Source organism: Lissotriton helveticus, chromosome 3_1 (assembly GCF_964261635.1).
Source record: "Lissotriton helveticus chromosome 3_1, aLisHel1.1, whole genome shotgun sequence".
NCBI lineage: Eukaryota > Metazoa > Chordata > Amphibia > Caudata > Salamandridae > Lissotriton > Lissotriton helveticus.
Genome location: NC_136061.1, coordinates 1,295,665,990 through 1,295,738,078, shown reverse-complemented (window position 1 = coordinate 1,295,738,078; position 72,089 = coordinate 1,295,665,990).

Sequence of the window (72,089 nt, the reverse complement as noted above, 5' to 3'; positions counted from 1 at the left end):
AGTTTACTGAAGCCAGAGCCGTACCCAGGCAAACTGTTTGGGTTGAGGGCAAAACTCAAGCTGCTGAGTAACCGATTGAGTTGAGACAAACTACCGTGACTGCATGCCAGCTGTGCCAATATGCAAAGGAGGACATTCGCCACATAGTTTGCATTTGCCCTGCCTTGGCGGAAGAGAGAAGAGTTCTGTTGAAATTCCACTTTAGAATAAAAATAATTTGCACGTGTTTACAGGCCATAATAACCTGCCTCAAAGGAGAAGGACATATTCAGCGGAAAATTCTAGAATTTCATGTTATTTATTTATTTATAAAGTTTTATATAGCGCGAACAGGATCCCAAAGGATATCAGAGCGCTTTGGCAGAGAGAAAATAGATTCTGCGTAATCTTAAGTTATAGGACTAAATTCTTATGGTGCTATGCACTTTGATCCCTGCTTGAGCGCTTCAACTCTGTGTGCTATCTAGGCTTCAGTTAAAAAGGTTATTTTACACAGTTTTCGCTATATCTTTTCATCTGAAACAGGGAAGGATCCCATCAGTTCTGAGGCAACATCATAACTGATCAGCTTGAAGTGGTGTACTCGGAATCTGTCTAATGGAATGATTTATTTATGTTTATCTGCCTTGCACTGTGGTAATAACCGATGAGGGGACATGGCTGATAAGGGGATATAGCTGTAGTTACCTTGCAACCTGCTTAGACACTAACAGGTACATGCATCTTTGAAATGTTTTGCGATTCCTTAATAGCGATTTTTTTTTTTTTTTTTTTTGGTTAAAAACTTTTATTGAGCAATCAGATAAAAAGTACAGAGATGGGCCTACAACCACACGGGCTGGCCGCTAAGTCGCAAAGCACGACACATGAAGTAAACAATCATTTCCGTGGTCAGGCCGAAATCATAGAGTAAAATTGCTCCAGACATAGGACAGGATACAACGATTTTCTATATTAAACAGTAAAATAACGAACACCAAACAAGGCGAATGCAGCAATCAAGTCAGCCCAGATGTCAGAGGGGAAGGCCACTAATCAGGAAAACAAAGGTAAATCAATGATACTCGGCAAGGCCGGGGGGGGGGGAGGGGGAAGCAGGGAGGACAGGAAAATCCTAAAACAGAATGAAAAATTTCGGGAACGTCAGCCTAGGGAGACAGGGTAACATCGGAGGTGGCAACCAAGGGAGGGGTACAAATTTCTCCACGATATGCATTCCATTGACCCCAAATTTTTGTCCACGCCCTGGGTCTGCCCCTAGCCACATAGACGGTCTTCTCTCGGAAAATGGACCAGTCCATGTTATCCTCCCACACCGAAACGTCTGGAGGTCGGGATGCGCCCCAAAGTTGCGCAATGTCACGCTTCGCGACCATGTAACCCAAGGTCGCCCATCTAGTCTGGGCCACAGAGTAATCGGAGGGTTCCCACACGTTCAGCAGGCATCGTCGGGCCTCAGGCCGCAGGGCAACACCAGTCACAACAGTCATTACCGTAAGCACATCCACCCAGTAGGCTGCCACCACAGGGCACTCCCAAAGTATATGCATAAAGGTAGCGCTCATCCCACGGCCACGCTTACATAGGCCATCCGGGGAAAAACCCATTACAACCAGACGCGGACCAGTCACATACACCCGGTGGAGGATCTTAAGTTGCACCAAACGAAGACGAGCGGGAATGGCGACCTCTTTCGGAGAGGAGAGTGCCGACTGCCAATCCTCGTCATCTAATTCCAATCCGTCACCGACCCACATCTCCCTGAGTCGGACCAACAAATCAGCGCGATTATGAATCAATTTTTGTAAATAAGGGAGATAGTGCTGTCGGGCAGGTGTCCATCTAGTATACGATCTTCAAGGGGGGAGGACTCGGGCAGGGCCACATCAGGAGTCAGAACTGAGGCCAGGGCATGCCGGACCTGCAGATACCGGAAAAACTCCCTATCACTCAAGTCGTATTCTGCCTTAAGGGCCTGGAATGATTTCACGCTACCATTCACACAAACATCACCCACCTTACAAATCCCAATCATATCCCAGCGTTCAAAGCCCTTAGTAGACCAGAGACACCCCAAACGTTCAGAAGCATAAAGCGGAGTCGCCAGCGTCAGTCGATTCTCCCATCCCAAACTCACATTCGCGGCGCGCCACACGTTGACTGCGGTCCTGGACGGGCCCGTAAGATGGCGCCCGGACGATCTAGAATAAAGCGCTCTATTAAAGTCCCCTCCCGGCAGCTGGAACCTATCCATCTCAAAGGCCGGATCGCGACCCGGCGAATACATCGCGTGGTTAATGGCAGACAGCTGGGCAGCCCAGTAATATCTCTTAATGTCGGGGAGCGCCATGCCCCCGTCGTACCAAGGGATGGTAAGTTTCGCAAGGGCTATACGTGGACGCCCGTCCCAAATCAGTTGTCTTTGCAGACTCTCGATCTCTCTGAAATAGGTAGCGGGAATGTCGTCATAAGAATTTTGAAGTGCGTAGAGGAACCGCGGCAAGGACATCATTTTAAAAAGAGCTGCCCTACCCAGAGGAGATAGGGGTAGCTTACACCAACGGGCCACATCCAGTCGCAGTCTAAGAAGCGGGGGGAGGAGATTACGCTCAAACCGGAGTGAGGGGTCCAGGGTAATAAAAATCCCCAAATACTTGAAGCCAGACTGGACTACCTGGATAGGAAATCTGTCCGGCAAAGGGGGCAAAACACCCGAAAGAACATACACACAGGACTTAGCCCAATTAATAACAAGGCCCGAGTTAGCACCGAACGAAGTAAGAACGTTAATAGCGATTATTAAGGAATCGCAAATAAGGAATCGCAAAACGGAATGCATGAAAAAAATAGCGATTTAATAAGGAATCGGTAAAAATTGCAGATTAAATTGCGATTTCCTTATTTGCGAAGTCGCAATTTGCGAAATCGCAATTAGCGATTTTGCAAATTGCGAAGTCGCACATTGATGCATGTTGATGACATTACAACCAGGAAATGTGCTGTCCAAGCCTCATTTTCATTGCTGAGGCTCAGGGGGAGGAGGGAGCTGGCTCTGGGAGCAGAGGAGAGTGAGAGGGAGAGAGACTGTGTTCACCTGGAAAGAACTGCAAAATGGAAGCTGACAATCAAGCACAGGACAGCCAAACTTCAAGGAAGAGAAAACTTAAAGTCTCAGAAAAAGAACTAGAGACTCTAATTGAGGGTGTAGTGCACAGCAATGAGAAGCTGTTTGGGAAACCCTCACTGAAGGTTCCATAGCAGGAAAAACGCAAAATATGGATCCGGATTCAAAACCAAGTAAATGCCATTGGGGTCACACACCGTTCAACAGAGGAACTTAAAAAGAGATGGTACGATTTACGCAGTCGTGCCAAGTCGCGCCTTGCAGACCGTATGAAGGAGGCACAGAAGACAGGAGGGGGCACACCACCAGACACTGGAAACACTCCCATGGAGGACTTGGTGGAGTCTACTATCCAGCCTGAAGCAGTTGTTGGAGTCATGCAGCTAGACACCTCTGGAGCTGCACACACCTCTGAAGGTAAGAGAAATGCATGTTTAAATTGCCCCAAGTAGATAAGTCAGGATGTCAGCAGAGCACAGCATAAGCACACACTGTAAAGCCTGTATACTATTACATTACTGAGGAAAGTGCATCATGGGAGTTGTAGTCAGGCTAAGTACTGACATTGACACACACACAGATTTAGGAAGAAATGTCAGAAATAGTGTAGCAGATGTCTAAAAAAAATAATTAATTTATTAATTGTGAACTGTGACATGACCTCACAAGCATACATTGATGTTTATTGTTGTTTAATATCTTTATTCGGCAAATTAATCACCATAAAAGAATACATACACAATATACATTTTCCAATTCTCCAGAGAAATTATTAAAACGAATAAAAGAAAGAGGTACACCACAGTCACCAGTTTGCTACCAGCGGATACAGCATCAGACCGTAAGGCCCCCCGGATGCAATTTCAGTAATCGGGAGCGCGTCATCCACGCACTACCCAAGAATTTTGCCACCCCGCAAATCATGATGGAAGATGAAGAGTCCGTAGAAAGTACACGTAGTGCCTGGCTAGGACACCTCAGCCCCAGTTCCCTGCAAACCGGTTTCAACCAAAATTTCCGCGCCCCTTTGTATGCTGGGCAGGCAAAAAATAGGTGGGCCACAGACTCCTTTGGTGCTGCACAGCCAGGGCATGAACGCAGGGGGGCACCAGAGTTTGACCACCTCACCGTGAAATCATGCACCGGAAGCGTCCCATATCGCAGTTTCAGATATAGCGCTCGATCCAGAGGTTTGGTTATCAGGTCGAGGAAGGGCTCCAATTTTCTCACACATTTAAATAACAAAAATTGATCCGTGAGTGAGCCCCCATCCGTAACCCTCAGCGCATTACTCTGTACCCAGTCCCAATATAGCTTTTTGATCACTTCCTTGGGTGGTGGCGATTGTGACTCCCATGCATCCCTTAACCCCAGGTTAAGAGCCAGGTCTTTCAATTTATTCAACCATCCTATTTTTTTACCCGTATCCAGTAGCAGAAGATCATCCAGCCCTTCAGCATATTTTGCAAGTTCCACAGTTCTTCTCAAACGAGCCCAAAAGAGCAACGGGCGTAGCCTTACCAAGTCCTTTAGTGCTCTTCTACCCAGATCTAGTCTGAGGGACATTGATGTAGTTTTGCACTGTTTAACCTCACAGATGCAGAACTCAATGAGGCCGTGGACATTGATGTTCCTGATATGCACCACAGCAGCGCATCCGAACATGAGGACACTCCAGCACTGCCAACTCCCCAGCCACGTCTGCCTCATTCACGTAGGTCACCTGTCCCAACACTGCGTCCCATGCACCTTCAGTCAGTGTACGGCAAACAGTCATCGCAACACCCACACCAACACAGACCCGGAGAGGGCATAGTAGATTGCAAAGGAGAAGACGCAGAGCATGCAGACCACAGCAGGTGGATGCGGGAAATCCAGTATGGGGTGGCTTGGAGGGACAGATGCTCCGTTCGCATCGCCTGCAGAGCAAGAACACTAGGTTAGTCAAGGATGAAATTTCCAAGATGTCAGGCAACATTGCATTACTTGCCAGTAGTGTACAGGAACTCACAAAGGTCATGCAGGAGGGGCAAGCAACGCGCAACAGACAGCACCGCCAACTGATGCAGCAATTGAAACACCAAGGACACAACAACAATAGGCTGGTCACAGCCACGACACTGCTGGCGCGTAGATCAGTGACTTTGCAGACGGAAATGTGTCACTGTAGTGGAGATGTTGCCAAAGCACTACATCAAGTGACCAATGCAGTAGACATGATGAATGCATCCGGTGGTCAAGTGCGCATGACTGCACAGGATGACATCAGTGAGTGTGCCTCAAGCATGAGCATCACCACAGTGTCTGTTGCAAGTGCAGTGAGACGCACTACTCGCAGCGCTACCCCATCCACTACCAACGAAAGGCGAGAAGATGCTGCGGCAGACAGATGTCTGGGTGTTCGAGGGAAAAAACGCTAGTCTCCCATCCAGGCATTTTGATTGACATGGTGATTTAACCATTGACACGCTGTGACCTAATCACTGACTCTCAAGTACATTTGATTTGATTTAGTGTTTTATTTTTTAAAAACCAATGAGTTTTGTGACATTAGTCACTTTGGCTGTTTATTTCATTTCCCTGGTCACAAAACATTTACATAAAGTATACTTTGCATTACATTTTATGTGTTTGTGTCTTCATTACTCACCTCAGAAGTAATTCTGTGTAATCTCCAATCTGCGCCTGCGGCCTTCTGCTGCGCCTGTGCCTTGCTGGGCAGGGTGGCGTGGCACTTGTTGGTTTCCATCCTCAGAGTCACTGTCGGACAGCTCCAGTTCCAAACCTCCCTTTGTCGCTATGTTGTGCAGCATGGCACATGCTGCCACTATCTTGCAGCATTTGACGGGACTGTATTTCATTGCGCCTCCGGTCTTATGAAGGCTGAAGGCGTCTGAACCTGCTCTTCAGTAGTCCAAATGTGCGTTCAATCACATTCCTTGTAGAGATATGTGCTGCATTGTATCTCCTTTGTGCGGCTGTGGCTGGATTTAGGTATGGTGTCAGCAGGTAATTTCGCAAGGCGTATGCGCTGTCACCTACATATGAGGGAAGAAAGGCTGTCAGTGGATGTTTGAGTTTTACATTTGTACAAGGATTGCAAAGATGTATTGCACATAATTACCTAGCAAATGTCCCTCTCCAAACTCTCCCCTTTCTAAACGGGTATGAATGCCACTTTGCCTGAAGATATACGAATCATGTGCACTGCCAGGGAATTGTGACACGATGTCCGTTATGATGTTCTTTGCATTGCAGACCACCTGAATATTCAGGGAATGATAGCTTTTCCTATTGCGATACATATATTCTTGAGCTGCAGGGAGACATATCGCCACATGTGTGCAATCAATACAACCCAGTACTTGGGGGAAGCCAGCAATTTGATAAAACTCCTGCTTGGTCCTAGCTATTTCATGGGCTGTGGTAGTAAAACTTATGTGGTTGTGTATCCGTACCATCATAGCATCAAGGAAATCTGCCAATATTCGTGACATTGCACTTTGAGACACACCTCCTGCTACTGCTATGACTCCCTGAAAAGTGCCTGACGCCAGTAGATGTAGGCAACATAATACCTGCACATGCGTTGGGATTGCATTGGTCCTATGAGTCTGTCGTTGCAGGATAGGGTCCAATTCATGGATTAAATCATGTATCATTTGGCCATTCAGCCTATACTTATCATATATTTCATCATCCTCCTGACCAAGCAGAGTTACGCGGATTCTGAAGATGCGCTCATTGATTTGCCTCCCTCTCTGTTGAGCAGCTTCCAGCCTCATCCTCCTCGCCATCAGGTACAGAGCAGCCATTTTGAAAACTGGGACCTCATTGTGGGTGTGTTTATATATGTTTCTGTTGGTCTTCAGCTGTTTCTGATTTGGACTCATTTTTACCACCTGGTTGTGTCCCTTCTTAAACTGCGATAGCAATTTTGCGATTTTTCAGTAAATCGCTAATTGTGATTTTTCATGCATATGGATTGCCATTCCTTATTTGCGATTCTTTACTTGCGAATCGCAAACGGGAAATCGCAATTATTTTTGCAGATTTTTTTTAGAGATTTCTTAATTTAGCGAAAATTTACAGATTTTTGTTAAATTAAGGATCATGCATATTAACACTTCAAATTGCGATCGCAAATGCCTTACTTTTGCGATTCGCAATTTTACCGATTTCCTAAACGCTTGATGCATGTGCCTGTAAGCACTTTACTTAGCATGTCTTAAAGTCTCTATTTATCTGTCTAATTTGCACCTGCCATGGTAATTTCTCAACTCACAGGTACTTTAACTTGGCATCCTTTTCTGTTTTCAAGAATATGAAGTTAGGTCCGTGAACCAGGCACAGTCTCCTTACATTCTACAAGTGGTTAATGCACTAAGCACCCTTCATTCATGAGTTCTCTATGTATTTTTGGTGCATTGGCACATGGTGTAAAAATCGTAAAGATGGGTGTATTTTATGTGTTTTTAATGTAATGCTTTATTTTTATTTTTTGGGAGTTTGAAAGCTTTATTGAGAAAAAAATGTTCAATACAATAAGGTGACATCAGCTGAACAACAAAAGAAGGGGAGTTGTGGGAAAGGTAAAATACAAACAGCTGATGGCACAATGGAGAAGCAAAGCATTTTTGCATTTTACAAGGAAGAAGGGGAGGGGGAGGAAGGGGAGGGAAATAAAACCGTGATAATACAATATAAGAATAAAATAGAAATAAACAACATTAAACGATGGTAATAAAGTACAGTAAATGTGCAAATAACCAGCAATATATGGAATAAAAGCATCAGAAAGAAAAATGAAAAAAAAAAAACCTGAAGAAAGAAATAACTGCATCAGTGAAAGTCAAAACCTGAAACTAGAGGAGGAGCTTGGCGGGCATCCGAGATGGCCGCGTGAGCACAGTGCTCCCCGGACCCCCGCCACTCCTGGCATGATATCCTGAACATATCCTGACTCTTTACGAGGATTTGTGTAGAGGACGCTGAGCTGATTGCCCTGGAACTTTTGAAATTTGATTTGGACCCGGGGTGCCGGAGTTACGGTGATTCGAACTTTCGGGCTCCGCCCTCGAGGTGCGCCTGGGACTGGGTGAGGCTCTGTGGCCGTCTTGTGTCATGTATTCCTATAGGTTCTGAATCGATCCCCCTATTCCTGACCCTATTCTGGTTAAACTAACTATCAAGTTAACTAACAGTCAGCCCATGAGGCAAGAAAAACCCCCATGATGCAGATACCGTTATCTGACGCAGTCACACTGCGGCACAGGAACGTGTTATCTGATTAGGTCATAACGCTTGAGATCTAATTAGACAAGCGATATTCCTCCAGCCCCTGATAAGGCATACGGAGTTCTCATAACAAATCAAACCTATGACAACCTGGAAAATCCGTGCAGACATTGTTTTGATTTCACAGAGAACTTTAGCAAAAGAATGTGCTAACGAGCAAGTCGTATGACATCTTTATTGACGTATCTATGTCCATCCTTACGTCAATCTCGGCACCTTAAAGGTATAAATATTACCGATCTTGCCCTATGCAAACACACGCGTGGTGACGAGATGGAGCAGCCATACTTGCCGAAGCCCAGAGCAGAGCAGACCACGCTGGCAGCAGCCCCGCCTTTCTGACGCGCTGAGAGAAGCTGCTTTCTCCTGCCGAGAGACCCAGCACCGGCGCTTCCGGGTAGCCCTCGCAGGCAGCCTGGAATATCGAGACCAGAGAGAGAGATACCATTCCTCATTCATCCTGACTTCCAGGTACAGAACTGAATAACCCCTCGCAGAGAATTCTTAAGTTAGTCACTTGGCAAAAACAAACTTAACTTAAACTGTAACTTTCTATTCCCGCCCACGTATTAGACTTAGGACAGGTACACGGGGTAGGCGTATCTAGAAACACCAGTTGAGTACGTTTAGTCAAATGTATATGTGTATGTAATATATTTTAATCATCTTAAAGATCTTATGGCTTAGAAACCATATCAATGTTTTTACAGTATTACTTTATACTATTGCTTCTAATGTATGCACTTTACTTAACTATAAGTATTGCAATAATATCGATCCATTTCTCTTGTATGAGAAAAGAGACTGATCAATAAATAACACCTTTTTATTGAACACGCCCGTCTCTTCCTTTTCTCTACATTCTGATGAGACTAAGAATGCACGTACTGACTGAGTAAAATAATTGCCTTTTGTTCACACGACTCTCGAGATATACTCTTGATTAGGGGAGAGCAAAGTTGTCATGTTCTATGGTTGTCAGAAACTAAATCCCTTCTTGTCTAATCAGGGAAGTTAAGTCCTACATGAACATTCGAGAAAGTTTCTAGTGAACTCTGAGCTAAGCTGGCAAACCCAAAACTTTAAGTCTAGTATCGACAGTAGTAGACCTAGTTAACGTCTGGCCTAGGCCTTTACTATTGTAGGTATTATTCCAATGCGCAGAGCCTATTGGGATGATAGGAGCTACACTACATGGCGCCCAACGCGTTTGGAAAGGGCGATAAAACTAACGTAAGACATTTAGAGTAACTCAGTCGTGCTTTCTCACTCAGACCCCTTTTCCCACAATACTCCAAAGACGTCTGGAGTGGGTGAAAGGTTATATCCGCCAGACCTCGCAGGAGGGAACTCCTATGTATGGTTCTTGGTATAGTCAACGTTGAAGGATACACTGTTCCAAAATATTGTGCATCTAATCTCTGTTTCCATAAGAAACCTGATCTGCAAACAAACATAATACCATCCTGTCGGTAAAATGGGAGACAGTGATGAAGAAAGAGAGGCAGGTAGATTAGCAGCTGAAATAGCAGCAGCTGATACTGCACTACAAGACGCAGACGGGGATATAATACTCATCCCGGTCATCAAAAGGAGATCTATAACTCTAAAACTTATAGAAAATGGACTGACACCTAGAGGTGGCACAGTCATATTCGTAATTGAGGCACACGAATATCGGCAGACAGAGGTATATTATTCATGGATACATTTTCCAGCAGCAAATGCTGTAACAAAGTACTTCCACTATTACAAAATAGAGGAACCTCCTAATGAGTACACTCCTTTCGAGGAGGTGGAAGTACCACTCAAATTCCAAGAGCATTTGCTCTTATTTGATGGCGCCCTAAAACATAACAATCACATCACCAGGCTCGGTCCTTTAGGTAGACCAGGAGCAACGTGGCCGGTCCTAGCCGGATACACACCACACCCAGACATCGAAGGGATGTCTACAGGAGAGCTGTTAATACAGCTAAAACAATTAATAAAAATTCATAGACAATTAGTCCAATATGTAATGCGGACCTCAACAATTCAGCCAGCGATTAAACTTCCACAGCTGACCCCTCACCAGGGGAACACAAATAAAATTACACCACAGAACATCCAGTCTTGCCTAGGTAAAGTACCGGCTAAACGGGAACAAATACCATTCTGGTTGGCACAGAAAATTACCCAAATAGAGGCGGTGTTTCCTGACACCACCCCGTTAGAAAAACACAGGATTCTGACTATCTGTCTTCCAATGGGAATCGCACCACACATAGAGGACTGTGACACTTGGGGTACAGTCTTCGCTTCTATCTACACAAAAACGCACGGTGTTCCATCCATTTCGGTAATACCAGATGTGCTAAAACAAATTCAAGATGAATACGGTCCAGAGCCCGCTTTAACTCTTGGTATGAAATTACTAAAAGACTTCAAGCAGGTTTCGGCTATATTATTAGCCAACATAAAGGGAGAAGCAGCAAACGTGGTGATCCGCCAGAGGTTAAAAGAGACAGATATAGCAGACCAACCAGCTGAAATTGCCAGAATCATAGAAAAATCCTATGAGGAACTAGGTAGAGATAGTTTAGGTGGAATACCAGTAAAACCGCAACTGACTGAAAGTCCAGAAAAAATATTTTTTAATAATAATTCACCAAAAAAGAACTGGGATGGAAACAAACAATCCAATCCTAAAGAAAAGAAATTCCAGTCCCGAGGAAGGTCTCCTAGGCGAAGAGAAAAATCTCCAAACCAGAGACAAAGGTCACCCCAGAGTGACCCCTCTGGGAAAAGATATAACCTTAGAAATAGGGATAATATAAAAAAAACCTGATAGATATCAAGACATTGATACACGTCCCTCTCAATCTTTTCAGAATTCCTCGCAGAAATCGGAAAGAAGAGGACGATCAGAACAAAGAGAAGAGCACACCAAGTCCAAAGACAAGGAACCTGCTCAGCTAAAAAAGAAATTACAATTTCCAAAAAAGAAGGTAGCCAGTATCAAGGTAGTTAACAATGCCGAGAATACTGAGGACACAACTGAAAAACGGGGAATGGGCTCAGACAATGCTAGACAGCGCAGCAGAAGTGAGCATAGCTCGCAAAGTCCTTATGAATCATCTGGAGACAGTGGACACGAATGAATATCTTCAAGTGGAAACTGCAGACACCAGGGTTAGCAGACCTCACAAAATATACGAGATAACATTACGTATAGAGGGAGATAAGACTAGGAAAATAAGGGGACTATTTTGGGATAACCTCTCCGAGGGCTATGACATCCTTCTAGCTGAAAAAGACTGGCCACCAGAGTTTGTTAGGGAGTGCCCTCATGGCGAAGAAATAATTATGCCAGCCTTCTCGAATCATATCCCGATTCATAAAAAATATACACTTGCTAGAAAGTGGGCAGTAGCTCTAGCTCCTGCTTTATATAAAAATCATGTAGGATGGGATGAGGACTCACCTCCTCACAAAATCCAGTTAAAATCACAACCAACTGCACAAAGGCAGTACCCAATTAAGCAAGAAGCTAAAAAACAGGTAAATGAAATACTAGATCAGCTAGAATACCAGGGGGTGATTGAAACTTGCACCTCACAAATGAACAACCCTTTGTTTCCGGTCTCCAAACCAGACAATTCATATCGTCTAGTTTTGGATTACCGACACCTTAACACATGTTGCAAAACTTTTGCAGTGCAAAACTCACATAGTGCTGCACTAATGAATAACATAGTGCGCAAAAAATACAAAACAACATTAGACATCTCTAATGGATTCTTTTGTCAAAATATAGCACCAGAGAGCAGATATTTAACTGCATTCTCAATAAACGGCACTCAAAAGCAATTCTGTTGGTTAGCCCAGGGGTACAAGAACAGCCCAGGGGTATTCTCAGCGAGAGTAACAGAATTACTACAACTATATGATGATGAAGCATTATCTTATGTCGATGACATTTACTTAACAGATGATGACTTGGAGACTCACTTGAAAAGAGTGAACACCATAATACTTGGGTTCGCTGCAGAGGGTTACAAATTCAACTTTAAAAAGTCCAGAATTGCCCATCTGACAGTCCTGTTCTTAGGATATGAATTATCAAGTGAAGGCAAAAGCCTGGCTGACAATTTCCTAGAGAAATGTGCCGTAATCCAAGCACCTAGAACACTAAAAAATCTTCAGTAGATTCTAGGTTTCCTAAATTTCGGAAGAACATACATTGCAAATTACGCAGAAAGGGTCAAACCCCTTTATGATCTGATAAAACCAGATTTTAAAAGATCCAATTGGACTCAAATACACACAGAAATTTTGAGATCCTTACAAACAGACATGCTAATTAAAACAAAATTAGAAACACGTGATAACACCCGCAATCTTGTGATTCGAGTAATCCCAGGAAAATGCGGATTCACATACCTGACCTCTAACGAGGGAGAAAAGGTACCAATTGCATTCAAATCACACTTGTACACAGAAGCTGAACAGAAATTCAGCAACAAAGAAAAAATTGTTCATGCAGTTCAAACCGCAATAGCTAGAGAAAAAGACCTAGCTGACGGTAGACATATCACAATCAGAACAGCTGAATCAGCCTTTGAGGCATTAACAACACCGTGTAATTTACCAACAACAATATTGGATCCAGAATGGTTACAATGGGTGAATTCAATCACAACTGACGAAGTATACTACTACTTTGATCCAGAACTAGAAGAATTAAAAAATCTAGAATATGAAAAAACATATCCTCTGCCAATCGACATTCTGCCTCTACGACATTACGCCTGTGTAATCTATACAGACGGACATGCTCAACCCCCCGTTTGGGGAGAACAAGCATACAACCCCACATGTGAGATTACAAAAGAAGTGTGGAGGTAAATTAAAACCGCTATTAACAAAATCACACTCAGTTGAAACTAATTCAGAACAACAGACTGAAATAATAGCATTGAAAATGGCGCTAGATAATGCGGATCGCGAATTCCCGACACTTATAGTGTCAGATTCATATTACTGCGTCAAATCATATAACAGCGATTTGCAGACATGGATTCAAAACGGTTACAAAGATGACACAGATGCACCAATAAAGCAGAAACTGCTCTGGGAACAAATAGCTCTTTTACAAAAAGAGCTACCAAAGACTCACGTGACACACTCACTGAGTCACCAGCGTGATGGCGTTCACGTTGCAGGGAATTCATTGGCTGAGACAGCCACAGCGGCAGCCACTAAATCGGCTCCCGTAGTTCGAAAAAAGCGTACATTAAAATACATTGACGGTGAAACAGTGCTGGCGGTGAAAACGTCATCAAAAGGCGACTGCTCAGCGTTACCGATCAACTATCCACTCAATTACACATACATAATCGATGCAAACTCCGTCCCTTTTGCTCGAATCCCTGGAGTGGGGGATAGAGTGATTCCAAACATGGACAGGAGAAACTTGTTAATCGCAGACGCACATATGGGTGAGGGTCTTGGACACCTCAAACTAAAAGATTCTCTGGAAGAATTACAATCAAGGTACTGGTGGCCAGGCATGAGCCTGCATCATACCATGTTTGTAAAAAACTGCCCAAACTGCAATAGAGATCGCAGTGGGGAGAGAAACAGTTTGATACCTCGTCGTATTACGGCAGATAATATCACCAGTAAAAAGCAGGGCTTGCGATTAACATATACAGGCTAGTTTCCACTTATAATGTAGATCACCAGCACTCGGCTGACGTCTGGACTGTTATACAAAGATTTGCGAGTCTAAATGGCATATACGCTAAGAGCATGCTACGTTTGACCATTGTTTTCACTCAGGCCCTACAGCCTGGGGGGAAACATGGCCAAATGAGCATAGTCCAGCGGGAATCTTCTCACTTCCTTCCTGAGGGTACCGGATGGTGTAAAGAAAAAACCAAGGCAGAAAGCAATCTATAGCGGAAAGGATATTAGGTTCGGGAGCTGGGTGGGTCAAACATCTAATAAGTGTCCAACGTAGTCTAAATAACTTGCCAAGAAATTCTCTGAAGGGATTCAGTCCGTACGAATTATTATTCGGAACTAGGATGATTATCTCTGACCTTGACAGTCAGACTTCAGTGGTGAAAGAAAAAAGCTTTGATATCAAAGACCGTTTGGCTATTTTGCAGGACTTAAACAAAACAAGAAAAGACCTGAGCAACATAAAGTTGAAACAACAGCCAACAACCACTGAAGAACCACCACCTGTCCCAGCAAGACCTGTCTGGATTCCAAAAGTCGGGGATCTAGTCAGGGAGAAGATCGCGGTAAAGAAGGAATTTGGGCCTTCTTACAGAAAAGCAGTTCCTGTCTTGTCTGTCAACGGGACAAGATCAGTTGTACTACCGCCACTTGCTGGTAAAAAGGAGAACCGAGTTGTATCCATCGACCTGGTAAAACCACAATCATGTGGCCGATAACAAACAGTAGGCCAAGTGGACTCCCAATAAGTAGCAGAACACCAAGGTTTGCTACCAGTACAGAGGTCCTAACAAAGAGGCTCATCACATTCGAAACGCCTACAGAAGAACAACAAGTACTATGCAACAATGCAATAGAACTCAGACCTCTGAAAACCCAAATAAAAACATTTAGCAGAGACACACCAATCTACAATGAAGTACCAAGCGAAAATGCAACAAACAGAAATCCTGAAGCAATTGGAACAATTGACAGAACTGCATCCGGCTACTTCATAAACTTCGATGATTCCTCTGAAGGCTTCAGTGAATCAAAGACACAGCCATCATCAAAAACCTTTAAAGATAAAGCTAAGGAACTTTTGAAACAACTGAAAGAAACATATCTGATTTCTCCATGGATTGAATTTTGGGTGGGTTTTGGTGCATTTATCCTCATACTTTGGCTCATCATGGTATTAACTTTGGGACGCTTCATTGAGGGAAAATATGCTAAAATGGACACAGCAAGTCAGAACATCAACTTGATCCTCAAACCACACACATCTTCACACGTTGAGAAAAGAGAACTTTCTTCAGCCAACTTCACAGCCAATCCGATACCTGGTGGGGTAGCCTGGGACAACACTGTCTATGAAATTTATGGTCCGGTCGAGATCCTGAAATATCCACACCAAATTAAGATCTCCTTGAGTGACTTTGCAAAACCAAACTCATTTGCTGATGATTGGGACTTCGAAAGCATTAATAATATGATGTCTGATTTAGTAATGTCTGCTAAATTTACCAAACATGATTATTTGCAGGGTTCTACAAATTATGATAGTATGTATTGCTATAACCACTATGGTAACCATTTTCTACATAGATCTGCACAACCTAGAAATGTTTTAAATTATAATCAATGGGAACATTGTGCAACACCTCCAAAAGGGAGCTCAAGAACCGTTTATGACAAATATTCATACTTTTCAGGTTTTAACACAAGCAATGCTGAAACATTTTATTTTAAATTGTCAAACAAGACAGGGATGAAAACCATGATAACCAACACAAAATTGATATATTCAGATTCTTTTTTCGAACAAATGAATACTTTTGGATTTGATTATTGGGACAAAAATGTTGAATTGAAAAGTGTTTGGGGTACAAAAGAATGGCAAGTACAGGGTATAGAAGCTTTGTTTAGAGCCTGCATGATCCCAGAACAAATGATATTTTTAAATGACACTGTTCAACAAACCACCTGTCTTGGCCTAGCCAAAATCAAAGATTTAAATAAACCGTCTATTCCAAAGCCAACAATGTTTAGCAATAGCTCTGATACAGATGAAGAGATAGACGTAAACCATATATTAAACCAAAACAGAACAAATCCTGATTGGAAAAAATGGTTGATCTGGCCCACAGATACTAATAACTGTCATGACAGATTCCTGAACAAAACACAGGGGTTCAAAATGACCAGGCCAGACCCTAGATATCCCCAAAGACATCACCCAGGGATAATAACAACCTACAGTGTGGGCAAATTGTGCCTTCAATGGCTTCAAACTTCCACACTGGCAGAAATTAAGCAACACCTAACTTTACTTACTGATGGTGCTGACTTGCGTGATTTCATTTTGGGACCACGCAAACAGCGTCAAAAGCGTTTCATAGCAGCCTCTGTATATGCAGCATACAATGAGGCCTGGAAGGTTACTCAAATTGAGACAGCAGAGAGAATACGGGAAATTGACCGTATTAATTTGGAAAAATCCCTTTCTGTAGTGGACAATGGGTTAATGACTCTGTCCTCCAGAATTTTTTCTTTGGACAGCATTGTGTCTTCAGCAATCGACATATTATCGCAAGACTTACTGTTATTACAACATGGTCAGTCACAATTGCGTTCTATTGTACAGCTTGGCTGGACGTTACAAAATCTGCGTTCAGGCTATGTGCCTTGGCGTTTAATCAACACAACGTCACTATTCCAAATCTTTAACCTTACTGATAGACAAATCAGTATGGCACAAAAGGGTGCTGATTATACAATCTTGAGCATTGAAAAACTAGAAAGATTACCAGTGACAATGTCAGAACGACCTGTCAGTGAATGGATAATACACGGAATCATAAATATTCCAATCTCAACTTTCAGGTTTCAATACTGCCAAAAATATATACAGGCTGGCATGTACGAAAAATTGGGAAAGGGGTACATTAAAACAACATGGAACCTGCCCTATTCACATGCATGTGTCAGTAATAAAGGACAGAAAGTGTTTCTTAGTGGCAACAATTGTGCGATGTCACTAAGCGGCACACTTCTGTGTAACGGAATTAGTTTGCATGGAGCCTGTGAAGGGAATTCATACAACCTTTCATGTCACCAGCAAGGCGCACCTGCAACAGAAATAGAACCATTCTTTCAAAGACTCTATAATGGGAGTTACATTCTTATTGTAGACCGCAGATGTTGTAGTCTTATGCCCGGGACTCCTTATCTAGTAACTACGACTGCGAAGGTCAAGTGCTGTGGACGCTCATTGTTCCCCAGCTCCTTCCCAGACAGGGAGGCAAGGGCATGGCCCAATTTGAAAATTACTTCTATTCGAATAGATACTTTAAGCAGAATGAAAACAGTGCTTCTTCAGACGCCTACAAGGCTCACGTCATCTAAAGAAACGTATGATCTACAAGTCGCAAGGACGACTGCAGAGATACATACATTATTATCAACTAATTCCCCCGTACATTTCGCGGAAATCCTGAATGAAATCTTAAATATTTCTGATACCACTGGGGTCTCAAATGTATTTAAGACAGTATTTTCGATGGCATTAACACCATTCAAAGCCATACTGGGTATTTTTCCAGATTTCGTCCATTCGATTTTTGGCGGACTTCCCCTGATCCTGGGACTAATTGCAGGAATCCTATTCTTAGTCCTTATTTTTCGTTATGGCAACCCATGTCACAGACCAAACTCTCGCGACAATGGAAGAAACAATCCTAGCCATTGGATACCGGGACAGGATATCAAAAATCCTGGGACTCTCCCGGCTTAGAGACCTGAACATGACTTGGTTTCTATCATTTCGACCAATGTGGCAAAGATGTGTTTTACCTGTATTAAGGTGTCTGCTATGCGGAGAAGAATGCGTGTTGGACACCTGTCTGACGCTACAATCGGATGCGCCAGTGGATGCAGATACATTGTTGGTTCCTACCAAGGTTCACGCTTTGTGCTGCCCTCAAAGGCTGCCAATCCTGATGACGGCATTCGTGGAATCTTCACCACTACGATTGAAGAGTAGTGAAGTTCAAGGTGAAAGCAGCATCGAACAGGTACGACCTCTGTCAGTAATGCAAATCAGAATGTCAATGGAGACAATCATGCGCATGAATGCATGATTACACCTATTTCCGAATTAGTGGAACTTTCCCAGGAAGCTGTTGACAGTTTTTTCGAGAGCCTAAATGATATGATGTTCTCTCCTGAACAGAAATAGAGACTTTTGAGCAAGCTCGCACACGGCGTTCCCTGAATTCGGCCTTCAACTTTAAAAAATAAAGTCACATGAACTTTTTTCACTCCAGTTCACGGACAGCGACTCTTTCAGCAGCCCCAAATGATTTTTTCGGTTTTTCGGGACACTTATCTTCTGCTTAAAGTAAGGAACTATTCCTAGAGAACTAAGATTTCTATTTTTAGATACTCTATACTCTATAGACATTAGCTGCCCGCTGGTATGATTCATTGTTTTTATATTATGTGATGAAATGGTCTCGAACTTTTTTTTCTGTATCAAAAGCCGTATTAAGAGCCATTTCATGTGTAAATCTCATATACCAAATAGCAATAATGTATACAAATGCGTTTACTTTAGCATTATTATACAGCTTGAGTGCATACAATATATATGACTGCAATTTTTCAGTATATTTGAAAGTTTCGAAATGCATTTATGTATTTTGGGGTGGTAAGGTATACACTATACTCTATAGTATGTTGTACTATGTTATACTATGCATAGATTAGTAAATATGACCATAGTTAGCGTGGAGTGGGTGTCATGTATTCCTATAGGTTCTGAATCGATCCCCCTATTCCTGACCCTATTCTGGTTAAACTAACTATCAAGTTAACTAACAGTCAGCCCATGAGGCAAGAAAAACCCCCATGATGCAGATACCGTTATCTGACGCAGTCACACTACGGCACAGGAACGTGTTATCTGATTAGGTCATAACGCTTGAGATCTAATTAGACAAGCGATATTCCTCCAGCCCCTGATAAGGCATACGGAGTTCTCATAACAAATCAAACCTATGACAACCTGGAAAATCCGTGCGGACATTGTTTTGATTTCACAGAGAACTTTAGCAAAAGAATGTGCTAACGAGCAAGTCGTATGACATCTTTATTGACGTATCTATGTCCATCCTTACGTCAATCTCGGCACCTTAAAGGTATAAATATTACCGATCTTGCCCTATGCAAACACACGCGTGGTGACGAGACGGAGCAGCCATACTTGCCGAAGCCCAGAGCAGGGCAGACCCCGCTGGCAGCAGCCCCGCCTTTCTGACGCGCTGAGAGAAGCTGCTTTCTCCTGCCGAGAGACCCAGCACCGGCGCTTCCGGGTAGCCCTCGCAGGCAGCCTGGAATATCGAGACCAGAGAGAGAGATACCATTCCTCATTCATCCTAACTTCCAGGTACAGAACTGAATAACCCCTCGCAGAGAATTCTTAAGTTAGTCACTTGGCAAAAACAAACTTAACTTAAACTGTAACTTTCTATTCCCGCCCACGTATTAGACTTAGGTCAGGTACACGGGGTAGGCGTATCTAGAAACACCAGTTGAGTACGTTTAGTCAAATGTATATGTGTATGTAATATTTTTTAATCATCTTAAACATCTTATGGCTTAGAAACCATATCAATGTTTTTACAGTATTACTTTATACTATTGCTTCTAATGTATGCACTTTACTTAACTATAAGTATTGCAATAATATCGATCCATTTCTCTTGTATGAGAAAAGAGACTGATCAATAAATAACACCTTTTTATTGAACACGCCTGTCTCTTCCTTTTCTCTACATTCTGATGAGACTAAGAATGCACGTACTGACTGAGTAAAATAATTGCCTTTTGTTCACACGACTCTCGAGATATACTCTTGATTAGGGGAGAGCAAAGTTGTCATGTTCTATGGTTGTCAGAAACTAAATCCCTTCTTGTCTAATCAGGGAAGTTAAGTCCTACCTGAACATTCGAGAAAGTTTCTAGTGAACTCTGAGCTAAGCTGGCAAACCCAAAACTTTAAGTCTAGTATCGACAGTAGTAGACCTAGTTAACGTCTGGCCTAGGCCTTTACTATTGTAGGTATTATTCCAAAGCGCAGAGCCTATTGGGATGATAGGAGCTACACTACACTTGGAGTTGAACAACAACGGCAGGGGGATTCGACTTGTGGGTCCCCCTCTTAAGTTTCAGTTTCGTTTCTGCCTCAGACTGAGACATCTGGCAGGGCAGTCTGGCCTGGGCTGGGTCCGGGGCACGAGACGGCTATCGGGCCTTTGGCTGGCTTATTCTCCTATCTGACTGGCCCTATACTAGTGGTACCCTAGCAGCGGCTCTTTGGTCCCGAAGCCCTACTTTCCTGTGGCCATTCCATCGAGCCTGGTAAATCTCCTGGTGACGCAGTTCCAGCATGGCAGGCAGAGGGGACCGAGAGACTCGGAAGACCAAGACGCCCCTGCGTGGGGGCCCGGTCCAGTCTAACGTTATGGACCGTTACACCCATTCGAAGGGGTCCCCCGGAGCCGCCCTGCCCGGATCAAGTACTGCTGACCACATTGTGGATGCGTCAACGGAGCCGTCCTTGCAGGACATCATGGGCGCCATTTCTGGCATGAAGGAGACGATAGGCCAACAATATGAAGCTTTGGCCCACAAAATCGACACCGTGGCCATTGATGTGAACTTGATTCGAGCCGACCTATCGAAAACCAATGAGAAGGTGAAGTCATTGGATCTCAAGTCATCCAGCCTCACGGCAGACGTCTCGGAGATTCAGACGGAGATCGGCAACCTCCGTAGGGTGAACGATTTCATGACCCGGCGCTTGGAGGACTTTGAGAACAGGGCACGTCGCTGTAATGTGCGCGTGGTCGGCGTTCCGGAGAATCCAGAACCTCACTCTGTTGATCTCCTTGTTGAGGACTTGATCCAGAACTACCTCTCTCCGTCTGGTCTGAGTAAATTTTTCGCAGTGGAGCGTGCCCATCGTGTTCCGGGGGGCCAGGGTAAGCCAGGTGCCCCGCCGAGGCCGATTGTTGCGAAACTCTTCCATTATAGGGATCGGGACGCTATCCTGCAAGCATCACGTGTGAAGGGCCCGGTGGCCTTTGAGAACGCCACGGTGAACTTTTATCCGGACTTTTCTCAACAGGTCCAGAAACAGCGTATGGGCTTCCGTGGTGTCAAGAAACGTCTCCGAGACATGGGGATACGCTACGCTATGCTTTTTCCGACCAGGCTGCACGTTGAGTACAATGACCGAACCTTCTTCTTTGATCGGCCTGATTCTATGAATGACTGGCTGGACTCTCTGCCTGACCGACCTCCTGCGACTGAGTCCGCCGCCCACCCGGGTGGTGCTGAGGGTGGTGTGGAGAGCTGAACAATTCGTCTATGCCTGGGCCCTCATATAGAGTAAACTCTTCAGGGATTCTATGCCTCAGTGCCTCTACTGTTTGTGTGTTCTCCTCATTATCTGTCTTGCTCGGGGTGGCGGGTGGGCCAGAGCCTTTCCTCCTCCGGGGTCTTTTTGTAGAATGGGGGTTCTTGGGCGACAGGCACACTGCATGTTGGGGTGGCTTTTTAGCATTTTGCAGGGGTGCAGGGTGGGGGGTGTTTTCTCGATTGTTGGGGGGTGGGTGGTTGGGACGTTCGATGTTTGTGTGTTATGTTCTCAAGGCGATTCAATCTTGCTTCTGATGTTTTTTATGTCATGCTCATTGCTGAGGGGTTTCGGCGTTGCTGTGTGGGATGGGGGTAGCGGGTTGAGGTTTGTTTCGTGGAATGTTAATGGCCTGGGAGATCGCATTAAGCGGAGTGTGGTGTTAAAATGTTTACGCCGTTTATCTCCAGATATTGTTTTTCTACAGGAGACTCATTTGGTGGGCAATACTTGTCGTGCGATGAATAGGTGGGGATATCGCCTTGCCGCACATTCGGGGTTTACCACGGGTTCCAGGGGGTGGGTATCCTTGTTCGGGCTTCCCTCCCCCTAGCTATTGATGATGTGATCCTTGATGATCGGGGGCGTTATGCTGTCCTCGTGGGTCGTTATGAGGGCCGTACCCTCTCCTTGTTTACTGTTTATGTGCCCCCCGGCCTACAGACTTCTACCTTTTCCGATTTGGGCCGTGTGTTGTTAAACCTCCCTGATAGTACTCTCTTTATTGCAGGTGACTTTAATTCTGTGATCTCCGGTCTACACGATCGTTACCCCCCTAGGGATACTCCTTCTGCCCAACAGTGGCTGGGTGGGTTTTTGGACACGTTTGGCTTGGTGGATTGCTGGAGGCTTCTGCATCCTACCCAGCTTCAATACACTTTCCATTCGGGGGCCCATGGAAGTCTGTCTAGACTGGATTATTTCCTGATGCCCGCGGCGCAGACGCCGGCGGTGCGTGAGATCAGACACCTCCCCCGGGGCATCTCCGATCATTCTCCGCTCTGGCTTTGTTTGGAGATTGGGGTGGAAGCGGCGGGCCGAGTGGCTCCTATTAACCCCTGGTACCTTACCTCCCCTGAGACCCGCAACCTTTTAACTAAGTCTTTGGATGCCTATTTTTTAGACAAGGAGGGGTCCGTTTCCTCTGCGGTATCCCTGTGGGAGGCCTTTAAGACAGTGATTCGTGGGCAGGCCCTTTCCCCTATTGCTGAATCCAAGAAGGCTAGGAATCGGGAGGTGGTGGACCTTGAGAGAGAGATTGCGGAGAGGGAGGCCGACTTAGAGTCGGATGTCACATCTGATAAACTCCACGCCCTGGGTCTGAAACAATTTGCTTATAAGTCCTTGGTCACGGATGCGGCTAAACTGATGTTTCGGGAGCAGCAGGGTCGTCTGTATGATGTGGGGGACAAAGCGGGTAAATTGTTGGCGTGGTTGGATAAGAAAGAGAGGGCGAATCGTGTGGTGCCTGTGATTCAGTCGTCGAATGGTGTCGAAGTGACGGACCCGGTTGGAATAGTTGAATGTTTTGCGGAGTATTTTCGTGTGGTTTATACCCCTGTGTCTGGACGGGATGTGGCTGACTCTCGCCTTTTGTTGCGCGATATAGCTTTGCCCCGTGTTTCCGATTTAGACCGTGTCTCGTTGGAGTCCCCTTTTACTACGGAAGAGATAGCGACTGCCATTCGCTCGCTCCGTTCGGGCAAGGCCTTGGGCCCAAATGGGTTGCCAATTGAACTGTACAAGCTACGCCCTGACAGGGTAGCGCCCTATCTTCGTGCCATGTTTTTGGAGTCCCGGGAACGGGGTATTCTCCCGTATGACCAGCGTCTGGCTACGATAGTCGTAATTCCCAAAGACGGGAAACCGCGGGACCTTTGTTCGTCCTATAGGCCCATTTCCCTGTTAAATGTTGAGCCTAAGGTCCTGGCTAAGCTCCTGGCGACCCTCCTCTTGACGGTCATTAGTGGCTTGGTTCATCCGGATCAATCCGGATTTATCCCACATCGCAACACGGCTCTTAACCTACGTCATCTCCACGGTGCTGTTGCGAGGGCGGGGCTTCTGACGGAGCCGGCCATTTTGGCCTCGTTAGACGCCTCGATGGCCTTTGACACTGTAGAGTGGCCGTATCTTTGGGCAGCTCTCGAAAAATTTGGTTTTGGACCTGAGTTTATTGGTTGGGTGAAGTTGCTGTACGTTGACCCCTTAGCGCAAGTAGTGGTGAACGGTAGAGTTTCTGTCCCCTTCTGCCTTGGTAGGGGGACCCGTCAGGGTTGCCCCTTGTCTCCATTGCTTTTCGCGCTTGCCTTGGAACCGTTAGCTGCGTGGCTTCGATGGGAGCCTTCACTCAAAGGGATCCGTTGGTCACCGGACTTTGAGGACCGCGTCTCACTTTACGCGGATGACATTCTTCTATATCTTACCTCCCCGCGTAAATCTTTAAATGTCTTATTTGATGTTCTTACTTCGTTTGGTGCTAACTCGGGCCTTGTTATTAATTGGGCTAAGTCCTGTGTGTATGTTCTTTCGGGTGTTTTGCCCCCTTTGCCGGACAGATTTCCTATCCAGGTAGTCCAGTCCGGCTTCAAGTATTTGGGGATTTTTATTACCCTGGACCCCTCACTCCGGTTTGAGCGTAATCTCCTCCCCCCGCTTCTTAGACTGCGACTGGATGTGGCCCGTTGGTGCAGGCTACCCCTATCTCCTCTGGGTAGGGCAGCTCTATTTAAAATGATGTCCTTGCCGCGGTTCCTCTACGCACTTCAAAATTCTTATGACGACATTCCGCTACCTATTTCCGAGAGATCGAGAGTCTGCAAAGACAATTGATTTGGGACGGGCGTCCACGTATAGCCCTTGCGAAAATTACCATCCCTTGGTATGACGGGGGCATGGCGCTCCCCGACATCAAGAGATATTACTGGGCTGCCCAGCTATCTGCCATTAACCACGCGATGTATTCGCCGGGTCGCGATCCGGCCTTTGAGATGGATAGGTTCCAGCTGCCGGGAGGGGACTTTAATAGAGCGCTTTATTCTAGATCGGCCGGGCGCCATCTTACGGGCCCGTCCAGGACCGCAGTCAATGTGTGGCGCGCCGCGAATGTGAGTATGGGATGGGAGAATCGACTGACATTGGCGACTCCGCTTTATGCTTCTGAACGTTTGGGGTGTCTCTGGTCTACTAAGGGCTTTGACCGCTGGGATATGATTGGGATTTGTAAGGTGGGTGATGTTTGTGTGAAAGGTAGCGTGAAGTCATTCCAGGCCCTTGAGGCAGAATACGACTTGAGTGATAGAGAGTTTTTCCGGTATCTGCAGGTCCGTCATGCCCTGGCCTCAGTTCTGACTCCTGATGTGGCCCTGCCCGAGTCCTCCCCCCTTGAAGATCGTATACTAGATGGACACCTGCCCGACAGCACTATCTCCCTTATTTACAAAAAATTGATTCATAATCGCGTTGATTTGTTGGTCCGACTCAGGGAGATGTGGGTCGGAGACGGATTGGAATTGGATGACGAGGATTGGCAGTCGGCACTCTCCTCTCCGAAAGAGGTCGCCATTCCTGCCCGTCTTCGTTTGGTGCAACTTAAGATCCTCCACCGGGTATATGTGACTGGTCCGCGTCTGGTTGTAATGGGTTTTTCCCCGGATGGCTTATGTAAGCGTGGCTGTGGGATGAGCGCTACCTTTATGCATATACTTTGGGAGTGCCCTGTGGTGGCAGCCTACTGGGTGGATGTACTTGCGGTAATGACTGTTGTGACTGGTGTTACCCTGCGGCCTGAGGCCCGACGATGCCTGCTGAACGTGTGGGAACCCTCCGATTACTCTGTGGCCCAGACTAGATGGGCGACCTTGGGTTACATGGTCGCGAAGCGTGACATTGCGCAACTTTGGGGCGCATCCAGACCTCCAGACGTTTCGGTGTGGGAGGATAACATGGACTGGTCCATGTTCCGAGAGAAGACCGTCTATGTGGCTAGGGGCAGACCCAGGGCATGGACGAAAATTTGGGGTCAATGGAATGCATATCGTGGAGAAATTTGTACCCCTCCCTTGGTTGACACCTCCGATGTTACCCTGTCTCCCTAGGCTGACGTTCCCGAAATTTTTCATTATGTTTTAGGATTTTCCTGTCCTCCCTGCTTCCCTCCCCCCCAGCCTTGCCGAGTCTCATTGATTTACCTTTGTTTTCCTGATTAGTGGCCTTCCCCTCTGCCATCCGGGCTGACTTGATTGCTGCATTCGCCTTGTTTGGTGTTCGTTATTCAATGTTTAATACAGAAAATAGTTGTGTCCTGTCCTATGTTTGGAGCAATATTTACTCTATGATTTCGGCCTGGCCTCGGAAACGATTGTTTACTTCATGTGTTGTGCTTTGCGAATTAGCGGCCAGCCCGTGTGGTTGTAGGCCCATCTCTGTACTTTTTATCTGATTGCTCAATAAAAGTTTTTAACCAAAAAAAAAAAAAAAAAAAAAAAAACCTGAAACTACAAGCAGGAGTACAACAGTTCAAGGAGGCTTAAAATTTTCAGAAGAAAGTGGAGCATATTGTTTATTGGCGGACTGATCTAAATATAGAGTAAGGGGTAACCAATAAAGTTCCACATTGCGAGAGGGTTTGCAGGAGGATGCAAAAGCAACATCAAGTCTATGGGAATGACATAGTAAGTTCCACCAGCATGATAGGGAAAGTTTGGTCAGGGACTTCCAATTAGAAGCAATATGTTGTAGTGCAAGGCCTAGCATTAGGTCAAACAGACCATGTGAATGTGTAGGTATGTCAAGAGAATCCGAAAGGCTACCCAAAAAGACCAGAGAAATAGAAAAGGAAATAGAAAGATGAAAAATACGGGAGAGACGAGACCATATCTGTGTCCAAAAAAGTCGAACTGATGGGCAGAGGAAGAAGAGATGAAAGAGGTCCGCATTGGGAGCATTACAGGTCCACCAATTAGCAGTAGAAGAAGGGAGAAAATGAGAGAGAGAGACAGGAGAAAGATAAAGTCTATGGTAAAAGAAAAATAAAGATTGAGTGAGAGATGCAGTACGGGAAGTTTTCAAGGACCTAGCCCAGAGTTTGTCCCAGAGAGAGATCGGCCATGAGAGGTCCAAATCTTTTTCCCAAGAAAGTTCCAATTTAGACTTAGAACGATCAGGATCAGGAGCTGAAAAGTATTGATAAATGAGAGAAGCTTTAGGAGAGGTAGAGAGAATGGTGAGTAAAGAAGAAGAGGAAGGCAACACTGGTGATACAGCAGGAGGGAGGGAATAGTAACGATCAAGAAGAATTTCCATAAGAATGAAGTATTTCTTTGCGAACGAAGAAGGACAATGAAATTTGGATTGAAATTGAGGGAATGAGCAAGGAGAGGAACCATCAAAAAGATGGTGTACCCAGATAATACCCATCAATCGCCACGAAGGCCATGCAATAGGTCTATTGCATATTAAGATGAGTGAATTATACCAAATGGGTAAGAACAAGAAGGATTCCCGAGAAACAGAAACCGTGGATACCAAGGGTCGTAAAAGGGAAGAAGTATGTTTGAATAATGGCGGATGAAGACATGGGGCCTTAGACGTGAAGCGAATCACCTCTTGAAAAGAATAGGGGAGTAATAAGTCATGTTCAACAGAAAGCCAAAGGGGAGAAAAAGGAGAGATCTCTTCTGATAACCAGCGAGAAGCCTGGCGAAGCGAGAAAGACTTATGATAAAGACGAAAGTTTGGAAAATTAACCCCACCATTTGTTTTAGATAGACGCAGGGCTGAGAGAGAGATTCGAGCTTTCTTTTTCCTCCAAAGAAACTTAGATAAGACAGAATCAATACGACGGAAGTAAAATGCTGGGATATGGATTGGGAGCATGGAAAGTAAATAGATTAAGATCGGAGCAATCATCATCTTGATGGAATCAAGACGACCCCACCAGGAGAGATATAGAGGGTTCCAAGATGAGAGTAAAGATTCAATCCTGGAAATAACTGCATTCATGTTAAGCTGAATAGAAGATGAAATAGAGTTAGAGAAAAGAACACCAAGATACTTTATTTTCTTAGGTTGCCAAGCGAAGCCGGTGGAAGCAAAAAAATGCGGAAGGCAAAATTTGGTGACAGGAAGAATCTCCGTCTTATCCGAATTTATTTTATATCCTGAAACCAGGGAAAATTTCTCAAATTCCTTTAGTAAAGAAGGAACCGAGTGAACTGGATCTGAAATGAATAAAAGTATATCATCCGCATAGGCAGATAACTTAAGATGATGATCACCGTATGTAAAGCCAGAGATGGAGGGATTGTTACGGATAGAAGATAGGAAGGGTTCAAGAGCTAAAATAAATAAAAGAGGTGAAAGAGGACATCCCTGACGAACTCCACGTTTAAGTATAAAAGGGGAAGTAAGTTGGCCATTAACGAGTACTGAAGCCTTGGGCATAGAATATATTAAAGAAATATAAGAAATAAATTTGGAACCAAAGCCATGCCATTGCAAGGAGGCCATCAAAAAGGACCAATCAACCCTATCGAAGGCCTTTTCAGCATCAACTGAGATGGCTGCAAGGGGAATAGATAGGGAGGGAGCCTTACTGAGAACGTTAAGGAGGAGTCTGGAGTTGTCTGAAGTGAGACGGCCTTTAACAAAACCACATTGCTCCTTCCCAATGAGATGTGGCATGAGTGGGTCAAGACGAAGAGCTAGTAATTTTGCAAAAATCTTATAGTCTACATTAACTAAAGATATTGGCCGATAGTTTTTACAAAATTTGGGATCCCGACCCTCCTTAGGAATGAGGCATATGGTGGCGTCTTGAAATGAGCCTTGGGCCCGACCCTCGGAACAGAAAGACTGAAAAAGAAAGAGAAGTTTGGGTAAGAGGAGATCAGAGAAGTGTAAATAAAATTCAACTGGAAAGCCATCAGGCCCTGGAGTTTTACCTTTGGTTAGAGAAGACAAAGCAGTGGACAATTCAGTAAGAGTAAGATCTGTATCAATGCTCGAGAAATTAAGTTGGGAAGTATCTGGCTGAGGCAAATTTTCAAAATATGAGTGAAGGAGGTCTGGGGTAGGGGGGTTTTCAGGAGAGTATAAAGATTCATAAAAAGATTGAAATTGGGTCAAAATTTCTGCATCTGTATTAAGAAGGACATTAGAAGGGGAATATATAGAGTCTATGATAGTTCGCTCTTTACACGATTTTAAATAGTTAGCAAGAAGTTTGCCTGATTTATTGCGACCTCCATAATACCGTGCACTACTCCGGAGGAGGAAAGAAGATGCTGAATCTGTAGTAAGTTTGTTAAATGCAATTTTAGCTTGAAGGAGATCAGGAGACATGTGATTAGGGGAGGAGGTGTAGAATTGATGTTCTAACGATTTGATATGCGCAAGAGCAACCTTACGTTTCTGAAGGAAATTTTTCTTTTTTTTAGAAACATAATCAATAATAAATCCGCGGGCCGTGGCTTTAAAAGAATCCCAAAGAACATGGGGCGGAGTGTCCTGATCTGAATTAAATTGGAAAAATTCAGAGGTAAAAGAGCGAAAAGAGGAAGAAAAAAGAGGATCAGTAAGAAGGGAAGAGTTAAAGCGCCAGCGAGAAGATTTAGGAATAGGAGGGAGGAGGTCAAAGACAGTAATAACAGGAGCATGATCAGAAATAACAATAGGTTCAATAGAAGAGAATAAAAGATTTTGAGATAAAGAGGAGGAAAGAAAAATATAATCTAAACGAGAGAAAGAAGCATGTGGAGGAGAGAAGAAAGAGAAATCTATAGTGTCTGGATGGGTGAGCCTCCATGAATCCACCAAGTGAACCTGAGTAATAGTGTCAAGGAACTGTTTATGTGGTTTGTGAGGGGTAAACCGAACAGAGGATTTACGATCTAAAAAGGGGTCAACAATCTGATTACAGTCTCCACCCAATAAGAAAGAGTCATCTTTGTGTTGAATACATTTTGCAGTGATCAAGGGCCAAAAAGAGGAGTCAAAGGATGTAGGACCATAAATATTGAATAAAGTAATTGGAATATTGTTAATAAGCAGCTTAGCCAGAATCCAACGACCCTCATCATCTTTTTCTTCCAGGATCACCTTACATTTGAGACGTTTGTGAATCAAAATAGCAACACCATTCTTTTTATGAGAAGCAGGAGAAAACAGGACATTACCAACCCACAGTCTTTTCAATTTCATAGATTCAACATCTGAAAGATGGGTTTCCTGAATTAGAACAATATCAGGGTTGTAAGAGGAGAGGTGGGAGAGTACTCTCTGCCGTTTAATAGGATGGATAAATCCTTTCACATTCCATGAAACAACTTTGAAGATGAAAAAATAACAAACTGTTCAAAAATTGCAAAATTCGAAAAAATACTGTACAAGCAATTAAGCAAATTTCAGAATTAGAGAATAAGCAAACCAGTAAAAGATTGGAAATAAGAATAGAAGGAGAGAAAGGAAAGGGGAAAAGTGAAAGGAAAAAGAGAAGAAAGAGACAGGTACAGGAAAGAGGGTCAGCACGGGAAGAAGAAGAAAGAGAGGAAATAAGGCATAGAAGACAGTACAAATCCATAAGGATGACTGTAAAAGACATACCTGAAGGGGGAAATACACAAAGGAAGATGGGGAAGTGGTGATGCGTTACAAGACGGGTAGACCAGGAGGAGAGTCACGGCCGCACCGAGACCTCACCATAATCACAAGGGGCAAAACACGACGATGAAGGGAACAGCCAACACATATCTGCAATGGGGGGGAAAGAAAACAGTTAATACCACATAAAGTATATAATAAGAATCATATAATCATACAATAGATAGAGATATAGATGAATCAAGAAAAGGAAGAATAACAATAGAGAACGTGTTCAGAAAAATACAAGAAGAAGAAGAGAGACAAGGTTGTGATAGAAATACGGAACACTAGAGAAAACAATTAGAGAGCATTACACAAAACAACATTAACAGTTCAGCGACTGTTTGAAGCAGAGGTTTCCATTCCCTCTACATCTTGTAGAAGAAGGAAATTCCGTAATTCAGCAGGATCTTGAAATGACCATGTCTTATTCCGGTGAGTAACTCGGAAAGTACAAGGATGGAAGAGGCCATATCGGGCTCCGATTGAGCGCAAAGAAGGGCGGAGAGACAGAAATTCCTTACGCCTGGAGGCGATAGCATTAGAAACGTCTTGAAACAAGTAGATTCGTTGGCCCTCCCAAGAAATTTGTCTCTTGGACCTTGCTGCTGAAAGAACTGAGAGAAGATCTGTGAACTTCAAAAAGAGAATAATAACGCCACGGGGTTTTGTAGATGACATTGTCCGCGCTCCCAGTCTATGAGCTCTTTGAATACTGATGGACGTAGTAGGAGGCAGATCTAGAAGCTTCGGGAGGAAAGAGGTAAAGAAGGTCACCGGGTCATCACCCTCAAGAGTCTCTCATAAACCATAAATACGAAGGTTGTTCCTTCTGTTGCGATTTTCCAAATCCTCCGTATGTTTCTGTAAAGAAAGGACAGTCTTTTCCAATGCTACAATGCGTTGCGTGTTGGATTGAACTTCAGGGAGTTGTTGTTCAACTGAGGATAGTCGGGCATCCGTAGTCTCCCATTTATCTTTCAAAAGTTGCATATCTTTGCTTGTCTCCTCGATGAAAGGGCGCATTGCACGAATTTCTTCTAGGATTTGATCAATGGAGGACGAATGAGAAGAGTTGTCTGGTGTAGGAGAGTCTTGTTTAGGTCGTTTGCCAGATGTAGCAGGAGGTGAAGCTTTAGTGGATGATGATTGTCCCGAGGGGGAACGCTGAGAAGAAGAAGTTGACATCTTGGAAGATTGACTAGATGTACGCTCACTAGTTGAAGAGTTCACAGATGCAATTCTAGAAGGAGTGAAAACAAACTTATGTTTACGTAATCTTACCATAGGGAGTTTGCACCGTAGTATATCTGATTCTTCACACTGCTCCGAGAGGCAAATCAGAATGAGCAAAAAAGTTCTCACCAAGGAAGGTGAATGTGTCTCAGAGGGTCATCCAATACAATTAGGAACAATATAAAACTACAAGACGCTCCATAAACAAGGCACGTTGAATATCCAGGAGCAGTCCTAAGAGCATCAAAGGTGATAGGAAAGCATAGTAGGGTGCAGTGGAATACGTCCAGTAGGCTGAAGGGTAGTGGGTATCATGAAGTGAAAGTACGAAAAAATACAGTAACATGAGGCATAAAGAGTAGAGGATAGTTCACCTCAGGAGACATTCAAAAAATGCGCTAAAAACATCCTTTGTAATTTGTGCAGGCTTACACAAGGAGAGTCAGTGACGTTGAATAGCCAAAGCGCTTAAAGGCTGGAATGCGCGTGAAGGCAGGAAATACCTTAATATGATGCTCCTCAACAGAAAGACCATGAGGCTTAGTGATAGAGAAATAGAAATGAGGAATCCATTGGGAGTATCACCAAAACATCGTAGTGGGGCATAGAGACAGGGAAAGCCAGGAGCGTCGAAGAGGCAGAGCCGTCAAAATGACGAGCGTCACACAAATGGCGCCATGATGGAAGCTCAAACTGCCGCCTCAAAGAATAAACAAAGCAGTACAGGGCGTTGGAGAAAGTTCAAAAAAGCCCAGTGTCTCACCCCAAAGTCCGCTAATGCTGGGTACTAAGCGGCGGAAGAAGCAAACCTGGCCGACCATGTAAGCGGAGGTCCGGTGTCGTGAGGAGAGTAGAAGATGGCGGCTGAATACGGCGCGTCACTCACTCTGTGAAAGAAGTCGAAAGGCGGCACTCTGGAAGCCGCAAAGTCGCTCCGTCTGTTTACTGCATGTTCCGGCGCTGGAATCCGGAAAGATGACAAAGAAACAGTCCCCTTCACATCGGGAAAACTGTAGTGAGGCGATACAGTGCGGCGGAGCTCCACACCTAGCCGGCCATCTTGCGCGGCATCCAAGCCACGCCGTAATGCTTTATTTTAATTGTAAGTTTTAATTAACTGAGCAATAAACCATTTATTAATTCATTCATTCAAGCTTATTCTACCCCACTTGCTCATTATACAATATAAGAGCCTGCTTTAAAGCCTAATTTCATTAATCCTATTTCTCAGGTTCCTCATGTGATAAAGGAGTCAGTGCTCCTATTAATACATTCTTTCCGCTGGACATATTGATGAGAGAGTGGTTGCCAATCCTCATCAACTAGGATGCTACCATAAGCTTTTGATAAATTTGACCAAAAACACTGTTAACATGCATGATATGTCATTTTCTGATCTTATATATTCTTTCAGGAGCATTCACTTGTTTACCCGTGTCTCTTTTTGAATATACTCTTCAGATTGAGTGGAGGAAGAGGGAAATTAGAGTTAGACTTGTCAGTCAGCCTCCCTACTGAACAGGACTGTACAAAAGAGGCGGTATGCCACGTTGGCATGATAGGAATAACTTGAGGGTTTCCTTTTTAAAAGCACACAACCCATTCACTAACTGAATTTGCATGCTTCATCCATGAGTTTTTGCTCCTAATTCCAGATGGTGGTTGTGTGTGGAATGGCCTTCCTTCGATCAAGGATCTTTTTCTTGCCTGTGCTATCTTTCAGAGAACCTGGGGCCAGATGTATGACCCTTGCATTTTTCTATTCGCAAATTGTGTCGTTTTGTGGCTCGAAATTTGCAACTCCGAAAATGGAATTTACAACAGTGCCTCATACACTGTGCGACTCCTAATGGGGTTGCATATTGCCTGCCTCATTAATATTCATGAGGCAGGTGTAATTTGCGACCCCCCAATGGGAATGGCTAGCACTCCCCGGGATGGTGGCCTAATGGGGTCAGCAGACCACCATGTCTGTGACTGCTTTTTAAATAAAACAGTTTTTTTTAATGTAGCCATTTACCTTAAAGGAAAAATTGGATGCCTTTAAAAAAGTAAAATGAAACATTGCCAGCTCTTAAAAAATATTTTCACTACCTGTCACAAAGGGGAAAGGGTCCCTTGGGGCCCCCTTCCCATATGCGAGTGGATTACCACATACTTGATGTAGGTGGTAAACTGCAGGTGTTTTGGGACCGCAATTGAGGTCGCAAAACAATTGTACATTGAAGTGCGACTCGCTATTGGAAAGGGACACCATTGGCACGCCACTTCCTAAGAGCGAGTCGCAAACCCTATTTTGTGAGTTGGTCATAGATTACCGGCTCGCAAAATAGGGTTTGCACGTAGGGCAGGTCTATTTTGCAGTCGCAAACTGGTCCATTTCCTGTTTGCGACCGCAAAAAATGTTTGTACATCAGGCCCTAGATAGCTTAGGTTTTGTATATTGAATAGTGGTTATGAGTGAAATACCAATCTCCAAACTTTATATGTGACCTCTTCCCAGTTCACTGGGTGCAGACTGAAAATCACTAGCGCTAGATCAGCTCCAGGATAAGCTCTGTTATAGATTATGTGGAAGCTATTCCCTCCTTCCAATATTTACTAATAATTTTGGCATGTCTACCCTAGGCAAAGAGGAGTTCCCTCTTTCCCATAACCTCTTCAACATCTGTCTGATGTGTTCCTGGGCATTCTGTTTATTTTGTTGGTGGTTTAAGACCATTCAGTCATTATTATAATGACTTGTGTGGGGTGCCTGGTGGCTGCCTCTCTACTATCTGGTTGCGTTACCCATTATTGGATTTGTTGAAACTCTGAATCTGTCACATCCCACCAGGTTCAATAATGCTTACAATCCTGAAACGATCTTAGCAGCCCCTTGAAAAACATAGCGAATATAATTCTGTGGTTGGCATCTTTCCAGTACAGGAAGGCTGGTCCCATGCCACCCGGATGAAAACCCAGTTTGCCATGTATAGGTATCAGCAGCAAAGGAAACTAGATGTTTTATTTGTAACGGACTTATGTTTTGACTATAGTACACATTTCTAGGTCAGTGACTCGTGGGTAACCCAGATCCATATGCCCCAATCTAAAATGGACCTGTACATATGTACGCAGTGTTTTTCCAATTCCCTACTGGACCACTCCCCAACAAATTTGAATTGGGCTGCTGTATGATTCTCCACTGCATTGGGGAATATGTAAGAATAGAAACAATTCATGTTTTATGGATGTTAGCATTTACGGTGCCATTTTCTATGTAGGCGCCATTTTGAGTGGTAATCGAAACAAATTCTTTGCTGTTTCCGATAAAAGGACCTTGTTCTGTTTTGGTTCTACAATTTTAGGTTTTGATTCACTAATGAATGGACTGTCCTTATTAGCTCATACCTTTCCTACTAGATAGAGGCCTTCTCCCACTTGTCTAGTGGCGGGCCCGGGCAGAGCGGCCTTGAGTAGTAGATAGTGTGTGCCCGGCCTTAGAATCAAAACGTATCCTCTGTACTTCATTGTTAGCTGCATCTGCTTGCAGCTGTTTGGTAAATTCCATTGTGGGCATGCCTTCATTGGTTCTGAAATGTACATCATGTATCTTTATGCGTGCAGATGTCAGTCCCCTCTGCATCACTCCTAGCGACTGGGCAGACTGGGCTGCACTTTGAGTGTACCTAAATAAACAGATACTGGTTTGTATAATCTACTGTCTAACTGACTCTTCATTTGGTATGGAGGGCTGAGAGGTGGTCGTCTGTGACCCGAGTGACCCTAATTGGGCCACTCACTCAGTTGGCGCCCGAACAGTTACTCCTTTGGGTGAGCGACCCTTCCCCTTCCGTGGACGGGAGGGGGTAGGTCAAGGCCATTGTCAAGTCAGACTGATGGATCAGGGATCCATGTATGAGGAGCATTGATTGCTTGCAGCTGCCCCTTCCGTCTTGCTGGACGGTGCCTCCCCTAGCGGTCATTCCGACTGAAGTCCTAAACGGCAAAACCCTTGGATCTGACCATTTGGTCTGAAGAGTTGGCAGTGGAAAATCAGTTTGTTTGTGCTACTCATATCAGTTGAGTTTGTTTTGCTTCTTTGTGGTTTGAGTTTGGTGCGGTCTGAGGACTGTTTTGCTAAAAGCATTTGCAATTACTTTGCCGGGCAGAAATAACAAATTAGTTTTCCTTTTGAAAATGCCTAGGATCAGCCCATTTTCCTCTTTGTGTTGTTGCTGTTGTTCTGCAGATTCTCGACTTAAGAAGCCCAGCCGTTGCCTCCAGAAGGCACTCCTAATTTTGATATGTATGTGAAGCATGGTCTTGGCCCTATTTTGTTTAGTACATTATGGCACAAATATACGAGGGACAATGCTGAGTTGCAGTGGCCGTTGACGGGCACTTTTGATGTACAAAAGATTGGATATTTACAGGAACAGTTGTTTAAGAGACAAAGTACATGGTCTATGTTTGACTCTCTCAGAACGTGGCAGAAGGCAGCTAGGCAGAGACGATTGAAGTCAGAAAAAGATGTACGGAAAGGGAAGATGCATGCACCGATTTACAAAACTGTAGCCTATGATAAAGGGAAACAGGAGAAGGGAAGATAGGAGATTTCAACTGCATGTTGATAAGTCATATTTGACTGAGGAGAAAAACGATACTTTTTGTGGAAGAATTGTTAGACACCCGCCCCATATGCCCCACAAAGGATATATCCCACTGTCCCTGTGCACAGCTGTTCCCACTGTCCCCATATCTATTGCTGTTGTCTCAACGGCTGAGGCTTCTTCTCCTCCTACTGCGTCTTTACATGTACCGTCTGCGGCGACTGTAACTGTGGGAACACCAAGAAAACTATTGTTTTGGCATCCCTATCTCAATCTCTCTCTCCCCCGGTGCACCTGCCTTTGACTATCCTACCCGGTGCTTCTGTTGCTTCTCCATCTTTAATGGTTCATCTCCAAGCGTTATTAGGTGCTGAGACACCAACACGTGGATTCGAGGATAGAGATTTAGGAAAATGTAAGGAGCATATGGGCCCTTTTGTACAATCTGCGGTGGGAGATGAGGGGAAGCAGGTAGTAGCTAATCAGGCTGAGCAGTGGGGTCTTAATCCCATTTACAGTGTGGGGGATGTTTGGGGTGTGATAAAGGTTTATGACCCCTTTGTACAACAGCATGCTCTTAAACATATGTCCTCTACGTTGATTGGCCTTTGGGAGCAAAGTGCCACAAATTTTATTCGATATTAGGGATCGCATGTACGCCAGTGGTTTGGGCCCAGGCCAAGTTTTTGGGAACATTACCACGTTGGTTGCTTTTAGAGGCAGGTTGCATGACAAGAGTCCTAACACAGTATCTCAGTTTCCGATGCAAGAAGTTCATCCTATATATCATCCAGAGATACCAGAGTTGACAGATCAGATTGGTAATGTTACTCGAGCGGGTTTCCAAGAACAATGGGTTTATACTCTGTGGAAGTTAAGTGAGGTTTTATCTCTTAGGACTAATTTGCCCGATCTTAGGAAATATCCTACTGCTTATTCTAAGGAACTGACTGAAGCTGCCTCTTTGGCGGTAATAACCCTTGCCGATATTGAAATGTTTTTTGGTCTTCTTGTTCCGGTTGATATTTGGAGGCAAGTTCATACTCAAGATCATGTTGCGGAGTTGGTCGATACATGGGATCAAATCAAAGCATGGGATCAGGAAAGAAAGCCAAGTGATAAGCCCCAAGCAGAGATACTTGCCTTGCCAGGTGGCATTATTACATATATCCATTCTCTTATTCCACAGAGGAAGGTAGATTGGGACAAGTTGACGGCTTGTTGCCACAAGAAGGAAGAGAGTCTTACTCGGTTTGAAGATACATTATTGAATCACAGTGGGCAGGATCTGTCTATTGAGGGAGGTGTTCCGTTGTTTGTTAACATGTTTGTTTCTAATTTGCTTCCTGAAATTGCGACTCACTTACAGGCTTCTGAAAGTACCTGTTCCACCTCTTCCCCTTCTGTTATTTTGAATATGGCTCAATATTATGGTCATCAGGACCAAGAGGAGAAAGAGAGCACGGAGAAAAGGCATAGGGATTTGAAGACAAATATATTGTTGCAACAGGCAATTAGAGGGAATGGTAGAGGCTGTGGTGGTCCTGCCCAACAACTTCCGCGTACTAGCAGGCAACCGAATATGATGCCTTTGAGGCCGAACCAGTGTGCATATTGTAAGGAGGAGGGTCACTGATGTAGCGAGTGTCCCATGCTTTTGCAGAAGATGGCAGTCCCTATAGGACGAGGGTCTCGTGGGCGGGGTCGTGCAGCTGGTGGGGCTGATAGGGTTTAGAAAGCTACAGCCTCACAGGGTCATTTTGATAATAATTACTTTGATGACCCTCATGGTGGGCAGTACTACCATAATGACTATGATATGGATGAAGCAACAGGAATGTCTAACAGCTAGGACAGCCGGGGACAGAGTGGGGGACCAGTCCCGCTACCTGTAGACCAGCATGGTCTACAGGTGTAACAGCAGAACTGCAAGGATCGACTAAGGAATTTTTGGTGCATACAGGTCCGACAAAAAGTTCTGTTTCTTGAAATATGGTCCCGGGGCAGCTCTGTCTGGCAATAATAATCTTTCGGTAGGTTTTTCTGGTGTACCTATTGAGAGGGAGCCTAGACGGAGTTTGCATGTATGCCCTATGCAGAATTCTGCGAAGTTGCAACAAAAACTCTGCAACCTATGCGAATTTCCACGAGCACACAGAGTTGCTTGTTCTGCCCATTTGTGATGTGTTTTTGCCATCTGGGAATACGAAGTGCGTGTTCAGGGACGCTTATTGTGTGCTCAGGGGGAAATGTCGCTCAAACTTCCCCACACGGTCGCCAATGGGCACGGCTATCTTGTTTTTCACTTTTTGCTATAAGTCTGGGCATGTTTTTCTATCCTCTCTTTATCTTTTCAATCCTTTGTTTCTAGAAACTTTTTCTGATCTTTTTTATTTATTATCTATCCCTCTATTTTCCTGACTGTATACTTTGCATTTTTTTCTACTTTTTGTGTGTTTTAGTGCGTTTTTCACTCTTTTACTATTACTTGCTTTTTACATTTCTTTTACTAACTTTCTAACTTCCTACTTTTATCTTTTTTGCCCCCCGCCTACCCAGAACCTTGGCAAAGAGCCTTAAAAAGCCTAAGGGCCTGGGGAAGAGGCAGAAGAGTGAGAGCTGCGACCGCCTTCCTTGCGGAAGGTGGCACCCTAGGGGTGCAGCCACGGGCCTTATTCAGTGAGGCGGAGGTGGCTGCACAGTTTTTTTTAAATCCAGCTCCACCTCCTCTTAACCCTGGCAGCAGGCTTGGTTCCGGGTATGGGCTGTGGGAGCGTCACCGGCAGTGGGCAAGGGTGTGCCCAGAAGTGTTTCGTTGCTCTGGGGTCCAGCACACCCATAACCTATTGATGCACCGGTGGTCTGACATCCTGGACCGGGAGCAAGACCTGCTGGACCTGCTAGATGTTGAGGTCGCGGAGCTTGGTTAGTAGCTAATTATATCACTATTTTGTTCTTCTGTTCTGTGTTATTGCAAATATTATTTTTTTCCACAAATAGCTAACATGTTGCTGCTGCTTACATGCAGGTAACTTATGTTTAAAAATCTTATATTATGTGATTGTTACTTCCAGGCAGGTGCTCATGCTCGGCACTAATAACTAATCATTCTTGTTTGCAACTTTGCGCTCTCTTGGGCTGGTTATGTAATCTGTTTGGTCCTTGTGTATAAGCTGTGTCATATGAGGTAAAAGTCGCGAGGCCAGGACTTTGATGTCAACATTGAGCATAGTCAGGGGGAGGAGGTCCGACGCACGTACTTCCAATGCCTTTGTATTCAGAGGGGCACAGCCAGGGCATCCCTTGTAGAGGGCAGCAACTCACCCTATTCCCAGGCCTCCACATATAATGTTTCCAGCTTTGGAGCCAGTATATGTGCATACATGGAGTAAAACCCCACCGGCAGACCATCTGGTCCTGGAGTCTTCCCCATGGCCATCTCTTTGAGTGTTTCACATATTTCCAGGCTCTCCTGCAGAGTAGGTACCAATGTCTTTAGTGGCAGGGGCAACAGAAAATCAATTGAACCTTCCCACATCAGGGAACTCAGTACACTGTATAACCCCTTGTAGTAGTCACTAAATGTCCAGTTTACTGCCTTAGGGGTGTACAGTACCGTCCCTTTCCTGGATATAATCTGGCTAATGGGAGTGCCCCTAGTTTCGGGGCACACAAGCCATGCAAGCCGTTTACCCGCTTTGCCCCCCCTCAGCATGTACTTCTGTCTGGGACTCATGTAGGCAGCCGCGGGCCGTGGAGGGAGTTACCGTGGGGCAGGGAGGCGGGGAGGGGGAGGGGCGGGGTGGAGGGTGCTAAAAACAGGCATATGGATCATTGCAGGTAAGTACACAATTTAATTAATAAAACGAAATTCGTAGCGCGCACAGCATTGCTTTTTGCCATGCAGTGCGCGCTACGAATTTCGTTCTATTAATTAAATTGTGTACTTACCTGCAATGATCCATATGCCTGTTTTTAGCACCCTCCACCCCGCCCCTCCCCCTCCCCGCCTCCCTGCCCCACCGTAACTCCCTCCACGGCCCGCGGCTGCATGTAGGTTCAGGCATTGCAGCCGTTCCAACAGCTTACTGTGTTCCCTCCCCATGTCCTCTAGTCTATTATGCATACAAACATTTGCATAATTGTAGCAGCATTTCACATCACAGTCCTAATTTTGCACACACCCAACTACAGGTTTTTGCAATGCTAAGGTGTCCCTCCCTTCTAACTGTGTGTATCTGCCTACTCTCCCTTGCTGGATCACATTTCTTTCAGTCTGCCTTGGCTTTGTGACATTCATATCTTATGGGTAGGAGGGCCTTTATGAGTCCTACCAGGAAAGGGTATGGACATCTACTTAAATGATCCCCCAAGGGGGAAACAGTAAGGCTATGTTGTGACCTCATAGGGTAAAAGAGGGAACCATATTGCCTTACTTTTTTGGCAAAGTGTAGACTGACTGTTCACATGGAATAAAACATTTGCGGGGAGAAAGGTTCATTAGTTGTAGGTCGCATAGACAACCACAGACATTGCTTCTGTCGCATATTTACTATATATTCTGAATGCAGTGAGAAGTGTTGTCTATGTATCAATAAAGATATACCCTCTGAAGAAGTATACTTGCACACCAAAAGTAACCTCTAATCAAGAAGACGAATGAATAATGATAAAGTTCTAGATATGGATATTATTAACCAGTAGCATTCATTAACTGGCAGTAATAGAGATGACTCATACCAATTATATAGTAGGAAAGGTTGCTCTTGCTAACCATTGAAGTACATTCATTAACAGTAACAGAGGTTGCTGTTTCTGATAGTGCGTACATATACACTGAGTGTAGAGGATTATCTCTTACAGAAGATAAAACACTGACAGCAAGGGAGGTGACTTCACCCACTGCAACACATACAACATATATGCACTGACACTAAACCTGATTAATTTTACTATCCTATTCCTTGGAACACATGACTTGACAGAGTGACAGCTCCTATTTAGTGTATACATATGCACACTGGCAAAAAAACATTTGTGTATGTATGTTAGGATTTGTTTTTTATATGGCAGAAACTAACTGAAAGGCAGTGGAGTGATCTACCGAGTCCAAAGAAATTACACTGGGCCTGATTTAGATCTTGGCGGATGGGAAACTTTGTCACAAATCTGACAGATATCCCGTCCGCCAAATTAAAAGTGCATTATATCCTATGAAACTTGTAATATGGAAGACAGGATATCCGTCATGTTACTGATGGAGTTTGTGACGGAGTATCCCACCCGCTAACATCTAAATCAGACCCACTGTACTAGTGTGATTTGAGGAGTATTTTTTTGCACTTCTTCATCTCCAATCTGATGGTGCCCTGGGTGCGGATGTGCCGAGACCCACTGGAGATGGTGAGTAGGCCTGGGCGAAATTTTAATTAAGCAGGAGTAATTAGCATAACTATTACACCACATTTCAGGAGACATTTAAACAAGATGTACAGTTCAAATAATTGTTTAACAAAAGCAGCATTTTATGTAGATTTTTTGTAGATTTTATGTAGATTTTATGTAGATTTTATGTAGATTACCCTTCGGGTAATTTTTTCACCACAAGAAGAGTCATTTTGTGTCATTTTTCAGTAATTTCAAGTAAGCACACTACCTGAAATTAGGCATTTTATGTGCACACCTAATGGTGAACTTATTAACCAGATAAGAAAGTGTGCCAGCAGTGGTGGCTCTGTAGAAGATGCAGCTGTTTTTGAAGATGGTGAGGGTCAGCAAGGGGTGCCATTGGAGTTCCATAAGGATTTGTGTGATGTGGTTATGATTTGTGCACATTTATGTAGAATCAGATACCCTTTAGAAGGTCGAGTGTGACATCTGGGAAGATGTGTAATAGAGCTTGACATCACTTTCTTTAGAAGAGCGTAGGTGCTTAGTTATCTTGGTAATATGTTTCTTGAGGAGGAGATCATGGTCCAGGGTGAATCTGAGGCGCATGCCATTGGGTGAAACTGAGCTTTAAATTCATTCAATTAAATGTTGATTAGACCGGATGCATCCCAGACGCTACTGGTGAGATTGCAAGAAGGAGTACTGAGGACTGCAGCAGCCTGAAGAATGGCAAATTTGACGCGACTGTTCATGATACCTTGACCCATCCTCGAGGATGCGATTTTGTGTGGAGTAAGGCTCTTGTTGCTGAGTAACTAACTGCATCATCCTGGCAGATTGCTCTTCAAACATTCCTTGTTGTAATCGGGTTCCCCTCCATGCAGGGCTTTGTTTTCAATACACAAAACCTTAAATCTAGCCCTCTGCTTGATTGGGAGCCAGTGCAGTTGTTGCAGCAATGGGGTGTCATGTGCTCTTCTAGGAAGTTAGAAAATTATTCTTGCTGCATCATTCATAACCACCTGAAGCTTCCCTGATAATTTATCAGGTAGCCCGATGTATAATGCGTTGCTGTAGTCCAGTCGTGACACAATTAGTGCTGACACTACAGTACGCAAGGTGGAGAATGATAGTAGGGCAACACGTTTCCAGAGTTGCCTCGTGAGGCCCACACAGTTCCTCACCACAGCAGTCACCTGGTTGTTCAGCATTAGCTTATTGTCTAGCCTAATACCCAGACTCTTCACAACTGGCATCGGTGTCTGAGCAATGCGTAGCTCTTGAGGCCAGAAGGAATTGGACCAGGGGTTGCCCCCTGTGGTAATAGCTAGTACCTCTATCTTATTGTGATTTACTTTCAGTGAGTTGATGGTCATCCAGTTCGTTGTGAACCCATCATGTATTGTACTTCATGCAAGCACACATACACCCAGCACATGCTCCCATGTTGCATGGGCTTCACAGCACTTCATCTCTCATGTAATGTATTCTCCTCATGCATACATACACTCAGTACATGTACTAACCACATAAATACTAAACAGTAGTGCCCTATTCCTGTACTGTATCCTTCCCAGGCCCAAACATACATCATGCGCTGAGTCACTACTTCTTTGCTGCGCAGCAATTTACATGTAGGTCAAGGGTGAGTTCAGCACAGAGCAGCGAAACTTGTAAAAAGGTGTATGAGCCTGTAGACCTCACACCAGTGATCCAGGGTAAAAAGGACCTGATAAATTCTACTGATCACTATACGGCATGCTGCTACCCCTACTCTTGTGCTTCTTAACTCTTGGTGAAGGTGTAGCCTACCATCTATATGAGGATAGCATTGTGGGCACCACTCTTGGTCTAACAAGACCACAATCCGTGAGAGAGGTCTATGTCATAGCACACATGCATGATAGGTGTTTGCTTATCACAAAACATCAGTATTAGGGATCCAAACAACAGTTCGGTTGGGTACTCAGGGCAGGGGTGCACGTCTTATACCATGCAGAATACTTTTCCGTCCCAACAAACGCAAATTGAAGAAGAAAGATATACACTGTAGGAGATGGGCTATTTCTAACTATTAGAACACAGAAGAAGTCAGTAGAAACGGTGACGCTGGTAGTTAGCGAAGAAGCTGTTACTAATCATTGCTACACTTACACTGCCTGTAGACATGTTTAAACTAACACTGTCTAAGGAGGCTCTTGCTAACCATGCACACATATATAGATTAACAACACTGGAGGATGGGCTTAACAATTTCAGCACATATTCTCGCAGAAGGACGGAAAGCTCTCACTAACCAAAGAAGAACATGCACTGAGTGAGGGGTGGCATCTAGTAATCAGAGAACCATTCTAAAATGACCGCCCTGGTGTTAGTCTCTAGTAAGCAAGTTCCCTGGTCTTAAACTACGTATGCCAAAATAAAACATTTCCATAATTGCAGCAAGTATGGAGGGATAGAAACAGAGACCTGGACATCTGAGCTGAAATTTAACTGATGTGGCAGTAGAACGTTATTCTAGCTTGGTATGATGCAGGAATGCATGCATTATACTTACGGTGTTGAACGGGTGCCATGTATCACTGATACCTGCCAGAGTTTAACAATGGATTAATTGAGCCTCATTTATTGTTTTTTTGCCATCAGGCAGCGCAGCAGGCCTTGCTGCTGCACTGCTCTACGGCAAAAGAAAAGGGCAGCAATGCGCTGTATCTATTATATACGGAACATTCCTGTCCTTTTGCCCTGCCGTGCGCCAACGGAGGCACCTTTGCACCATGGTGCAAGGGTGACTGTGCTGAAGGAATGATTATTTTTGTCCAGGAATGGAAACCTTCCTGCACAAAAATAATCACAAGAGGATTTTTCCTTTTCTATGTGTGCTGCAGAATACAGCACACATAGAAAGAGGAAGAAACGAGGGGAAATAAAGATGTTTCTTCTGATTGTGCCTCCCTTACGCCTCTCTTGGGGAAGCGCACATTTTAGGCACTACCTCAGACTTACGATGTATTGTAAATCTGGGGCAGGGTTAAAAAAGCCATGGATGTTGCTGGGAACAGCCCCAGCAACACCCATGGAGCTCCCAATTTACGCAGTTTTCTGCGTGAAAGGGGCATATATCTATAAGGCCATGAAAAGCCACATAACGTGGTTTTCCGTGGCCTTATACCTATGTCAGTGGCACATTGTTCGACCGAGACGTCAAAAAAGTGACGTTCCGGTTACGCAAAAGTGCCAGTAGGACCTCTTAAACGAGGCCCATTATTGTTTATAAACTTATGCTATGTGGACACGGTCCTCGTGGACAAGCTTTGAACATCCTGCTATGAATGTGTCCCGACTTTCAAAACTTAACACCCAGAGGGGTCCCCAAAATAACAGCCCATTTCACCATATATTAGATGTTTGACAAGGTAATCACATCGTTCAGCTGAGTTTACGGTCTTTGTTAACAACTCGATTTTCCGCAGCCTTGATAGTGACTTTTTCTTTACACCAGTTAATCCGTAGAAATGGGAACCTCAAACAATGCCGCAGGAACAAATTTAATGATTGCAATTATTTCATGAAATAAGCTTTGTTCTTGCATTTCATTGGCACAAGCTGAGACCTGCGTGCCCTACAAGGCTATTAGAGTGGATGCCCAAATGTTAATCGACTGAACAGCACAATAACCCCCGCACTCTGCCCCATTCCCACATGATTACCACCTTCGCCCATACTGTATTCCATACTTATCCGTACACATTCGTCACATAGTGGTCATTTGTTGGCCGCAGTTTATTAGGAATACAAAGAAACATGTATATACTTTGCATATTTTGCATGTTATGTCCTGACAAAACTTCCTTGTTATTGTCTCTTGGCCCTTGTGGGTCGTTCTCTTTGGTAGGTTGGTTTTTGCGCTCACTTTGCGCGGGGAGGGGGTAGCTTCTGTCCCGGAGTTAGGCCACCTCGCTACCTTGTCCGACTCTTGTTGTGCCCTGCCTTCAGGCGGGGGCTGGGCTGCGAGCGCCGTCTCCGTTTGCTACCCCCCCATCATTGGTAGGCCAACTTCCTACCCAGCCGTGAGGCATCCCAGAGTGAGTGGTCCTACACACCTGTCCTTAGGCCAACTCACCCAGCCGTGAGGCATCTGAAGGTGAGTGGACCTATTCTGGCACACCGCCCTCCGGTGTGCCTCCGTACCAACCGATATCAGCGTAGTTCTTCGACAAGCTTTGCCTGTTCCTCAGCCCTGCGACATTTCTGTTCCTTAGGTGTGGGTGGGTGGGACAAGAATTTGTGCTCCGCCGCCGGTTCTGCTCCCCCGCTCCGATAAGATAGGAGCTTGCCTGGGGGAGCAGCGCTTATATGCCTCCCCCATTCGCCTTCCAGGCCGGGTAGGCCCCCTGCCCATTGGAGAGTTTGTAGCCTGCCTTGGCCTCCATTGGCCGGGGGTGCCGGCGCCTCTTCGGCGGCCACCGCTGGGAGAGGGGCCGGGCATTTCCTTAGTTCCTGGTCGCTTTGCGCGCCAAAAACCGGCCCCCACTAGTTTGTTTGTGTCCGGGGGCGCAGCGCTGGTTATGGCGCCGGCTCTCGAGCCCCCTTCGGGAGCAGCCTCTGCAATAACCCCCGCACTCTGCCCCATTCCCACATGTATACCACCTTCGCCATACTGTATTCCTTATCCAGACAAGAAAAGCCAACGTACACATTTGTCACATAGTGGTCATTTGTTGGCCGCAGTTTATTAGGAATACAAAGAAACATGTATATACTTTGCACATTTTGCATGTTATGTCCTGACAAAACTTCTTTGTTATTGTCTCTTGGCCCTTGTGGGTCGTTCTCTTTGGTAGGTTGGTTTTTGCGCTCACTTTGCGCGGGGAGGGGGTAGCTTCTGTCCCGGAGTTAGGCCACCTCGCTACCTTGTCCGACTCTTGTTGTGCCCTGCCTTCAGGCGGGGGCTGGGCTGCGAGCGCCGTCTCCGTTTGCTACCCCCCCCATCATTGGTAGGCCAACTTCCTTCCCAGCCGTGAGGCATCCCAGAGTGAGTGGTCCTACACACCTGTCCTTAGGCCAACTCACCCAGCCGTGAGGCATCTGAAGGTGAGTGGACCTATTCTGGCACACAGCCCTCCGGTGTGCCTCCGTACCAACTGATATCAGCGTAGTTCTTCGCCACGCCGTCTGGGAGGCTTCCATCTCCCCGCAGCTCCCCCCAACTACGCCTACTCTATTGTAATCTTGACCAAAGATTTATTGTATTATTTAACGCTTTCAAATTGGCTTTGCTTATTCTAGTATCCCATATACGCCCTCAATCGCGCCTTTCCTTATTGTATTTCCACATGGGACATTGTTTCTTACCTGCCACCCCGCTCCTCCACTGTACTTATGCTTCGCTTGGACGGATGGAATCATGGGTTGGCCCCCCTTGCGTGGCAGAACACCTAACCGTCCTATTTGTAAAGCTCATGTTGCAACCGGATATATTTGCGCTGCATAACACATGTTATAACATTACCCCCCCACTCTCTGATACTGCTGTTATTGACCTTGAATCCCTGGCGAGGCACTTGGTTTTAAGCCACCTGTTGCCATCTTGCGTTTCCTCGGTGGGAGCGTGAGCCACTAACCCTCTTTCGGACTCGGCACCCCTCTGCCCTAGCTGCCCTTTAATTAAAAAAACTGGGCACCCTTCAGGCCCCAGCCTGCATCTATGTTATCCTATAGTACACATACTGACTGCCATTTCCACGGTTGGTTTAGCCACAGAAGATAGCTATGATGGAGGTGGTTTGCTGGGGCGGGGCTGTTGCCTCTCCTCCTTCTACCCATACTGCAGAGCCGCTGTATGTTTTTGACACAAAATTATTTTCTATTTGTTGTAAGCTCTACGCCAGCTCCTAGCTAACTGTATACTGTTATCACCAAAAAGGAAGTCTCTGACCAAGGTGGTAACCCACTGACATGTTGAACTTGCCTTGCCTTTGTGACCTGAATTGTTCATGCTCCTTGCAGCAGGGAGGGGTCGGCAGCCTGGCTCTTAATCAAAATTAAACTAGCATCGGCGCTGAACGGCTATCTACTGCCCAGACAGCAGGTCTGCAGTACCCTGAGGCCACGGAGCATTAACCTCAATCAAACACTTAACTGCCCATGTTTTTCATTCAATGAGGCTCCCCCAGATGCCTGCTGCAGGATAGCAGGCTGGCGACCTACCTTGGGCCAGCCGGTTTTTGCCATGCTTGCTCAACTGTGTCTCCCATCGTCCTCCTACCACAGGCTTTTGTGACTGGGTATTTCCGGTCGGGCCGCATGCTTCAACCCCTTTGGCCCTCTTGGTGGACAGTAGAAATCCGGACTCTTCCCAGACATGTGGAGCTCCCTACCAATTGCATGCCAATTAACAACACCCAAACACCTCAGTAAGAAAGGCTGGTTTAACCACAATTGCACTAGAGCCCTATCTGATCTAAAATCCGCTCTTCACAATAAATCAAGAGATGCGGCCCTTATCCAACTCCTCAGACGAAAATACTCTCAAGAACGACGCAAGCTAAGAGCTCAAGAACTGAAAGAGAAGCTCTGGGAAGATCTAAACAAGAGCGCTCTCCTAAAAAACAGTCAGGCCTTTTGGCGAACGGTCAGATCCCCCTATCTCACAGATAACAATTCTCCTAGGATAGAGGTGGCCATAGACGAGGATACCTGGGTAACCCATTTTGCAAGTATTTTTAAAGATCATGTGTGCGCAGATGGGTCAACGAATCTCCTCACCAAGGTACAATACCCAATTCCATTGTCTTTTGACATTTCTGACTTATTAGTGGCCCTAGATAAAAGTAAAACTGGAAAAGCTCCCGGCCCTGATGGCGTCCCAGTGGACCTTTTTAAATCTAACTTAGAACTATGGGCGCCCATCCTCACAAGAGTGTGCACAGCTGCAGCTAGTGAGGGCATATTAGACTCTTGGACCAGGTCAATCATGGTCCCCATTTTCAAGAAAGGGGACCGCCAGGATGTGAAATGTTACCGCCCCATCTCACTCCTGGACTCTCTTGGTAAAGTGGTGGGGAGGGTCATCTTGGAGAGACTTCAGCAGTGGGGCGAGGAAAGAGGCATTATTTCAGACCTGCCGTTTGGGTTCCGAGAAGGTTTTGGGACGGTAGAGCAGGCCCTTAATCTCAGTTTGATAATGGGCAAATACATGCAGGCAAAGAAGAGTATGGTGTACATGGTCTATGTGGACCTGTCTGCCGCATTCGACTGCGTCTCGCATTCAAAACTATGGACAGTCCTAAGACAAATGGACGTGGACCCCTCCCTATTAGATTTTCTGAGAGAGCTCTATTCGGGTGCCTCGGCGAGAGTTCGCTTTGGAAGAAACGGCGAGCTGACGGCGTCCTTTGGAGTGGAGCGGGGAGTCAGGCAGGGCTGTGTCCTGGCCCCCTTCCTCTTCTCACTCTATACCAATGGCTTGGAGGAGGGTATGTTGAGGGGGGCCCAGGACCTCCCAAGAATAACCAGCGCCTGATCCCGGCTCTGCTCTATGCGGATGACGCCGTCATCCTGGCGCGAACTCCGCGTGAACTCCAGAGCTCACTGAATAGATACACTACCTTTATGAGTAGTTTGGATCTAAAAGTGAACGTAAAAAAACATTCGTCATGATCTCGGGGGGTGTGAAGAAAGGCACACAAAAGATATATCTTGACAATCAAGGACTCGAGACCACCGCCCAGTATCCATACCTCGGGATCATGATAGACGACAGCCTGACATGGAAACCAGCAGTGGAGACAAGATGCCACCTGTTTAAAAGATCGATAGCGGCCTTACAGATTTTCTCACAGAAGCTGGAGAGGAGGGCCCCAGTGGAGCTATTGAAAATCTATAACGCCAAGTGTCAGGCCATCGCTCTCTACGGAGCAGGAGTGTGGGGTCATACAGACACTAGAGCCCTCCAGGTGATCGAGAATACATTCTTAAGATTTCTTTTAGCTACACCAAGAGGCACATCAACCTACGCCTCCCATATGGAACTGGGAATCCCTTACCTTGAGGACCTACTTAAAATTCAGCCCTTAATGTTGTGGAGGCGCATTTGGTCATCTGACAAAAACGCGCTAACACAGTCAATTGTGGCTGACACAATGTCACTTGACCACTCCTCAAAGCTAAAGTGGCTCTCCTATATTAGAAACTTTTTAACAGACCTCGGCCTTGAGAACTATTATTTCCAACCAGAGTCGATAGTCGGCTTGTCGAAGAAGGGCCTGAAGCAATTAGCCCTTCATCACTTGGAAACAATGAGACTGACATCAGAGGCAATAAAACCATCAGTTATTCACGCGAACCTGGTCCAGACAACTTATGGCATTCAACCGTACTTAACTTTGCAGATTAAAACATACGAGAGAATGCTGATGACCAGATTCAGACTGGACACTTTCTTCAGATTGGTTGTTTTTCCAACGAATAAAGACTGGGAACCAAAATTGCCTCCATGTCCCTGTGACGGGAAATCCACACAGTCCAACATACATGTGCTCATGTTCTGTAAATTTTCCCACCCGCACAGAAAAAGTTGGCTTCTCCCCACATTTTACCGACTCCAAATGTTAGAGACTGAAGATGTGTGTTATGTAGTTCAAAATTTTTTAAAATATATTATGAATCACAGAAAACAGCTTTAATTGAAACCTACTACTATTTTAATATGCCTGTTTATACTCATTGAAACCGTCTTTTGTATGAACCTTTTTTACAAATCACTGTATAACTTGCATCTTTTTACCAATTGTACTGTTTGTCTCTTTTATGGTTTTCTTTGTGATACACCGAATAAAGAGTTATATATTAATTAATGCCAATATGGCCATTCTGTGTATTACCGTGCTCCCTGGCGACCATTTATGGCTTTGCCCTGCTAAAGGATTGTGGCCATAGGGAAGCAACTATTTGAATGAGACTTATGGTCAGCATAGTGCAAGCGTTCACCCTACTGTCGAATCTGAGTGCTCTAAACAACGTAAACTATTGCTTCACTATTTATGGTCCCGGGCACACTGATTTATGGATGTCCCACTCTGACCCCTGACCCCCAGGCGTATTCCATGTCAGTGGGTGACTGTGAGGTCATTGAAGCGTGATCCCGTTATTCCTTGAATTGTTTTCTGCTGAGGGACATTTTATTTATTTTTTCTTCTTTTTTTTTTTCTTCTTTATTTATTTATTTATTTAGGCAACTTCCTCTATTTAATTTTCTTGATAGCAAACGACAAGCGGCGAGGGTAAGTAAAAATATCAGAATCACTTTAGCTTTCTCTAGATTCCGTCCCTAGAAATTGTCTTCCATGAGCACTTGTGGACAATAATATTTTTTCCAAATGTTGTTTCTTAGTGATAGGAACCCGAAGGCCCTGATTATGCATTAAAACAAAGCTTTGGACTATAACCTTTCCAACTGTGAGGCAATATTTCTCTCCAAGTGCTCCCATACCAGGCGTGTCACGCAGCTTGGAGCTTACTCCATGTTAGAGAACAGTCAATGTTTTCCGCACCTAGGCTAATGTGCTGCATAGTTAAATACATACACGGTCCCAAAGGTGAGACCAATTGCATTTGCACTGCTTGCTTTTCTCGCCATTGCAAGTCACTGAGTATAAATGATGGGGATTTCGACATCTAAGCCCTACTATAGATCAATGTAATGCTTCGCCTAACGATTCTCGCTCCAGGGATAGAAACATCTGCACAATAGTATTTCTTTGCAATTTCAGCAAGTAGACATTCTTAAGAGTGTCGAAAAATCTGCCTAAGCCTGTTTTAGTTCAAAATGAAAGCATCGCCGCTTAGCGACGACACACATTTGTTCCTCTATACATGGCACGGGTAGCAAAATCGCACCGATGCAATGACTGCCCAGCCTATGCGCCATAAACACGCCATATTTTGAAAAACATTACTCTGAAACAAAAATTACGCTGCTTAGATTCGCGCGAATGTTTTTGCCGTTTTAAACAGTCGCTGAACTGAAGGTATTGGAGTGCATTACCTGGGCACCTTGTCTACGTTACGCGTTCTGGCACAGTGGGATTAAAAGGTTTGTTTGCGGGCGAAACCAGGTACCAAAAGGCCCGGTGATGGTGTAGCTTCCCCCGGCGAGGGGCGACTTGGCAGTCATCGGTCGTCCGTAACCCTTTACCGGGCTGCGAATTAGAAGCGGGTGCATGGAATGTGCATGAACTGATCCCGTATCCTAGAGGTAGCAGTTATACGCCTATCCGACATTCGCAACCCTGCATTTACAAAGGAAACATTACCCTTCACTTAGTGCAACGGGAGATCTTACATACTATACCATTCTTTCCCAATATGTAACACGGTGTTTTCTATTCCTGTGTCATATGTATCCTCGATTCGATGTACTTCAATGTTTACCTAGAATGTCGATGGTACACTGTGTGTGAACACGATAAACATTTCAACTTACAATGCAGCTGATTACTTTAATCTCTCTGTACTTGCTCTCCCTTTTTGCAAGGTGTACACCTTCAGAGTCATGGCCCGAAAGAATCCCACAACATGACGGCCGCCTTCATCTCCTGCTTACCTGTCGAACTTGAAAGGCTAGTAGTAGTAGTAGTTATAAAAACAAGGGTTCCCCATTAGTAAAACCTGGGTTGAAGTATTTATAGAAATAACAATGGTTTTGGGTGGCCTCAGAAGGTCCTCGTGAAGTGGAGTATAACTATGGTACTGGAATTAATCCTGGGAGAAAGTTTTGTAAGGTAACATACACATCGAATTCTTTATTTATGTTTTTACAATTAAGTTTTTCAGATGCTCACACATGTGACAAGGTGCTTATAGTGACTGAGTGAGAAATTAAAAAAAAACTATATACAAGGTGTCACAAACAAGGGTATTCCCCAAAGAAATATATACAGTAGGGTAGGGGAGTTTCCTTGAATGGGTCGACGGCGTTTCGATCTAAACAATTCTAGATCATCATCAGGACGTGAGCTTTTCTGAAACAATGATGAAATAAAGCAACTTTAGTACTATGGCCTTACAAAAACTTTTTAAACAAAGTGGTATGGTGCTCCCAGTGACATATAATTCATGCACATTTCTATAAAATTATTAGAAATAGGCAACCGTGAATTAAGCGCGCTATTTTGGGGAGGGTAGAGTTCTTTGTAAAGTAGGGTTATTTACGCGCTTTTTTGCTAGGGCGTGAGTGCGTGCTTACTTCGCAAGATTGGTAGAATTATTTTCCATCAGGTATTTGGAGAACAAGGTTCTTAGGCTGTTGTAACTAATTCCAACTGCCTGAAAATAATAACAAGGGAGGGAATTAAACATATGGTGATCACCACAAAAGTTTGGTTAGATCACATTCAGGTAGGAGACTTACTCGGCGTGTTCTTATCAGGGCTCGAGAAATTAATTCTTGGTGAGGTTTTGGTCTAATTTATAGCGTTTCCAACATTGTCTGTGAGCAAGATAAACCAGAAATTCGAAATTAGCCAAGAATAATATGTTGGTGGAGGAAACAATAGGAATTGGGGTATTTACCGATAGTCTTCCGTTATTGTTTGCAGAGATTAAATAATGAAGAATGAAGATAATGAATTCATGCAGGTTGGGATCTGAAATAGCAAAAAGGTGGTGATTTTAAGCAATGGTTAAATGTGGGACATGCTTAGAACTTTAAAAATACAACCGGTGGAAGGACATTACCCGATAATAGTGGCTGTACAACGTCCCGACGGGAACTGGGGACAAAGAATGAGGGTAGTGTTAAAGATTGGATACTACCGCACAACTGTAGAATTGTGCATCCGGTAGGGGCATTCTTAAAAACGGCGCGTGTACTCACTTAATCACCACGGTACGCGGCTCAGCTATCTATGCCTTGCTCCTTCGGCGTTCGGTCGCCCAACACTGTTTACTTCCTGGTTATACGTAGGCGCATGCGCGGACGAATTTCTGTTACGCGCATGTGCCTGGGGATGTCACACCGCGCATGCCTGGCGGGGAAGTGTATTGATTGCGCGATTTACGAACAACCATTTGGGTGGGAATTAGGCGCCTGCAACTCTTATTATAATACATGTCACAATATCATTTTAGAAGATACAAACAGTATTGATAAACGTCACTTTTTGTCTTTAAACTGCAGAGACATTTACAAGCATTATACTGCATTAGAGTCATTGGTGACAATAGTTCTTGAAATTAGAGTTATGAGTTAACCACAGCTGTTCCACTCATCCAGAGTCTTGAGTCCTTTCTCAATACTTTTACACAAGAAAATCCATTTGCATTCAAGGTGATTCAAAATTGTCTGTTGATTGCCCCCTCTTGCATTGGGCAAAAGCTGGTCAATAACCTGCCAGCGTAAATCGTTTTCTGAGTGTCCTTGTTCCACATAATGTTCCACTAGGGGTGCGGTTAACACCTTGCAGTGAATTCTGCTTCTATGTTGCGAGATCCTGGGCTTGATCTGTTGCGTGGTTTGGCCGATGTACAGTTGTTGGTATGGGCATTGGATACAATATATGACGTTTTTCGAATTACAGTTAGTAAAAGATTTTAACTTATGCTTGCAATTTTCATATTCAAACACTTTAGTATTGGTCGTAAAATCACATGCAGTGCAGTTGTTACATTTGTAGTGTCCTACAATAGGTGGAAGATTCAGACATGTCTCTATGGTGGTATTTTTATTAGTTGTAGTGGCAGCTCGCACTAAATGATCTTTAAGATTACTACCCCTTTTGAAGGAGAATAAGGGAGTCCCTGTATCAAGTTCCAAAGGGGCCAGAACAGGCCAATGTTTTTTGATTACTTTACAAAGTTTGTTACAAACTGTACTGAATGTTGTCACACAGGTTATTCTCTTTAGGGGTTCTTACTTTTTTGGTTGTAAGAGATGTTCCCTATGGGCATACCATGCCCGTTTCATGGCTCTTCTTACAAGCTTTCTGGGGTAGCCTCTACTCATCAGTTTTGAACATAAGGTTTCAGCCTCTAGAAAGAAATCCTGCTTAAACTTACAGTTGCACCTAATTCTGAGGAACTGGCCGTAGGGAAGGCCATCCCTGAATGCCCTTGGATGTGCACTCTGATATTGTAAGAGCGTATTACGATCTGTAGGCTTTCTGAAGAGTGTAGTATACAATTGTTGTTCATGACATTTGATTGTTGCATCTAGGTAGTCAATCTGATGTCTGTCAAAATTGAAGGTGAATTTCAGATCTGTTTGACTGTTGTTGAGCCACTCGCAATAGTCTTTTAGTGTGCCTTCATCCCCTTTCCAGATCATGAGCACGTCATCTATGTATCTACGCCAGCTAAGGATGTTATCACGATACGGATTGTCAGAATTCAGAATGATGTTAGATTCTAGATCGTCTACAAAAAGTATGGCAACATTGGGGGCAAAATTGGCCCCCATAGAAGTCCCTTTGCATTGTCTATAATAGGTATCTTTAAAGATGAAATAATTTCTGGTAAGGGCGATCTCAAGTAGGTTCATTGTAAAGTCTGTCGGGACTTTGTGGGGCGCAGGTCGGTTATTGAGGTGTTTACGGATTACATCCATCCCCTTCTTTTGGGGAATATTTGTGTATAATGACTCTATGTCTAAGGTGACAAAAAGTTCTGAGTCAGGATGGTATGGATGTGATTCAAAGAGGTTTATTAAATGTGTTGTATCCTTGATATAAGTAGCTGTGTATTTTACCAAATCTTTTATAAAAAAGTCAATATACTTCCCTAAGGGTTCTACAATTGAACCACGTCCTGAAAGGATAGGTCTCCCTGGTGGGGCTTCCAGGTTTTTGTGTAATTTAGGAAGTGTATATAATACTGGGGTCCGGGGTTCCTTATTGTTAAGGAACAGATATTCATTTTTGCTAATGTAACCGTCCTCTAATGCTTCTTTAGTGATCTGCTGGATCATTTCACTAATATCTTTTGTGGGGTTATGTCTTAGTTTCTCGTAGTGTGTTGTATTGTTTATTTGACGTTGAATTTCAGCTTCATAGGAGGAGCGGTCTTGAATTGCAATCCCTCCCCCTTGTCGCATGGTTTTATCACGATTTTATAATTCTGTCTGAGTTCTGTGAGGCTGTTTCTTTCCTCTTTGCTGATATTGTATGGTGTAAACCTGTAGTCTTTTTTCATGTTATCCAATTCTCGAAGGATTAGATGTTCAAAAGTAATCACCTCAGGTGGCATGATGCCACTTGCTGCGTTGAAAGAGGAGTTAGGACGTAGTCATGTAGTGTCATGTTTTTGGACAGCTTCTCTATCTTTAAAAGAGGCTTGCAGTCTTATTTTTCTAAAGAAGAGAAAAATCTCTGACTGAATGTTGAACCAATTGGGATTTTCTGAAGGGACAAAGGATAGTCCTCTACTCAAAGGGGAGATGTCTGTGGAGTTTAGTTGGTGACTAGAGAGGTTGAATATGGGTATAGTTTCCATATTGGTTTGGGGGGGTGTCTCAGTGTTTAGTATTGGTAGCTCCATTGGTAGAAGCGATTCCTGGTTTGGCGCTCCCCCGGGGTGAAATTGTACCTCGGTCTGGTTCTGCCTCTCCCTCTCCTTCTGCCTCTGGGGGGATCTTTGTTCCTCTGCTGACCCCTGCCTAAAAAATGGGGGTTACTATGGGCTGAAGTGCTTGGACCCTCTGCTACGTCTGAGCCGTCAGATTCGGCTGAAGAGACTGAGAAAGTAACAGAAGCTCTGTTTTTGAAACGGCCCCAGGTGCCTGTTGGAAATCTTTGTTGCTCCTGGGAGCCCACAGAGAAGAAATCTTCCTGGAGGTAGGGGTAGGTTTTTTCTCTGCTATAGTTCTTAATGTCTTTTGTTACTTTGGTTGTTTTCTTATGAATTTCATAGGCTTCGAAATCCTGAATAGTACGATCGATTTTTTCAAGACAGGCTTTGGCATCTGCTAAAGTATCTAATTCTCTTATGGCCTGTTCTAATGCCTTAATTTCCTCCAGTTCTTGTTTGCTATGTTCTATCGCTGTATCGATACCAAGCACCATCCAATGGCGTGAACAGATAGTGCCGATATGGGCAAAACCTGTTTTGAATTTTGGGTCCTGGATAAAGATGGCAGGAACGTTTCGCACTTGAAGGCCCACTGGTATAATTTCTGCTCTTAAATAGTCTGTTAGCATACGGGCATGCAGTTCTGTCCGTACGTGTTTTTTCTTCAAGTGCTCAAGTTCAGAGAGTTTATCATTAGCTGGGTCTGTGGTTGCTCTAGTACTTAGTAACGGGCCCTGAAGCAGGGAAGGGCCAGTGAGTTTACTTGCTATATATTCTTCTGTGTAGGTTGTACCTACTTGTATAGACATTTCCAATTGAGTTGGAGTCTAGGATGCACTATCTTGACATAAAAGACCACTCAATGAGTGGAACCCTTGCAGTGTAGCCACTGCACGTAGAGTAGTTATTAAAGAACAAGGGTACCCCATTAGTAAAACCTGGGGTTGAAGTATTTATAGAAATAACAATGGTTTTGGGTGGCCTCAGAAGGTCCTCGTGAAGTGGAGTATAACTATGGTACTGGAATTAATCCTGGGAGAAAGTTTTGTAAGGTAACATTCACATCGAATTCTTTATTTATGTTTTTACAATTAAGTTTTTCAGATGCTCACACATGTGACAAGGTGCTTATAGTGACTGAGTGAGGAATTTAAAAAAAACTATATACAAGGTGTCACAAACAAGGGTATTCCCCAAAGAAATATATACAGTAGGGTAGGGGAGTTTCCTTGAATGGGTCGACGGCGTTTCGATCTAAACAATTCTAGATCATCATCAGGACGTGAGCTTTTCTGAAACAATGATGAAATAAAGCAACTTTGGTACTATGGCCTTACAAAAACTTTTTAAACAAAGTGGTATGATGCTCCCAGTGACATATAATTCAGGCACATTTCTATAAAATTATTAGAAATAGGCAACCGTGAATTAAGCGTGCTATTTTGGGGAGGGTAGAGTTCTTTGTAAAGTAGGGTTATTTACGCGCTTTTTTGCTAGGGCGTGAGTGCGTGCTTACTTCGCAAGATTGGTAGAATTATTTTCCATCAGGTATTTGGAGAACAAGGTTCTTAAGCTGTTGTAACTAATTCCAACTGCCTGAAAATTATTAACAAGGGAGGGAATTAAACATATGGTGATCACCACAAAAATTTGGTTAGATCACATTCAGGTAGGAGACTTACTCGGCGTGTTCTTATCAGGGCTCGAGAAATTAATTCTTGGTGAGGTTTTGGTCTAATTTATAGCGTTTCCAACATTGTCTGTGAGCAAGATAAACCAGAAATTCGAAATTAGCCAAGAATAATATGTTGGTGGAGGAAACAATAGGAATTGGGGTATTTACCGATAGTCTTCCGTTATTGTTTGCAGAGATTAAATAATGAAGAATGAAGATAATGAATTCATGCAGGTGGGGATCTGAAATAGCAAAAAGGTGGTGATTTTAAGAAATGGTTAAATGTGGGACATGCTTAGAACTTTAAAAATACAACCGGTGGAAGGACATTACCCGATAATAGTGGCTGTACAACGTCCCGACGGGAACTGGGGACAAAGAATGAGGGTAGCGTTAAAGATTGGATACTACCGCACAACTGTAGAATTGTGCATCGGGTAGGAGCATTCTTAAAAACGGCGCGTGTACTCACTTAATCACCGCGGTACGCGGCTCAGCTATCTCTGCCTCGCTGCTTCGGCGTTCGGTCGCGCAACACTGTTTACTTCCTGGTTATACGTAGGCGCATGCGCGGACGAATTTCTGTTACACGCATGTGCCTGGGGATGTCACACCGCGCATGCCTGGCGGGGAAGTGTATTGATTGCGCGATTTACGAACAACCATTTGGGTGGGAATTAGGCGCCTGCAACTCTTATTATAATACATGTCACAATATCATTTTAGAAGATACAAACAGTATTGATAAACGTCACTTTTTGTCTTTAAACTGCAGAGACATTTACAAGCATTATACTGCATTAGAGTCATTGGTGACAATAGTTCTTGAAATTAGAGTTATGAGTTAACCACAGCTGTTCCACTCATCCAGAGTGTTGAGTCCTTTCTCAATACTTTTACACAAGAAAATCCATTTGCATTCAAGGCGATTCAAAATTGTCTGTTGATTGCCCCCTCTTGCATTGGGCAAAAGCTGGTCAATAACCTGCCAACGTAAATCGTTTTCTGAGTGTCCGTGTTCCACATAATGTTCCAATAGGTCGTAAAATCACATGCAGTGCAGTTGTTACATTTGTAGTGCACTGCATGTGATTTTACGACCAATACTAAAGTGTTTGAATATGAAAATTGCAAGCATAAGTTAAAATCTTTTACTAACTGTAATTCGAAAAACCTCATATATTGTATCCAATGCCCATGCCAACAACTGTACATCGGCCAAACCACGCAACAGATCAAGACCAGGATCTCGCAACATAGAAGCAGAATTCGCTGCAAGGTGTTAACCGCACCCCTAGTGGAACATTATGTGGAACCCGGACACTCAGAAAACGATTTAAGTTGGCAGGTTATTGACCAGCTTTTCCCCAATGCAAGAGGGGGCAATCAACAGACAATTTTGAATCGCCTTGAATGCAAATGGATTTTCTTATAGTGGAGAGTACAATAAAAGTACACTTAGAACAATTTTATATAATTATAGTATTGTGTAAAACTATAAGAATTAATCACAAACAGCATTTTGTTTTAGAAGTGGATTTGTCTCATGTATGAATATTTTTTCGAAACCAGCTAACGTGAGTACGTTTTGGGTTCATTCCTCTCAATTCCTTCTTCCACACAATTTCTATTTTCTTAACAACACATTTTGACTATCAAAAATGGTCTCAAAAGAATTTGTGCTCCCAAGGAATCCATTTAATTTAGGTGTCAATCTGAAGCAGGACAAGCATAACTAGGTTTTCAAAACAACAAACGAAAGATGTGAATATAAATTCTCTCATCTGTTCTACAATACATACATATATCTTATTCCAGCAGCCTCTACAATACATCAAATAACGTAAATAAAAATAAGTGCTGCTGTGATAATCTTATATCCTGGTCCACATTTTATCCAGAAATATTTACTAAAACATGTTGCCAATAGTTTTTTGTTAATTGGTCCATTTAACTATTCAGGCCAAGCAATTCAATAATTTTCATTTGCATTAGTACCAACTTGCTTTTGATCCAGCTTGTCATTTTGAAGCTGATATTAAACCTGACAAGGTGAAATGAAACATCAGTTATGGATGTAAGCAAATAAAGTCTGCATCTTTGTAATTATGAATTATTCCACCAAAAACATGTTTCTGCCTGTTTTCACTTTTCAGAATGCTTTAGTTATTCTTTAGATCTCCACATGATAGAAAACTGTTTGTTATGGTTGTTTGAGACTGTGAATGCCTATTTTGGCCATGATTTTTTAAACAGGAATTTTTTTGCTGAGTAAGAAAGTGGGCCAGTGAACCATTTATTTTTCGCAATTTGTGACTAGTATTTTTGCCACCAGTAAATATTTTATGTTATGTTATGTTATGTTATGCTAATATAATTTATACCGCGCACAGCTGCCCCAGCGAAGGGGCGTCCCGGCGCTAAGGCCACCAACAAGCCAGCTACCAGATGGAAAGAAGGGTAGCAGTGGCAGGTACAGAGCAGAGATTTACAGAGCAAAGATTAAATCCTAGGTGGAAAAAGGTGCGTCTTGAGCGCCCTTCTAAACATAAGAAGGTCGTCCATAGCGCGGATATGGACTGGTAAGGAGTTTCAGAGCTTCGCCGCCAGGTAGCGGAAGGAGCGCCCTCCAGCTCTGCAGCGTTTGAAGCGTGGAACCGTAACCAGACCTTGACCTTTGGACCTCAGTGAGCATGAGGGGACATAGGGGGTCAGTAGATTCTCCAGGATTTTGGGAGAGGATTGTTTAAGGATTTTAAAGGATAGGCACAATGTCTTGAACTGTATCCTTTGGGCCATTGGGAGCCAGTGCAACTTCCGTATGGTTTCCTTCACTGAGCAAAACCTTGGAAGGCCAGCCAAGGCTCTGGCTGCAGCATTCTGTATGCGCTGCACCCGGGTGATTTCCGCCTGATTAGCCCCCAGCAGGAGGGAGCTGGCGTAATCCAGCTGGGACAAAATGGTAGCCTGAATTATGAGTTGCCTGGTATGTGCATGGAAGAATTTCAAAATTGGTCTGATAGCACGTAGGATGCCAAAACACGTGGCTGCCACTTTTTTAGTGTGGCTAGGGAAGCTGAGGGCGGGGTCTAACCATACCCCTAGATTTTTTACCTCTGTCACAAGTATGGGTGTCGTACCCAGGACCGAAGGCCACCACTGATCGCCCCACAGATCGCCGTTCTTACCGACGATCAGGACCTCCATTTTACTGGCATTCAGCTGGAGACAGTTAGCAGTCATCCAGCCTGCCACTAAAGCCAACCTCTCCCTGAACCTGGAAGCCTCGTAGTCTGAGTCCCTGGATAGTGCCACCGCTAGCTGCGTATCGTCGGCATATGATATCATAGCCATGCCCCACTGCTTGGCGACAGCAGCTGGTGGCTGCACATACAGATTGAATAGCGTGGGGCTCAATGAGGACCCCTGAGGCACTCCCTGCTCGATAGAATGGACTTGGGATTGGAACGGAGGGGTGGCTACCCGGAACAATCTACCGGAAAGGAACGATCTAAACCATTCAAGGGCCAAGCCAGTAATCCCTGCCTCTTCCTAGCGATGGAGCAGTACCGTGTGCGAGACCGTGTCAAACGCGGCACTGAGATCGAGGAGAACCAGTGCTGCTGTTTGACCTGAGTCAAGCACGGAACGCAGATGATCTGTCATCGCAAGGAGGGCGGTCTCTGTACTATGGCCTGCCCGGAACCCATTATGGGAGATATCCAGGATGTTGTTAGTCTGGAGGTGTTTAGTAAGTATGTTATTGGCATGTGCTTCGGCCACTTTAGCCGCCCAGGGGAGAAGGGAGATTGGGCGATAATTCTCAGGCTTGCTAGGATCCATCGTAGGTTTCTTAAGGATCGGGGTGATGGAAGCTTGCTTCCATCTAGTGGGCACTGTACCTGAGGCAAATGAGGCATTGATAAGCTGCCGCAGAGGAGGTAGGCACAGCGCGGCGGAGTCTCTAAACTGTGCAGGCCTGAGCGGATCGGCGGGGGAGCCAGATTTAACCTTGGCCGCTAGTTTGTTAAATTCGACCTCTGACACCTTGGAGAGAATGGTGAGGCCGGGGTTGGTACAGGGACTGGGCGTCAGCCATGCATTTGAGAGACCAGTGCTTGGGAATGAACGGTAGATGTTGCAAACTTTTTCCAAGAAAAAGGTAGCAAAGTCTTCGCAATGCGACTCTGACGAGACCTCTGATACTGGGACTCTTTTGGCGGTGAGATCTTTGAGAATTTTAAAAACCAACTTGGTCGGATTAGAGCTGCGTTTGATCTCACTGGAGTAGTATGCCGCACGTGCCCTGCAGATGGCTCTATGGTAAGTTTTTACTTTTGCTAGGTATAGTATTTTCTTCTCAGGGTCATAGTTTTTCCGCCAGTCTCTTTCCGCCTTTTTACAGGATTTCTTCAGGAACAACAAGGCATCGTCATACCATGCACTAGGTTCTAGGGTGCGGCATGTGCTCCGGGTGACTGGAATCAAGGAGTCAAGGGCCCGAGTGATCCAGTCACAGAAGAGGTCATAGCCAGACTCTACTTCGTTGAATGGGCAAAGGGGTATTCCCTGAGAAAGCAGTGGAAATCCACCAATTTCAGCTTACTCCAGGGACGTTTGAAAATGACTCTGTCTATATTTTTAAATGGAGGATCTGAGACTGGGAGGGATAGCTCCACCAGTGAATGATCAGACCATACCACCGGGATTAGCAGCTGGACATTCGCCATAGCTAAATTGGTAAATATAGGATCCAGGATGTGCCCACCCACATGAGTAGGGTTAGTGACCACCTGATGGAGCTGGAATGCCGCAAGGTCGGCGAGCAAGCCGCCGATGGTGGGAGTCTGGACTAGATCAAAATGCAGGTTAAGGTCACCAAAGATATTAAAGTTAGCCGTTCCCAATGCAAGAGAACTGACGGTCTCTGGAAGGGCTTTCCTGAATGTGACATAATTCCCTGGGGGCCTGTAGATCAGGAGGCCAGAGAGGGTGAAATGATGGTTGACCGAGAGGCGAAAGTGCGCACTTTCACAACCTTCTATCACTATATTCTTCCACGTACACGGATAGCAGGATTTAACAACTACCGCTATCCCACCTCCCCTGGTGTTTCGGTTACTCGTATAGATGGAGTACTCTGGTGGAAGAGCTAAGTTAAGCTCAGCCTTCGCCTCATCATGAAGCCAGGTTTCTGTCATGAAAATGATATCAGGTGCTTCATCTAGGATGAGGTCATGAACCTTGGCATGGTGTTTGATGAGTGATCTGACGTTAAATTGTAGGATCTTAAGATACCGTACGGCTGGGGGCTCGAGAAGTGCATCGAGAGGGATGGATTGGCCAAGTGAGAAATCCCCGCAAGGGCATTTGGGCGGGCCGCACAACGGATGGCGGGGGGGGGGGCAGTCACAAAGATGGACTTGCTGGCGCATATTCAGCAGGGCATCTTTAGTATAGATGTGTCCATATAGATTAATTGGAGCAGCGCTCCTGGCGAGAGGCGATGAACTGGCGCGGACGGGCGCAGAAGGGCTTACCTTTGGCGCACCTTCGGCGCCCCCGCTGCGCCCGTCCACTGCGCCTCGTGGCAAGCTCCATTTTAAGAAGCCCCGTCTGCTCGGCCAGCTAGAGCGCCAACCTAGTTTCCGGTGAAACCTGAAGTGTGTTTTCTGCCTGGAGCTGCCCCTGATCGCAATCCGTCGGATCTGTCTCTCTCCACGCAACGAGCAAGCCCGCGTTGGAACGAAGAGGAGATCTTGGAAGGCGGCGTGGGGGTAGGTGTCTTAAAGAGGTATTAGATAAGTGGTGAAGGAGTAAGTGCAAGTAAATCTGCACAAAATGCTTTCAGGTAGCGTTGCAATAAAATAGTAGGTGCAAGTAAGTCTGCACGAAGTGGGTCTAAAAATGGATTCAAGTGGTGTAGAAACTAACCAAAAGCTTAAAATAATTCAGTCCTAAATACCTGACACTCGGAGCGTCCACTGCGCCTCTGCCAAACCCCAGTTAAAGTAGCCCTGTCTGCTCATCCAGCTAGAGCGCCAACCTAGTTTCCGGTGAAACTGGAAGTGTGTTTTCTGCCCGGAGCTGCTCCTGATCGCAATCCGTCAGATCTGTCTCCCTCAATGCAACGAGCAAGCCCGCGTTGGAACGAAGAGGAGATCTTGGAAGGCGGCGTGGGGTAGGTGTCTTAAAGAGGTATTAGATAAGTGGTGAAGGAGTAAGTGCAAGTAAATCTGCACGAAATGCTTTCAGGTAGCGTTGCAATAAAATAGTAGGTGCAAGTAAGTCTGAACGAAGTGCGTCTAAAAATGGATTCAAGTGTTGTAGAAACTAACCAAATGCTTAAAATAAATCAGTCCTAAATACCTGACACTCGGAGCGTTATGAACCGACCTATGAACCAGTACCTCAGATCGTAGAAAACAGATTCAGTTTGAGTCACAATCTGATTTACCCAAGTCAACTTTCATCAGGTAGATCTCAAATTGTGACTCAATCTAATTGATCACAATCAAAGGGATGACGACCTGCAAGGGACAGCAGGCCACCATATCTGTGACTGTTTGTCATTAAAGTAAACAAACCATTTTTGAAATGCAGCCCATTTTCCTTAAAGGAATATGGGCTGCATTTATAAAAAAAGAAAAAGGTTTATGTTTTCTTAAGACTGCATTTGGAATCCTTTTCTGACTCCTAAAATATAATTAGTGGAATGCCATTTAAAGGTCATAAATGCTGGATCTGAGAGAATCCAACCGGTAAACTGCCTAGTACTTCTGTACCCGCATTTCTCTATTAAGATCTATGAGAAGAATATCATTTATACCACGTAGTCTCAAATATTTTCTACAAGTCTTGACTATCTGCACAGTGGACTTTTTCTTTTCCAGTATTTCTTAAATCAAAGCTGTAGGGATCTAGAATATTTATTGAAGGGGGGAAAACCCCACTTGAAATTATTAATCACAGGCTTTGTCAGGGTGAGCCACAAACATCGCTAAATAAACCTGTGTTTAAAACTTGAGCTTAATTTAGAGCCAATGTGTATAATATTTATGTAGTATTAAAACAGTAGTAAAGTAAAAATGCATAACAATAAAAATCAAAAAGTTAATTAGGAAAATAGAGTATAATTTAATTAACAAACTTACACCAAAATAAAAGAAATCCAATAGAGGGAACCAGAGTTCTTAATTTTTAAATGTTTAAGTAAAAATAGTGCCAAGAAGCACAAAGTGCCAATAATAATAAATAGTCGTGGTAGAACAGGTCCTGGATGCAAGGTGATGCTGACCGTGAAGGACCACAGGTCGAAGATTTTGCTTCTGAGTTTAGTACTTTAGGTCCTAATCCACCACAGGAGTACACTTCTAAAGCCCCCTGGACCTCAAGGGATGCTCATAGAGACTAACAGAGAGACTGGTAGAGGCCACAGCAGGGTCCCATTCTGATTTGCTGGGCAGTTGCAGGAAAAGGCCTTTTTCAGCTTGTTGTCTTCTTGTACCTTTAACAGGAGGTCAGCCAACTTGACTGTTGGAGTCATTTCTGGGACCGTGGGTTCCAAGCAAATAGGTCCAGTCTTCCTCCTTCAGAAGTAGTCCTTCTTCTGAATCATTGTGGGTCCAGGAGTGTGCTGATTTCAGATTCTGAGGGTCCCACATTTAGACCCAGTGCCAGCCTGTGCACGGGAGACAAAACATTTTTCTACCCCCCCCCAAGCCAGTTTGGTCTGTTCTCCCTCTTCCCTGGATTTACATCCAGTCTGTCCAGTAAAACAAAAGGCAGGGGCAGGCTGGATGTCGGCTTCCTTTGTCTGTGCTGCAGAAGACCCCTTTGAAGTGTAATCAGGGCAGGGCAAAGATCCTCCCCAGACATTCTGTTAGGACGGCACACTCTCCCCTACACCCAGGCCCTTTGCCCAATGTCTGACTCCAGTACACTTGTCTCAGTGGGGAAGCTTTCAACTAGCCCAGGGCAGTTGGCCACTCACAGGAAGCCGTCATAAACTTTAGGCAGTAATATGCAGGCTCTTAAATAATCATTTAAAATCCAACATTACTATTAAGAAGCATTTTAATTTGCTATAAAATCAGCGAAGTGTTTTTCTAGCTGTTCCCAAATGGAATTTAGATCTTATTGATTGTAATAAGGTAAACAATTGTTAGTTTATGAGAGCCAGCCTTACCACAGTGAAAAATGAATTAGGATGTTTTTCCTTGCCAGGAAATTAAAACTTAAAATATTCATGGCCTAATTTATGAATACCATGCACCAAATACCATGCAGCCTATCTGTTGTACTGTACATTTGACTTCATTGTAGAAGTATGTCATGTTCTATTTTCCTTTGACTAGCTCATGCCTTGTAGCTCATGCTCTGTGTTCCTTTGACCAGCTCCATGGTAATATAACTAATTTGATGTCAGTTAATACTATGCTGAGGCAGTTGTCAATTCAATTCTCCCACTGTATCGTAAGGCTGTACCCGATCCCCGTAGCGCTGTGACCGTCCTGACTTCTCAGAAGGCGGTCGCTCCTCACGCTGCTCCCTGCCTTGGTATCGTAGCGCTTATTGCCAGACTGTTCCTTACATTTGAGTCCAAGTGCGATCTGCTTGCTGAAATTAATTTAATTGTGCCTGATTGTAACATAGCGCTTAACTGCTGGACTGCTGCCTGATTGTAACGTAGTGCTTAACTGCTGGACTGCTGCTCATTTATCAATCATCTGTGCGCTGCTCGATTTGCTTATTATAATTTTGTATGCCAGATTGTGCCGGTGCGACTTCCCAGTTAATTCGCGATTTCCAGGCTGTGCCCCAATCTCGTCCAGTTTCACTTGTGGCTTGCTGCCATTTTGTTGTTTGTTTGTTGTGCCTCCCAGCCCGGCTCTCCACCCCGCTTCCGCCGAAGGTGCGCCAAAGGTAAGCCCGTCTACGCCCGTCCGCGCCTGGACCGCGCCCAGCGCCAGACCCCCTGGCCCCCGCAAACTCCTCTCCACCCGCATTAAGTACGACTCCGCTACCCTCTCAGCACTCAACACCGGCCGTCTCCCAGACTGCTACCAAGCCGCCCCAGGACACACCCATGGACCCTTTGTGATGTATTCCTATAGGTTCTGTATCGATCCCCCTATTCCTGACCCTATTCTGGTTAACAAGTTAACTAGCAGCCATCCCATGATGCAGAAAACCCCCATGATGCAGAAACCGTTATCTGATTAAGCCACACTACGGCACAGGAACGTGTTATCTGATTAGGTCATAACGCTTGCCATCTAATTAGACAAGCGATATTCCTCCAGCCCCTGATAAGGCATGCGGAGTTCTCAAAACAAATCAAACCTATGACAACCTGGGAAAAACCCTGCGGCCATTGTTTTGATTTCACCGAGAACTTCAGCAAAAGAATGTGCTAACGACCAAGTCGTATGACATCCTTATTGACGTATCTATGTCCATCCTTACGTCAATCTCGGCACCTTAAAGGTATAAATATTACCGATATTGCCCTATGCAAACACATGCGGTGGTGACGAGATCGGAGCAGCCAGACTTGCCAAAGCCCAGAGCAGAGCAGACCCCGCTGGCGCAGCCCCGCCTTCCTGACGCGCTGAGAACGAGACGCTGCTTTCTCCTGCCGAGAAATCCAGCTCCGGCGCTTCCGGGTAGCCCTCGCAGGCAGCCTGGAATATCGAGACCAGAGACGAGAGATACCATCCCTCAACCATCCTAAATTCCAGGTACAGAACTGAATAACACCTCGCAGAGAATTCTTGAGTCAGTCACTTGGCAAAAACAAACTTAACTTAAACTGCTACTTTCTATTCCCGCCCACGTATTAGGCTTAGGTCAGGTACACTGGGGTAGGCGTAGTTAGAAACACCAGTTGAGTACGATTAGTCAAATGTATATGTGTATGTATCTATTTTATTCATTTTAAACCATCATATGGCTTAGAAACCATATCAATGTTTTTACAGTATTATTTTATACTTCTGCTTTTAATGTATGCACTTTACTTAACCATAAGTATTGCAATAATATCGATCCATTTCTCTTGTATGAGAAAAGAGACTGATCAATAAATAACATCTTTTATTGAACACGCCCATCTCTTCCTTTTCTCTACAATCTGGTGAGACTAAGAATGCACGTACTGACTGAGTAAAATAAGTCGTCTTTTGTTTTCACACGACTCTAGAGATACACTCTTGATTAGGGGAGAGCAAAGTTGTCATGTTCTATGGTTGTCAGAAACTAAATCCCTTCTTGTCTATCCAGGGAGGTTCAACTCCTCCTTGCCTATTCGAGAAAGTTTCTAGTGAACTCTGAGCTAGCTGGCAAACCCAAAACTTTAAGTCTAATATAGACAGTAGAAGACCTAGTTAACGTCTGGTCTAGGCCTATACTATTGAAGGTATTATTCCAATGCGCAGAGCCTATTGGGATAATAGGAACTACACTACATCTCGGCAACTCGTTTGGATAGGCGATAAAACTAACGCAAGACATTTAGAGTAACTCAGTCGTGCTTTTTCACTCAGACCCCTTTTTTCCCATAATACTCCAAAGACGTCTGGAGTGGGTGAAAGGTCATATCCGCCAGACCTCGCAGGAGGAAACTCCTATGTATGGTTCTTGGTTTAGTCAACGTTGAAGGATACACTGTTCCAAAATATTGTGCATCTAATCTTTGTTTCCATAAGAAACCTGATCTGCAAACAAACAAACTAACCTTCTGGACAGTACAATGTCAGACAGTGAAGGAGACAGAGAGGCAGTTAGAATAGCAACTGAACTCGCAGCAGCTGATACTGCTATGCAAGAAGCAGACCCGGGTATAATAATCATCCCGGTCAACATAAGAAAATCTATAACTTTAAAACTTATAGAAAATGGACTGACACCTAGAGGTGGCACAGTCATATTCGTAATTGAGGCGCACGAATATCGGCAGACAGAGGTATTCTACACATGGATAAACTTTCCAGCAGCTAACGCTGTAACAAAGGTCTTCCACTATTACAAAACAGAGGAACCTCCTGATGTGTACACTCCTTTCGAGGAGGTGGAAGTACCACTAAAATTTCAAGAGCACCTGCTCTTGTTTAATGGCGCCCTAAAACATAATAATCACATCACCAGGCTCGGTCCCTTAGGTAGACCAGGAGCAACGTGGCCGGTCCTAGCCAGATACACACCACATCCAGACATCGACGGGATGTCTGCAGCAGAGCTTTTAACACAGCTAAAACAATTAATAAAATTACATTGACAATTAGTCCAATATGTGATGCGGACTTCAACAATCCAACCAGCAATTAAAATTCCACAGCTGACCCCTCATCAGGGGAACACAAATAAAATTACACCACAGAACATACAGTCCTGCCTAGGTAAAGTACCAGCTAAACGGGAACAAATACCATTCTGGCTAGCACAAAAAATCACCCAAATAGAGGCGGTGTTTCCAGACACCACCCCGTTAGAAAAACACAGGATTCTGACTATCTGTCTTCCAATGGGAATCGCACCACACGTGGAGGACTGTGACACTTGGGGTACAGTCTTTGCTTCCATTTACACAAAAACGCATGGTGTTCCATCCATCTCGGCAATACCAGATGTGCTAAAACAAATTCAAGATGAATACGGTCCAGAACCCGCTTTAACTCTTGGTATGAAATTACTAAAAGACTTCAAGCAGGTCTCGGCTATATTATTAGCCAACATAAAGGGAGAAGCAGCAAACGTGGCGATCCGCCAGAGGTTAAAAGAGATAGATATAGCAGAACAACCAGCTGAAATTGCCAGAATTATAGAAAAATCCTATGAGGAACTAGGTAGAGATAGTTTAGGTGGAATACCAGTAAAACCACAACTGATTGAAAGTCCTGAAAAAATATTTTTTAATAATAATTCAACATCACAAAAAAAGAGCTGGGATGGAAACAAACAATCCAATCCTAAAGAAAAGAAATTCCAGTCCAGAGGAAGGTCTCCTGGGCGGAGAGAAAGATCTCCGAACCAAAGACACAGGTCACCCCAAAGTGATCCCTCTGGGAAAAGATATAACCTTAGAAATAGGGATAATATAAAGAAGCCTGATAGATATCAAGATTTTTCAGACTTCCTCGCAGAAATCGGAAAGAAGAGGACGATCAGAACAAAGAGAAGAGCACGCCAAGTCCAAAGACAAGGAACCTGCTCATCTAAAAAAGAAATTACAATTTCCAAAAAAGAAGGTAGCCAGCATTAAAATAGTTAACAATGCCGAGAATACTGAGGACACAACTGAAAAACGGAGAATGGGCTCAGACAATGCTAGACAGCGCAGCAGAAGTGAGCATAGCTCGCAAAGTCCTTATGAATCATCTGCAGACAGTGGACATGAATGAATACCTTCAAGTGGAAACTGCAGACACCAGAGTTATCAAACCTCACAAAATATATGAAATAACTTTACGTATAGAAGGGGACAGGACTAGAAAAATAAGGGGACTATTTTGGGATAATCTCTCCAAGGGCTATGACATCCTTCTAGCTGAAAAAGACTGGCCACCAGAGTTTGTCAGGGACTGCCCTCATGGCGAAGAAATAATTATGCCTGCCTTCTCAAATCATATCCCAATTCATAAAAAATACACACTTGCTAGAAAGTGGGCATTAGCTCAAGCTCCTGCTTTATATAAAAATCATGTAGGATGGGATGAGGACTCTCCTCCTCACAAAATCCAGTTAAAATCACAACCTACTGCACAAAGACAGTACCCAATTAGGCAAGAAGCTAAAAAACAGGTAAAAGAAATCCTAGATCAACTAGAATACCAGGGGGTGATTGAAACTTGCACCTCACAAATGAACAACCCTTTGTTTCCGGTCTCCAAACCAGACAATTCATATCGTCTAGTTTTGGATTACAGACACCTTAACTCATGTTGCAAAACTTTTGCAGTGCAAAACTCGCATAGTGCTGCACTAATGAATAACATAGTGTGCAAAAAATACAAAACAACATTAGACATCTCTAATGGATTCTTTTGTCAAAACATAGCACCAGAGAGCAGATATTTGTCTGCGTTCTCAATAAATGGCACTCAAAAACAATTCTGTCGGTTAGCCCAGGGGTACAAGAACAGCCCGGGAGTATTCTCAGCGAGAGTAACAGAATTACTACAAACATATGATGACGAAGCATTATCTTATGTCGACGACATATACCTAACAGATGATGACTTGGATACTCACTTGAAGAGAGTGAACACCATAATACTTGGGTTCGCAGCAGAGGGTTACAAATTCAACTTTAAAAAATCCAGAATTGCCCATCTGACAGTCCTGTTCTTAGGATATGAATTATCAAGTGAAGGCAAAAGCCTGGCTGACAATTTCCTAGAGAAATGTGCCGTACTCCAAGCACCTAGAACATTAAAAAACCTACAGTCAATTCTAGGCTTCCTTAATTTCGGAAGAACATACATTGCAAATTACGCAGAAAGGGTCAAACCCCTTTATGATCTAATAAAACCAGATTTTAAAAGAGCCAATTGGACTCAAATACACACAGAAATTCTGAGATCCTTACAAACAGACATGTTAATTAAAACAAAATTAGAAACACGTGATAACACACGCAATCTTGTGATTCGAGTCATCTCAGGAAGATGCGGATTCACATACCTGACCTCTAATGAGGGAGAAAAGGTACCAATTGCATTCAAATCACACTTGTACACAGAAGCTGAAAAGAAGTTCAGTATTAAAGAAAACATTGTTCATGCAGTTCAAACTGCAATAGTTAGAGAAAAAGATAAAGCTGACGGTAGACATATCACAGTCAGAACAGCAGAATCAGCCTTTGAGGCATTAACAACACCGTGTAATTTACCAACAACAGCATTGAATCCGGAATGGATACAATGGGTGAATTCAATTACAACGGACAAAGTATACTACTATTTTGATCCAGAATTAGAGGAATTAAAAAATCTAGAATATGAAAGAACATTCCCTCTGCCAATCGACATTCTGCCCTTACGACAATACGCTTGTGTAATCTATACAGACGGACATGCTCAACCCTCCGTTTGGGGAGAACAAGCATACAACCCCACATGTGAGATTACAAGAGAAGTGTGGCACGGAGGTAAACTAAGACCTCTATTAACAAAAACACACTCAGTAGAAACTAATTCAGAACTACAGACTGAAATATTAGCATTGAAAATGGCGCTAGATAATGCGGATCGCGAATTCCCGACACTTATAGTGTCCGATTCATATTACTGCGTCAAATCATATAACAACGATTTGCAGACATGGATTCAAAACGGTTACAAAGATGACACAGGTGCAACAATAAAGCAA